Raw genomic sequence first — 55866 nt, 5'->3', positions numbered from 1 at the left:
ACATGGTGCTGTTTCTTTTTTCCAGCGATATTGTAATGTTTTTTTTTTGCAGAATCCTACGTGTTTAGGTTTTGTTATTTTAAAAAAAAGGCAAATCAAATATTACCGCAACATTACTGTTATACACATAGATTACTGACTATAAGTAGTAAACTTTTCTTATTGCACTTCATATTCATACCCAAAAACAAGCACGGTGTTATTAATAAATAATTAAAGTACTTACTCTCAAGATATTACAACATTCAAAAGGGTTCTTAACAGCCTTTTAAACCTCCACCCATCTTTTTCCAATTGGACTTGCCAGAAAGCCCAAGGCTGATTAAGGGACCGTTAGTGGCAGAGTTGAGGGAACAATACATCTAGTTTTTTTTTTATTTTTGAAGATAATTTTGGAGGCTTTTTGTTCTTAAATTGTTCACAAAATAAGTGTTCTTTTAGATTGTAATAGTTAAAAAGTACTTTTAACAGAATGATTTGTTTCATAGTATATATATATCATACTATATACAATAAACATTTTTTTATTTTTATTAATAGTTTGGACATACATATGTAAGGGGCAGGGTAAAAAAGTTTGTAGCCCCTGAAATAATTGATAAACAATTTTAGTTGTACACGTAACGAGGTGTGATTCAAAAAAGTTTCCAGGACTGAATTTTTATACATTTTAATTCATACAACATACAGGTTATTTGAATTTGTCTCCTTCAAAGTACTCCCCTTGGGAAGCTACACACTTTTCCCACCGGTGTTTCCACTGATCAAAGGCCCCAGAAAACTTCTTTTGTAAATGTGTTTAGCAGCTTTGTCGTTTTTTCTTTAATTTCGTCAACTGCTTGAAATCTTCGCCTTTCAGGGGTCTCTTGAGCTTCGGGAAGAGAAAAAAAGTCTGCTGGAGCCAGGTCAGGTTAGTAGGGGGGCTGAGGAATGACAGTCATTGCGTTTTTTTACAGAAAAGTCACGGGTAACTAATGCAGAGTGAACAGGAGCATTGTCATGGTGAAGGACCCGATCACCACTTTGCCACAGCTCAGGTCTCTTTCTTCTCACAGCATTACGCAATTTTCTGACAAGATAAACAAAACTAATAATTGTTTGACCTTGTGGAAGGAATTCATAGTAGACGACACCTTTACAGTCAAAGAAAACCGTAAAGCATGACCTTCACATTTGATTTGACTTGATGTGCTTTCTTGGGTCTTGGAGAGCCTTTTAATGTCCATTGTGATGATTGGGCTTTTGTTTTCCACATCGTAACCCAAAAACCCATGTCTCGTCTCCCGTAATGACATGATCCAAGAAGCTTTCGTCGTCATTTGCCTTTTGAAGAAGTTCCTCAGAAACATGAATTCGGTGTTGTTTTTGGTCTTTAGTCAACAGTTTTGGCACTAACTTTGCTGCAACACGGACGCATTTGAATTTTTTCAGTTAAAATTTCCTGACATGACGCAAATGAAATGTTACACTCTTCTGCCATTTCACGGATTGTTAGTCGATGGTCTGATCGTACGAGAGCGTTCACTTTAGCAACATTGTCATCATTGATTGACGTTGAATGGGCGTTCGGAAACGAGCATCGTCGTCTGTGGATGTTCGACCATCTTTAAACCTCTTGAACCACTGATGGCAGCATGATCGGCTTAGACATTCTTCACCAAAAGCCTCTTGTAACATCAAAAAGGTTTCAGAAAACATTTTGTTCAGTTTCACACAAACACGTTGCTCTTTTTTCACATAGCCAAAACTCTTATAAAACTAATCTCAAACAAACTGTGCTAATAGAATAGAATAATTTATTGGCCACAAGATATTTCACCACAAATACATAGGCAGGTCAGTATAATTTATAATTGTAACTTCACTAGTTAAAGAAGTCATTGTCAGTCCATTGACTCAATAAAAACTCACTTATTGAATAAAATGCATTATTTAACAAGAAATTATATAATTTTGATTTAAAAGAACAGTCTTTTTAATTTTTTTCATTTCCATAGGCAATTTATTCATGAATTTAGATGCAATGTGCAGAGGGTTTTTTTCACTTTTGCTAAGTCTATGTGGAGGTAAATTTATTAAATGGCTATTTCTTGTATTGTACGAGTGGATTTCATTTCTGAGCATAATTCTGTCTTCATTTTTTCTAAGATTACAACAAGCATTGCATTATATACAGACAAGGTAGAGAGTGAGAATCCTGAGCTGTACAAAACTATCCTACAGTGATCAAGCCTACCAGCTCCAGCAATGATACGGATAGCCTTTTTCTGTAGTATAAATACCTCTTCGGCATGGGAGGCTCCCACCCCATACAACAAGACCATAGGTAATATGTGATTGGAAAATACCAAAATAGGCAGTGCGGATCCCGTTCTGGTCCAATTCACCACATAAGCGTTTTAAGGCATAAAATGCTTCTGCTAAGTTTAATTTTGAGACCAATTATGTGTTGATGCCAACCATAATGTTGGATCAAGGGTTAAGCCCAAAAAAGTTTGGATTTTCTGTGTGTTGTTCTGGTTTTTCTTTAAGGCCAAAAAAGGTTGTCACTGTTTTATTTGTATTTAATACCAATTCAATTAGCAGTCAACCAATTTTGAATGAGATTTTTGATTTGATTTAGCATGTGCCAATGCTAGACTGCTACTAGGTTGTTTATTTATGATTGTAGTGTCATCAGCATAGAGGACGACATCCGCAGGTACACATTCACTCAAATCATTAATCATAATAATGAAAAGTATGGGGCCAAGCACTGACCCTTGCGGGGACACCACAATTTACATCTAGGCTGCTTGATTCCTTGTTGTTGCTTACTACATATTGTTTGCGATTTTTCAGGTAACTTTGGATAAATTTTTTAAGGCAGAGCCTTCAATTTTATAGTGCTGAAGTTTATTTACTAAAAGCTCGTGAGACACACAGTCAAAGGCCTTGCTGAGGTCACAAAGGTGACCGCAGCAAGTTTCCTTTTCTTTCAAAGCAGCCTAGAATTTGTTCCACCAATTTTATTAAGGCATTGGCTGTAGAAAGACCTTTTCTAAAACCAAATTGTGAACTACAGATTAACTTGTTAAACTCCATGTAATGCATAAGCTGTTTGCTGATTATAATTTCTATTACCTTAGATAAGACAGGAACAATTGCAATAGGTCTAAAGTTGTTAAGTTGATCTTTTTTACCCTTTTTAAAAACAGGAATCACCTTAGTAACCTTTAAAATGTTAGGAAATTCACCTTGAGACAGACACTTATTAATTAGAGCAGTAAGAGGAGTGATGTAACAGCAGATGGTATCTTTTACCAGTCTGTTTGAGGAAACCAAAATGATCTTTGCTTGACTTATTGGACAACTGTTTAACTACATTTAATACATCATTTTCAGAGACATCATTAAAACTAAAACCAAAGTTACAGTCTCAGGAACATCTCTACGAACTAAAAAATCTAAAGCACAATGAGTTGTATTTTGACTAGTCAGGGTCTGTTTGATTTCTTTTGAAACATTTACAAAATAATTATTAAATTCATCTGGAGTTAAAAACATTATTATCAAACCTATGAGTTCCACTTGAACCCTTCTTAGACTTATTTACAATATTCCACAATGATTTAGTTTGGTTTTCTGAACACTTTATTTTTAACATATTTTGGCCTCCTTTTTGGCCTTCTCTTATTTTGTTCCTATAACATGCTTTAAGCCTATTATAACTAGTTCTAAAGAGATTGCAATTTTGCTGTTCACTCCCCATTTTTAGCTAGTGGAGTAGAGAAAAGTCTAGCCTATTCTTTATTTCTCTCCAAGCTCAGGAGTGTACCAATGTGTACCTCCTGTAGGCCTATTGGGTTTCTTAGTGTTTCCAGGGTTTATTCTAATATGTTTAGTAAAACTTATGTCATAATAATATTTAAAACTATTTACAAAGTTGTTAAAATTCTCATTAATACTTTCGTCAATAAAAACATCAGACCAGCTTTCCTTACTTAACAGATACTTAAACAGATTGATGGTTTTATCATTAATATTTGGCACATTTTTATAGACTAGACAAGGATTGCTATTAAAATTTGAAAACTAACTCTACATTTCTTTAACACAAAAAGTTGACCTAAGTGATCACTAACATGGAAGTTTCTTAAGCTAACATTTAACTGATCCCCAAAGGAAGTGAAAACATTGTCTAAACCAAGTGTTATGTCGAGTGGGGTCAGTTATTGTGATTTTAAGTCCATACATGGAGCAAAGGTTAACAAAGTTTCCGGCATTCTTGTCCTGGCCTTGAGGCGAAAAGTGAAGGTTGAAGTCTCCGCACACAATTGCGTTTCCACTTTTTTGATTAATATGGCTTAACACTTTTTCCATTATATCCATAAAATTGTCATAGTGTCCATTTGGACTTCTGTACACATTAATTAAAAACTAAGTTTAGATCTACAAGTTCAAATGCAGGCTAGTTCGCAATCCAGTTCAGTGGATAGGCTATTTATTTTTTCAATTACCTTATATTGAGTGGGTTGAGAACCTAGAATATATGGCTACTCCACCGTGTATCCTTGAGGAGCGGGCAGTAACCATAGGCTAATGAAAAGGTTACCAATGTTAGGAATATTCATTGAGTTCCTCAGAGGAAAGCCAATGTTTCCGATAAAACATAGTATATCTAGGTTCAAGTTAATGGCCACTTTTTCAATCAGCGAATGTTTTGTTAGAAAGACACTGCACATTTTGATGATAGAAATTAAATAATGAGAGACACTCTGTACTTTACCGAGTTCATCTTGTTACTTTCATAACATTACTTACATGTAATGTTACTTTCAGTGATGTTATGATTGATCTGCAAACATCGCTCTGTTACTGTTGAATCAAGGAATACAATGCTGCCAACCGCATCGCTGTGAGACATTGCATTCCCATAGTATATAAAAAGTCCTGGAACTTTTTGATCACACCTCGTATTTCTTACTACACACACAAAATTTGAAGAACTTACCTTGATAAATGCAGGAGATATATCCAATTCATTGTATTGCTGCATAAGCACTTCTTCATATATTTCCACATACATGTCAGTAAAAAGTATACAGGTTTTTTGTGTTATTGTTTTTTGCACTTTTGAAATAATAACACAAACTAATTGTAACAATTGTAATTGTTTGTAACACTAAAAAACTTGTTTAATTTTTTCAAAACAGAAAAAGAAATAATATAATATTTACGATATATACATTTTATATAAACAACTATTTTGCGTGACCTAACATTTGTGTTGCCCAATACAGGACAGCATGGACACCTTTCTTACATCTTACACAAACAGTTCTAGATTTCTTTCTTTTTCCCTCCAGAAGAAGCCACATTTAGTTTCCTGCAGACAGAAGTTTCTTTCCCGTTTATGTGGAAGTGCTTCTAATCCAAATTGTGTTTCCTGATTTAAGTTATCGTTATCTCCTCCAGCCATATTATCGCATCGATTCTTTGTATTCAACCACTGCTGGGCTAACTCATCTACAATCTCTGTGGTGAACTGGGTACCTAGTTAGTTGCCTACCAGAGCAGTTCTCTTTGTATATAATATATGCATAGAGAATCATTCTTGCAAAGATATTCAAGACAACCTTCTTCCAGTACTTTACTGTGCGGCGGCGCTCATCTAAGTAACAGTATAAAGCATTTGGTCAGATGAATCAACCCCTCCCATATACATGTTGTAACTGTTTATTATTTCAGGTTTATTTATTATAATGTCCTCATGTTTCCTTTTTTTTACTTTTTCAATTGACTTAGCAGTTCCCTTTGTTGAAAGTAAAATTACAGGCTTTTTCTGGCTTTTCTTTTCACGATAGGCAAGCAACAATAGGTTGTTACTTCTCATATATCTTTTTCCCCCTACCTGAAATTGTTCCTTTATTGGTTCTGAAAGCTCCTTCCTATTCTTTCTGGACAGTTCCAGTCAACAATGTACTTTTGCTGTATAAATATTCAGCTAATGGAATGGTAACAAAAAAGTTATCAACAAAAAGATGGTATCCCTTGTTCAAATAGCTTCCAGTTTTCAATATATTTACCACAACTTTGTAAGCAAGCCCATGTTCTGTCCTACCATCAGTGCCTGATGTTCCTTTGTAGCAATCAAATGCAAGGCAATACTTGGTCACAGAGCATCCATAATTTTATGCCCCACTTGTGGTGATGCTTATTGTGTAGGTACTGTAACATTTGTGTGGTGGCATTTTGTACCAATCAAAACTCTCGTCAATTGAAATTTCTCTATGGGGGGTGTAATAGGTCCGAAATAATCTATTGGCATGTTCCATCACAGGAAGAAACTTTCCACAGGGGTCATAATTAGGTTCGCCAGGTTTTGGAAGTTGTATTATTATCTGCGACATGAAAAAACTGTAGCAATGTCTCAAAATGATTCCTACTGAACATATTTCGAAACCAAGGAGTGTTTTGAGATAAACTAGTATTCCAGTAGCTACGAATTGTTGGTTTTTTTTTATTAAATTCATGTTAAAAAGAACAGCTAGAAATCCTTTCATCTCTGCCAAAGTAAACTGCTCTCCAGGATTGTGCATTTGCATGGGGTGATAAACTTACATGGGACCTCAAATACTCTGTAGTATACTGGTTTGTCATGGTTACCAATGTGGTCAAAAAGTTAACTGTGAAAAACAGATTGAAGTAAGCTATAGGCTTGGCATCAGGCGGGGGTGCATGTCTTGGGCCTGATAGTTCATTATAAACAATGTTGTTTACATATTGAGTGTCACTCAATTCATCAGTCAATGACCAACTTCTGATATTTTCAGTAACATCATCACTAGGCCTAACATTTAGGTTTTGGGCTTGTACCTCTGCATTGCATGGGAACATCAATATTTATGTCACTATCTACAATATTTACAACAGTATTCCTAGACCTACCTCTACGACGAACTATAGGCCTACTTTGACCTGTTGATGTTGAAGGCATGTTTATTTCATTCTCGTCTTCTGAGGAAGATATTGATTCAAGATTTGTGAGAATAAAATCAGGATCTTCGTCAGTATCATCTTCAAAAATAGCTGGTTCTTCATTTTCAGAAGACCATTCATCATTTGAGGTTTGAATGTTGTCCACAAAACTATCGCTCAGTTCATTGCCTTCAAAAATAGCACCTTCACCACTAATAATATTGTTTATTAAAGTGTTTTCCACTCACTGGTGACTTTTCTCTACGACGTTTACTCATGTTTTTACTAATAATACAATAAATAACACGAAAAACAACCGCTTTCAATCACGCAAACTAATTGTGGTTATAACTCAGCATACAACAACAAATGCAACTGAAGTCGTCTGACAGCTGACATCGACGAATAAACTACGCTCAACGACGACGAAATACGATGCCAATTGGAAGGTTTATTGTTTTTGCATGTAGCCTGTTTCTTCACCGACCACTATACCGAAAATGATGGCATATGCACATATTATTAGCCAGCTACATTAAATTCTCGAGACGTCCGGTATATCGGACGTTGGGCATTTCAGTTAGACCACCTCTGTCCGATATATCGGACGCCGGGGCTAAAAGGGTTAATAATGTATAAAAATATCTTTTAAAATTGGTTTTATTTTACGAAACATGATAATACTTAAGCACATCTTTGGCTGACAGCACTACACTGGGTTTCATCTTTGGTTTGTAAAAATTACAGCCTAGAGTTTTGTTGTATCTAATACATACTTTACAACATTTTCTTGTATATAATTCTGGGAATACAAATATAAGCATTTAATTTCTAGATAGATATTCAATAGTTACTTAAATACACCTAAAGTTGCAAGTAATATTACACTGAGTAAAAAATATTCATACGGATAAAAAATAGGAAATCTTCAAATTCCCCAACATATATCTATAAAGCTGCAAGACATATTAGTAAATTGAAAATTATATAATACACAATTTGTAGGAATAATCCAATATTTGTCTTGAAATATATATGAGACACGTGCTGAGTGATGGAACTGAAAATGCACTCAAGAGAAGGAACAGTGAAAAGAGATCTCTCTCTTTCTCTCTCTATTTCTCAGAGCACTCGGTGGCAACTTTTAATCTTTAAGCCATTGAACTAAAAAAGGAAAGCTTTTAAATTTACTTTTACAAATGTGAATAATGTTTCTCTCAGTGTATCTTCATTATTATAGTAAACCCTGATTATCGGAAAGACTTGAGAAATAATTAAAAGTTTTAATAGCCTCGAATAGAGAAGCTATGGAAAGAACACACAATTTGGGCAAGCGGCAATCCCAATATTATACCAAACATATTTATTGCGACAGCTGTAAATGGAGATGAACACCTCAACTGTTCCCCCTCCCCGCCATCGGCCAACAGCAATGCAGAAACCCTCCTCCTCACTAGCCGCATGTTAAAACATAACTGTACCTTCACCATCCTTCCAACTCTAGTTCTTCTTATCAACATGACCTTGAGGTTCCAATGACAACAATCCTGAGATTGCATTCTGTATCTGTTGTACTACAACTGGAGTGGTGAGTCAGATGGCTTTGCATGTGCATTGTCTGTTTCATACTTCAGCGTGTCTCTTATTGATTAGTTTCTTCACTCAGAGTTCGCAAAGGAAATTACAAATTGTTCATTAATTATCTAATCTAAAACTGGTATTAGCTTTTTCTGGGCTCAAAGCCAGTTATACCCACTAATATTTCAAGTTTACAATAAATTGTATTACATTACAAGGACTTAGAAACACTTAACTTCTGTGAAAGCTCCCTACAAACACACATTTTAGACTCTTCAATATATTTTGTTTTTGTCATGTTCTAAATAAAAAAATAATTAATATGTTATTTTAAAAAATAATCCCACCATATATATTGTAATATGTACTTATTTACCTTTCACCACTTTAAAACAACAAAGCAATTTTTGTAATTATTTTTTATTTAGAAAAGTCATTTACAACTACAGTTAACATTTAATGCAAAAAATTATGCTGAAATAATAACATTGTTTTTGACACAAATAGAAACACTACTTTTAATTTCTGTCAAGACATAATAACATTTCAGCATTAATATTTAGTATTTATTCCAAAACATTTATATATACAAAAATAAATAAAGCTACCATTTTCTATAATATTTCACATATACGCTCTGTTTAATTTAAAACCCATTTGTGCATGTCTTACAATAGTTATATAATGTCTATTTGTTATAGCTTGCTAAACATATTTTGGCCTCATTCATCATTAACATCTTCTTGAATTTAACAATTATAACAATATTGTGCTATACTATTTTTTTAAATATAACAATCAGCTTTGAATGAAACTAAAATTATCTAATCATAAATAAATATACTTAGACATGTTTTACATTGCCTTTATTATATTTTAGGATTAACACATAGCAAAATGTGAATATCTATGAGGATAAATTTCACCAATTTTACAGTCTATAAATGTCAAAACAGTACAAAAATATGTTTAAATATCTCTGCTTAAATTAATTGCAGTTTTATATAACCTAGACTTATTCATATCAACTACTATCTAAAATACACATATCCAGAACTAACTAATACATTCGTAACTGAAACACTGAATAATACAAATAAATAAACAGGAACATGGATAGCTGATAAAAAAACTTTTAATTGAACTTATACTAAGCTAAACTGTAGGTTTTCTTCGCACTAAAAACACACGCTTTTCTTCATTATTGGAGTAAAATTATTTTAACCTTGATGACATGTCAATTTATATATATATATATATATATGTGTGTGTGTGTGTGTGTGTGTGTGTGTGTGTGTGTGAATTTGAATAATTTAAATTTTAAAAGACCATTAAACATTTTTAATTATTATGTGAATTAGAATTATAGAGTGTGTTAAGAAATTAATTTTCAATATTTTTATTTAAAAAAGAAACACTGACCTTGACAGGGTAAAGGCAAGATATGGAGACATGGGCATGGGACATTGACCTTGACAGGGTTAGACAAGGTATAAGACATGGGCATGGGACATTGACCTTGACAGGGTGAGACAAGGTATAAGACATGGGTATGGGACATTGACCTTGACAGGATGAGACAAGGAATAAAGTATGGGAATGGGACATTGACCTTGACAGGATGAGACAAGGTATAAGACATGGGGATGGGACATTGACCTTGACAGGGCGAGACAAGGTATAAGACATGGGGATGGATCATTAACTTTTACATGGTGAGGCAAGGTTAGGACGTATTCAGATTGCTCTAGGAAATCCTACAGGTGCGGCTGTATTGACGTGTGTAGTCGTAAACTATAGTATTAGACAATGTTTTATAATGTTACCTTGTTTACTTTAAGGTATTTTGGCTCATATATCGTGGATCAAAATTTTGAATAATTTAAAATAAAAATAGAAATTAACTACTGTATTTTAACACTATACCTAATTCAGATGTCAAGGAATCAGATGAAAAGTTCAAATTATACAGGATTCTTATACAAAAATGTTCAAATTATCTAAGTTCCACCGTATAAGTTTATGACTTTAGAAGTAAGATTTCCTTTGAAATCAATATAAATGTTTAATTAGCTAAACTTGAACAAACAGTATATTTTATTAATATTGTCGTTAAAGTTTATTATTGGTATTTATATATATTGTGTACTGAGTGTATAAATTATGCATATTTATGTAGTATCTGTAATTATTTATTTCACTAATATTATACAAAGTACTTTATATAATATAAATTGATGTGTACTTTAACCCTTTAAGGAGTGCGTGTAAACTATATATAATGAGTAAGGACGTCATATGACACATATTCTTATAATGGCTCAAAAGAGTGAAATGATATGTTGTTTAGCCTCTCTAGTTTCAATTGCCTTTAACACATTGACTGCGGTGTAGTTTCACCCCGCTCTAGCAAGTGGCTACACCACACTAAACAGTAAACGATCGCGCCGCACCCTATGTGTTAAGTAGATTAGTCTGTAAAGTGGTTCTATTTATCGGCAACATACTTAACTTCCATGTTTGTGCTCACATTCACTTGTACTCTGATTTTACCACCAGATCGCAGTAGCCACTCGAGGACGTGTTGCGCGCACATCGCTTTGCTGTCAGAACATGCCGCCACATCCTGACTAGCCATCCCTTGTTATATTGCACACTGTGGCCATATTTATCTTGTGAGAGTGACTTATATTTTTGTTGAGCAACCATCTAGTTTTTGTTACTGTTATCCAAATGGCAGACAATATTGATCGAATCTGTCGTAGTGAGGAAATAAGACATTTGATTTAAGACTACAGCAAAAGTGATCAAATTGCAGTTAGTGAAGATCAAGTTTTGCACTCTGATGAGGACCTTCTTGACGATTTTGATGAGGATTATATATGAGACAAGCATGGTACATGATTCAACCGACTTGGTAGATTTTATTCCAGGTACAGATGAAAGTAACACCGAATTAGAGAACTTTCTGCCAGCGTCTCAATCTGTAAGTAATCTTGACATTTGTAATACATGTTAGTGGAAGCTTAATGATGATTTTGAACCAAAAGTATTTGAATTTGATCCCTAAAAACTATGGACTTAGCATAGATTTAGAAAAAAAAAACGAGACCAGGGAAATTTATATATTCCACTCTTTATTTAATTATGACCTGGTATCTCACATTGCAGAGGAAACTAACAGATATTATAAAGTGTTTAGATAAGGAAGGGGAAATATCAGAATACTCAGAACTAAAACGATGGACAGACACTAATGCAGACGAGCTGTATTGTATTTTTTTGCAATTTTGTTTCTTATGCCTCATTGTAAAAAAAATTTCAATGAAGCAATATTGGAGTACTGATCCACTTCTGGAAACACCTTTATTTTCTAAAGTTCTCAGATTCCTTCTTTTACTGAGAATGCTTCATCTGGATAACAATGCCCTTCAAAATGGTGGTAATGTACTGTATAAAATGAGAACTGTTATCGAAACACCCAGAAGTAAGTTTTCCTCACACTTTCAGCCAGGTAATTAATTAGTCTTGTGTTGTGGAAAAGACGGCTAAGTTTCAAGCAGTATGTCCCATCTAAGCAAAAGCGCTCTGGAATACAGCTCATTGTTTTGTGATGGTGCAACTGGAATTGTACTTGACTGCATTGTGTGCATTGGTGACAACAGTGTAAACTCAGGTGTATCAGCAAAAGTTGTTGAAACTATCATGAAACCTTATCTGGGCTTGAACCATATATTGTGTGTTGATAACTGGTATTCCAGTCCAGGTATTGCTCAGTAAAAACATAGGGGCGTGTGGTACTGGTAGGAGCAACCGCACTGGTACGCCATGCCTTCCCAAAAAATGAACAGGTGATGTTGAAGTGAGAAACGATGGACACTTACTTGCTGTGAAATGGTATGACAGGCGGAATGTGACAATGCTATCAAGTGTTCACAAACATGAAATGATAGAAATCACCAAGAGAAATGTGACTAAAGCAAAGCCATTAGCAAAGCTTATTAGTTACATGCTATAATAAAAACATGGGAGCTGTTGACAAGACCAACATGATGATCAGCTTTAATGATTCAACCTGAAAGTCAAAAAAGTGTTACAGGAAGCTTTTTTCTATCTGCTTGACATAGTTTTATTGAATGCATCTCATATTTTCAACATACATATTGGCAAAAACCAGCCTCTCATGGACTTAAGACTCTTAAGACAAATGCTGGAGCTACACTCCACTGAAAGGACATCACACCAGCAGGCGATAAGTACCCACTGCGTACATCTGGTCTACACTTTATGCGTCCTCTGCCCCAAAGTGAAGGACGAAACAGGAAAATCCAAAGGAAGTGTCACGTTTGTTTATACTTTCAAGAGAGACCGAAAAAAGCGGGGGCACCTCTTACAAGAGCTCAACCTGCAGTGTTGCTCTTTGTATATATCCGTTTTGAGGACTTTCATACTAAGAAAAAGTACTGAAATACTGACTTGTAGTAGAACATGTACTCCTTTCTTATTAAGCTTTCAAATGTAAATAAATATTTTTAAGAGATTTTAAAGTTTTTTTATTTTTTACTCCTTTTGGTAATTCTTTTTTATTTCATCCATTACTCATTTTAGCCTATCAAAAGAAGACGTCATACGACATCCATACTTCTTACAGGGTTAAATCATTTCTGACCACTCTGTCTGGCTCAAATATGAAGTTTGTAATCTTTTCTTTATAACATCTCAGAATTACCTTACATTTTACCAATTGTGATATTTTTAATAGCAATCCAATTTGAGTAAATACAATTATACAACTGGTAACTTCTAAACATTACTGTTCTTCAAATTTTTATGATTTATATGGCATATATGATTATGTGAAAAATGTCATGTAATGAATATACGTATCTCTATTTGCCTTTTCACAAATAATAATAAATCTTTTGGTGGCTAAATTTATTAAATTCAGACTTGGGACAGATGTTACTAAAGTATAAGTATAAATATATTTTGATAACAAGGTTGAGGACACAAACAATAATACTACAATGGACAAAGTTTTACATCTTATTTCTTGTAATAATTTGGATGGAAAATAATTACAATTCATTATACTTGTAACGAAGTGTTTGAGTCCCCAAGTAATAAAAAGGGAAAAACAATACTTGGTCGTAGAAAATCAAAAGAGATAAGACAATTTATGTAAATGGGATTAGAAAATGTATAATAAATCAAGCAATGCCCTACTGCTTGCCAGCCCCCACCATAACAGGCAACCCCCACCACAACTCTTTTACTAGTGGAGCTGGCAAGGCAGTCGGGCCCTAGCGGCCTGACCAGTCGGACTGGCGTGTTGAGCCCCCGACACCCCCGCATGGGCGTGTTGAGCCCGCGGGACACCGGACGGGCGTGTTGAGCCCCCGGTACCTTGTCGGACAGGCGTTGAGCCCCCGACACCCCCGCATGGGCATGCTGAGCCCGCGGGACACCGGACGGGCGTGTTGAGCCCCCGTACCGGTACTCGTCGTCGGACAGGTGTGTCGAGCCACCGGCATCTCCGCAGGGGCGTGTTGAGCCCGCGGAACATCGGAAGGGCGTGTTGAGCCACCGATGTCATTAGTAACAGATGTGGTTGGATGGGGATGGCCCCCCACTCCTTCCACATGTTATCTGATACATATAAAGAGAGTTTGTATGTTTTCAGATTCATTCTGATGCAGGATCGCTACCTGATCAGAAGTACTCGGAGTCGTGATTTTGGATGTGATGGTCTGCCAGCCAGTCGAGAGGACACGGAGCTACGGGACATCATACGCCACTGTTTCAACCGGGGACCATAGAGTCATGACAGCTATGCTGATCTCGGAAGCCTGCTACTAGACCTCGAGCACTTCAACGGAGGTTAAGGAGCTTACGGGGGCTACCAGTCGATCCCAGGACTGCACCTGACGAGATCGTGGTTCGATACCCAGCTCGGCCATCCAGCTCCAGGTCCAGTGCGGGAGTTCTCAAGGGAACACCAAGTTGTAAATATTAGAGTTAAGGAATCAGAGCTCATTTGTATATAGTGTACATAGACTGGGGATAGATGTAATAAAGCAGACCAGTGTTTCACTTAAACTGTGTTTCTCATTTTAGTTTAGTGACCCAGGATAGAATCCCCTTACAAAAGACTAGTGCGGAGGTGGGTTTTCCCGCGGGATAGAAGTGTTTAGTGAGAGAGGGGAAAACCCCTTACATACTGCTACTGTATACAAAGATTTTAATAAATATACAGATTGTTAATGTTTATTTTAACAATAAAAATTACTTTTTCAGTTATTTTCCATTGAATTCAATAAGAAATATTAACACTTCCAACTAGAATTCCTGGATGTTGGTGTTTCCTTGTAATTGCATTAATGCTTAGCTTTAAATTATATATTGTCTCAATATGGCTGCTATCTACGTTTGTCTATAGATTCTTGCTATACATTATAATGTGAATTACTAGATGAAAAAGAAAAGAGTTAATATTTATATTTTTAAGAGTGTAAACTAAAAACGGCAAAAACACTTTTCTTTAAATTAACAAACACATATATTTTGTAATTAAACTGCATGTATTTATATAAGGTTTTTTTGTATGACAGTGCAGGTATTGCCAATTGTAAATAAACTGTTACATCAAATTTTACTTTTGTTCCTAACACATACAATAACATTTTTGTCACACATACTTTTGTCATTTTCACAGTTTTTATTAAGCTTACTTCATTTAAAAACTCTTAAGAGCCCATAATTCTATTTAGGTTTGTCAAAATTTAATATAAGATTCTGTGAAGCAATTTTAAGAGATGAGATCTAAGATCATTCTTTAATAAAAACTACACCTATATTCTATTTAGAAGTAGAAGTGGAATAACAGTTGCATAAGATTTTTAAATTGAAGTTTAAAATAAAAGTTTAAAAAAATGGTTGCATTTTAAACTTGACATATTTTTGCAATCTTTTTAAACTTAGACTAACAACTGAGCCAAGTCTGAATTGAATACGTCGAGCCTAAATATACCTAATTATTAAAGATGTAGTTTTATCTGTTAAACATGTACGAACAAATCAACAATAAAAAGAAAGAAATTAAGATATTTTAGATATAATTACTAATATTTCATACTATACACTATTAAGCGTTTTCAAACTAGCATCATCTTACAAATAATATAACATTAAAATGTGTGTATTTTTTATAATTTTTGTCACGTCCTAATAATAGGACGTCTAACAACTGAGAGTTTAATAAAAAGGGATGCCGACAACTGTTGTTTATAAGTTAGTCATACATGTAAATGTTTTATTGCTCACAAATTGATTACACCAAAAATGTCTTTTATTATTTTTGTAAATGCTTACCTGATTATCACAATTAAAACAAAACTGCATAAAATAATAAAAACTAATGCGTTTCAGTAACTAATTGTGTAAAAAGCTAACAATATTTTAAAGACTTAGAGTTGTTCCATAGACTAACAATATGTACACCTAATTATTAATGAACTTGTAGAAACATGCACCATTCAAATATAGACTATATAGCACATTTCAGTGTTAATCTTTCACAAGCTTACTCACAATAACAGAATTTTGTAAATGTGCGTTAAAACGATCACAATATACAAAACTACAAAATTAAATAAAAACAACAATATACTAAAGCGGATTTTAAATAAATTAACATTCTATACGGAGTGTTAACTCTGTACACTTAAAACATGTTGACACTTCTTTGATATGTACAGTTTAATTCATATTAAGAAAGAACTTCGTTTACAAATAATAATACAAATGGTTATATTATATTCAAAATTGAACTGAATAGAACCCATCCGAATTCATGAGCTCAGATTATATGTCATATAATTTAAATTTAGTTAAAAACCAAACAAATTACGAGGTGAGCCATGTCACTTGACACTGGCTATAATGTTACTCAGTATCATTTTGACTATAGTTGTAGTTAGTCAGCTGCCTGTTGCAACAACACTGTTTTGAGGCTATGTTGAAGTTAAAAATGTATACATTGTTAGAAGCGATTTTATATGAGAAGTAAACAACTAAATACGTTAATACAATAATTTTAACTTCTCATAAAATTAATAATTTGTGTTTAAATAAATGTTTGTCAAGTATCTATGGCCCACATGTAGTTCTTTATTGAATTCTATAGTGATGGTTGCTAACTTAATGGACCAGAGACTGAATATTTTCAGTTTCACTATAAACTGAAAAACAAAAAGTTTTAGAAACTAAATAGCATAAAATAGAAATGTTACGCATAACTTGTAGTAATTATGGCTTATTGCTAGGTTTGAATTTGTTGGTTTCATACTAAAAATCCAATTACCTTGCAGATGCCGAAAAACAGAAAAAAGGAACTAGCTTTGAGCTGACAGCTACAGCTACACATGAAGATTAACACTGACACACAGCACGGCAGAGTGTATGGCACAGACATGAGCGAGTCCCCCTCTTATCACTACCTGTTATCAGCTGACAGCTGCTGTGGCTGGGGGGTGTGGGGTGTCGGCCCAGGTCTCACATAGTGGTTGATGCCGTACGGCCGCAGATGGTAGATGAGATATTCCAGTACATACATCTGGTTCGGTGAGACGTAATGGAATGATATGGCACTGTCTGAACAACAGTCAAGTCCCTGCAACATTTAACAGAAACGTATACTCTTGTTCATTGAATTAAACTATTTTCACAGCACGTTTCATTATGATAAAAAAGAAACAAAATTTGATTTAACTTAAACTTAATAAAATATCAAAATTCCCACTTGAACACAAACTGAACTGCATACCATGCCATTTGTGACCAGATTCAAAGCTTTTTTGCTGTAATTAATGAAATGTAAACTCGATCTGAAGTTATACTCGTCCTAAGGTAAAATTTACCAAAATTGGTAAGGGCAATTATGTGAGACCTATGTGGAACATAATATTGTTGGTTAGGTTTAGTAAAAATTGAATCTTACTTCCCAAAAATCCTAATAAATGATACACACACATACACACATTAGTTTATGGGATATGTCAAGGACATTAATTTTTTTACTTTTCATTAATTATTTGAGAAAGTTATTTAAAATATATAAAATAATGTTATATATTAAGTTTGTAACTCACTTAAAACCTTTTTAGGATAATTTCATTTTTACATGAGAGATTTTAACTATTTTTCAAAATAGTTTTTAACCATTATTTGGATACTTGTAGTCATTGACCAGTTTACAGTAAAAAAAGAAAACATTCCACTAGTAAAGAAAATCATATCTGTACATCGTTTTGAGCATCATCATCACAATCATCATCACTACTATTAGAATCGTTTTTGTACTGCACACTCTCTATGTTTGTACTCATTGCATTTAATCACAAATCTCTGTAATCTGACTCAGGACTTCATCTGTCTGACATTCCTTGCATCTCACATCTCATAGTTGGCAGGTCATCAACGGTTTTTAAACATTTTAAATAGACATAGTAGACACAAAACTAGAGCTGACAGTATCGCTGCAGTGGTATTACGTTGAAACAGCAGTTACTTCACGCAAGCAACAGGTAAATATTTTTAATGGTATATTGAAGGTCTAGTTGTACTATGTTGTTTGAAATCTATTTAAGTTATTTTAATTCAAGTTTTCTTTATAATCAATAACTGTAAAATACACATTTTATTTTAGAAATTATATTCCACACTATTATCTTACAAATATATTTTCAAATTATAAGAATTCATATGCAATAATTATATAATTTGAAATGAGAATTTGTACACATATACCTACCTCAGGACTCGGGTAATATATGTAATGCCAATACCAAAAGTTTGGATCTGAGTGACCCGGAATCAAATGGTGTTCTGGGACAAACGGGAAGAATCGGCCTCGACCCAGAGAATCCCGAGAGTCCCATCGCTCTCACGTTTACTCGCTCCAAACATTTTCCTGTTGGCAGAATTAACAGAGGTCTGATTCTCTGATGTCAGTGAAACTAATTAATATTCTAGAAGCTTCTACCAGTAGTTTTACACTTTAGTTTTTCAAACCAACAACATTAGATGATTTATCAATGATAGTACACTCAGTACTCACCCATTTCCACATCCTCAGCACCACCGTTGTCTTCTCGACAGAACTTCTTGTTAGGCAGACCCTCTTCGATGAATCTCCTTACTGCTTCTTTACTCAAAACGTATCCTAGAAATGAACAAGAAAATCTTTATTTAATCACTGAAATGCTACCTGAAACGACTTTTAAGGGTCTCCATGGGTAAATTTGGAAAGTTGAGTTTTGAAATACTAACTGCCAGTAATTTTTACCTTACTCTCCAAATCCAAAGGAATATTACTCCACTTCATGGTTGCCTACTATAATCAATTGTGGAGAGTTGTTAGCATTTATTCTAACTTATTGTGGCCATTTATTTCCGCACATTGTAAAACCAAAACTAGTCAAACCATATAATATGTATTTAGAGAGATGTTTCAAGTTTGCACAAAGTCTATTACCAGTAATAATTTTAACTCAATCCATTAATTCTTAATTAGTCATTAAGTTATCTCAAGTTAAATGTTTTCACGTGTAGAATAAAGCGTACCTGCTCCCCCACTCATGTAGCCCTGTTTGGTGTAAGGTCGGAATCGGCAGCCAAAGTACACAGGCTCAGACGAGTTGTGCTCTGACAGCATGTAACGCAGATTCTCCACTACTACGTATCTACACAACACATGTGAAAGTATGCAAAGTTTAATGGAAAAAATACTCAAAATTGTAGAGCATTCACTGTTTAAAGTTAACATTTAGTTTGACAATTTATAAAGCTAACAGGAATTTTCAAGATAAAACAGCATTGAACACTACAGTACAATGTTCCGAGATCTGATTTGTTCCTCAGATATACAACTAGCGACACAGAGCTGCACTGGCCGCCATCTTGACTTGAACCCAACAAGAACAATGTTAAACCTCAAACACTTTAACATCCTTAGTTTCTTTATCATAGAATTATGATACATGTCTCATTTTTAAAGGTATAACTATTACGCATCCAAACACTTTTTAAGTTTTTTAAAATATAATTTTTTATGCAGTTAACCTTTCAGGACGAGTGATCTATTTATAGACCGCAAAGTTTGTTGTTCAATTCTTTATAACACTGATTCAGATTCAGATAATTCTTTATTCATAGGTATTGCAGTCAATACATTGAATAGTGTCATTAACTTAAGTATTCAACATTTCTTAAAGATGAAAGGGGCTATATGTAGACTGCATTAGCAAGAATAATCTTCCCCGAGCTCGTTGTAGACACTAATAACCACGTAATTGTTTGTTTTAAAGACTATTTCTTAAATCCAGTACTCATTTACCAAGTTTAAAAACTTGAGCCAAGACAAGAATATTAAACCATTTAGAACAGTGACCTACACTGTAAATGTTTCAAACCTAAAACCAATGTAACTTTTTAAATAGTAACATTTGGCATTGTACTCTACTAATAAAGACCTTTATTGTGATGGCACTACTCGACTTATGCACTCATTTAAGGTTTCCTTCTGACTCCTTGCGCGCCATCCCCCTGACATGGTAAAATAATGGTAGTTACTGCTAAAAGTAGATTTATAGGTGCAGTAATGATGTACCAATTTTTATTACTTTATCTATAATAGTTCATGAATTATCAAGCCTGTGCAGGACATTTTTAACATCCTGTATATATTCACTTAACTATTGCACTTTTGGGTAAAGTCAGATAGCATTTCAGGATACGGGAACATGCATTTTCTTACTATTCAGTTTTATTATCTCACTTTTAATAAAAAAATAAGTTTAGAATTATTCTGTTCAATTGAAGAGAATTAACTGAAGAGACAATCATGGTTTGTCAAGTCAACGATAGTAAAAATATAAACAGCCTCCTTCATAAAATGCTTATTTACAGATGAACGAAAATTATTGGCAATAATAATAAATGAGACTAGTACATTTTCAGCTGTACATTTAATGTAAGGCAACACATAAATTTTATCAACAAGCACAACAAAACATCTTTTATAGTCTCATTACTTTATGCAGAGTTACTCTGAGCTGATAACATCATCACCTTCGACTAGCACAAGTCTACTCACGTGTCATCGTCAGCTTTCAGGAACCAGTCCACAGAGTCCAGGTAGTGGTGGTAGACGTACTTGAATGCCTCCTTTGTCTTCGCCCACAAGTTGTCCCTTCCTTCTCCCACAGGCAACGCTATCGTAGGCAGTGTCGTATCTGATTAGCAAAACAAATAAGTTAATCAAAAAATCACTACAATTCACAACAAAGTCTGTGGAATGGTTAGGAATTATGAGAAGGAGTAATGCCTTAAATGCCAAATTGGACACTGTAATAAAATACACATTATAGACACTTCAAAGAATTTGGGTTCTTTAAATGATATGACATTACCAATGCAGTGCAAACTCATCAATCCATTCAGCTTATCCAATGATAAGCAACAGATATGGTATGTACTCCTACCAGCTAATAAACAGTAGAATTGAAGTGAACATACAAACAAATGTTCAAAAATTTTATAAGAACTGCGCATATTTACCTACCTTGAGTATTTTAAGTTGATTAGTTTTCTCACTTGAAAAATAAAATAAAATCCATGTTTAAACAATTTTAGAAACTGCATTGCAAATTTATACAATCCAAGAGCTGACACAAGTATTTCATTTTTGGAGAGGCAATTCTTTATAACACTGATATAACTATTATTGTTATTACAATACTTTTACGGACACAGCAATAAAAAGATAAATTTTACAATCTTGAAAGAGAACCTAGATACAGACATTGTTATAAACTGACACTGTGACGACTGTACAGCACAGTTCCATGTACTCAGTAGAATAGCACTTGATGACAAGACGTCAGTCACCAAGCTTGTCAGATTGTCTAGTGTCTACTCACGAGTCATTTTAATACATCTATTTTGTTACAGATGAAAAACTATCTTACTCTTCAACAAACCTACTTCACATTACTTTTTACATAATTCAAACTTACATAACTTATACACATTATCAAAAATATTAGAGAATTTAATAACAAATATTGTTTCTATCACAAATTGTTATTGGTATTTTACACACATTTTAAGTTGGTAAATTTTAGTGTATTAACAATGACAAAATGTCAGAGAAAATCAATATTTTAAAGATAGAGATATATTTTTACAGTATATATAGAGCAAACAAAATTAATTTAATATAAAATTTTTAAAAATGTTATCCCAGCCATTAAAAAAGTATCTACTTAGAATCTCAGCAATACAATTTCAATAGAGTATGACAACTAATACAAAATTAACACTAATGAACACAAATATTTAAACTTTTTTTGAATATTTAAAAAAATGTTAACGTTGTTATCCACACTATAAGTTATCTTAGGACACATCAAGAGGTAGATGAGTACGAAGTAAACACATGGTTGAATGAAATGAAAAATTGTCTTTACATTTGAGGTAGAGTCAGGGCTATTAAGCCCTCTCATCCACTCAACCTCAGAGAATACACATTTCAAGGTAGAAGGGGTTTTGTTTCCACTTTCAGGGTGTCTAGCAATTATAATAACATAAATTCAAGACCCTTTATTATAATTTCATGACCTCAAACTTTATAAAAAAATGTCTAAATTTAAAACAACTCTAAGCGATAGTGCACAGGAGTCAGGCATGCCTGGGAGCAAACTAATTTGTTATAGAAAATGTTGATCTTATGCTTTATTAACTTATATAAACACAACTACATTAGTACTTACAAGTAAAATGGTGGTCAAAAACAGATAACAAAACATTTGAATTTAAATATAAATATACAGGGTGACTGCCGGGAACCGGACGAATTTGCAAACAGCTGTTACATTGTTGTTACACGTTCTAGGGAGATTGAGGTTATGTCATTGTTTTGAGTGAGCTTTACCATTTTAGTCACGATGGATCAGTGGTCAGTTCAGCATCGTGTTTTTGCATATGACACATTTATTAAAAATGGCGAATCCGTTATCAAAACACAGCGTATCTTCCGACGCCACTTTAATATTGCGCGAAATGACACGGTTCCAAGCCGGAATACATTGCTAAGATGGGTGCATAAGTTCAGAACAACAGGAACAGTATCAAAGAAAAAGCTACCCGGTCCAGCAAGAACAGTGAGAACACCAGACAACATCGCTAGAGTGAGAACTGCTTTGATGAGGAGCCCGGGTCGCTCTGCACGAAGACACGCACAAGAGCTAGTACGACGAATTAAACAAATTAGCAATATAGATATGGGTAAATCAGCCTACCATTCTCTCTTTGAGTCCCACCTTAGATATGGATTAATTGTATGGGGAAGTACAACAGCAACAAATTTACAAAGAGTATTAGTAATACAAAAGAGAACCATCAGAGCTCTTACTGGACTGAGACCACGTGACAGTTGCAGGGAAACCTTCAGAGAACTGAGAATTTTAACAGTAGTAGCTCTTTATATAATTGATACTATGTTGCACTCTGTAACAACTGGACAGACTAGAACTGGAGACCATCACTGCTACAACACAAGAAATAGACACCACTTTGCTCTTGAAACACACCACCTAAGTTTATATGAGAGGAAACCATCATACAAAGGAGCAATCTATGTATTTTTAATAAGTGTAAGGGTTTTGGGGAAAAAATTGTATATTCTAAAGTAGTGGAGATATTTCAATAATTTTTTCGACAATTTTTTCTGCATGAAGTGACTAACAATAAGAAAATAGGTTTTACTTTGTGCAAATCAAAAATAGGTTTGTTAACACCTATAAATAAAAAAAGTTTTTGAAAAAAAAAAAATTTTTTTGGTTTACAGGAATTTTGTGTAATTTAAAAAAATAGATCAGTCCACACATATAGATACATGTATTTACAAGTTATTGCTTAGGAGATTGCAACTTATTTCAATAATTTTCTTCAATAAATGGCTGAGATACGAGGAAAAATAATAATAATGGTAAAAATTAGAAAATAGATAGAAGCAGAAAAAGATAACTTAACGACAGAGAACAGGCCAATTAAGCAGTAATGAAACAATGTTTTGTCTCTAACTCAGTTATTTCATGGTCTTATTAAGTTTGAAAGTTCATGAGAACTATTCTAAAACTTACTCATACTAAAAAACTAAAAATAAATTATTTTGCACACAGAAGAAATGTTACAGAACTGCTGACAAGTCTAACAAACATGTTTGGTGAGGCACACTCCATGTAAGGCTTTATTACATTTGACACAGGCAGTTCTGGATCTCTTCATTTTACCACGACTTTGAAGACTAATTTTACTGCATACAGCACAACATTTTTCTTGTTTCCCTGGTAACTTGAATATTCCATAAGTTTGAGTAGAAGAGCTGGCAGCCGGCTGGTTGTCTGGAGCATCACCGCCACCACCAGTACCACTGGGAGTCTTCATCCGTAGCCATTCCTCAGTTATGTCTCTAATAACTGACACAACAAACTGATATCTAGTCATAGGCTTACCTAAACAATTTAGTTTATACAGAATATACGAATTTAGAACCATTCGTCCAAAAACGTTGAATACAACTTTTTTTCCAGAATTTGACTGTAATTCTGTAATTCAGACTGTAATAAATCTTCAATACTATCCTCGTTCAAATGTCTTTTAGTCATTTTGAAGCACGATAATCGTCTAAACACAATGAACAAAACGTAAACAAACTCGGCAGGCCGCGTCAGTCAGCTGGCGCTGGCGATCGCGATCGCGTGTTGGTCGCGGCTAAGAGCTAGCGCTACCAATTGCGCAATTTATCATTTCCCACTCCTCCGTGGATTAAAATTTTACTAAATTCAAACACGATTGTGAATGTAGAAACTATCAATAGATGTGGAGTCAAAATTTGGTTGAATCAAAGTTATTAATTAATTTCTTATACCCATAAAACCAAACTACTGATAAATCGTTAGTTGGTATTTTTAGCCTGAAAAACAAACTAACGATATATCGTTAGTTGGTCCTAAAAGGGTTAACATTCAAAATATATTATACAGTTATAAAACTAAACTTATCTAGATCTTAATGCCTATAAATAGCTTAAGAACATTTACAAGTGTCTCTTCTGTATGAAAAAAATCATTCATAAATTAATTTTAAATAAAAATAAATGTATACAATAAATGAATAAAACACAACTTACCTCTTCTATTGGATCAATGAAACAATGTTATCTACCACCAAAACAACACGCATAACTGCCAACTGCGCCTTACAAAATCGCAAAAACAAAAAAAACCATTTCTAGGAACGGAATTTAAATGTTAGGAGAAGTGGGTGGAGGGAAAACGAAATAATTTCGCTCTGACACCTTGTTGCCATGGCTCCGACACGAACGTCACTTATTCATTGAAGGAACTATCAACAAAAAAGGGTATCGTAGTCCATCGTTGTCCACTCTAATTAGAACCAGAACATAACCTAGAAACTAAGAGATTTTTTCACTACTGCCTAGTGAAAGACAAAATTCTTTTCCTGACTTTTTATGCAATATATATGGTAAATTCAGCCTTTTCACGACTTTAATAAATTTCTATACAAATTCCCGACCGCTAGACACTCTGTATTTCTTTCGCCACCCTTTCAGCCAGTTACTAACAGTAAAAAACTTAAAAGTTAATAAAAATCTTTAGAAGGCCTAGCCTTCTAACTGTTAATGCAAAGTTTTCACTGTTAGGTAGATTCCCTCAACTAGTATACGAAACTGTAAGTTTTGTGAAAACTATCAATAAAAGTGCACATTTTACCATTTTGTGAGCTCATGAAGAGGAGAATGTTGCAGCGTTTCCCCCAGGTGGCCTTGACATGGCGAGCTTTCTTCTGATGGTTCCCAGGGGATGTCATGATCCAGCAGAGCACTCGCACTTTGTTATACAGCTCCCTTGCCACGAGATCTTCATCTGAACATCACAATCAGTCTTGATGCTATGATGATGTTTGCAGTCTTTCAAAATATTTCTGTTAATATAATCTGGAGTATGTCTGTTACTTTTGGGGATAGGGCAGCTAGGAGACCTTACATATTGGATCAAACGGGAAACAATAAATTAAATTTAAAGGAATTATTAAATTTAAAGAATAAAGCTTGTGTTGCCAGTTCCTTCTTTTGATTTAACTCCCTCTTGCAGTTGTAAAATGGAAAGAGAATGAAGAACTGATTTCTGAACGAACATATGCACAAGTGTACTCTACAGACTAAGTGTACCTACTTAGTGATAACCTCAAGTCCACAGTGTGGATATCTGTGATCAGCACATTCAATAATGTTAAGAAATAATAATGGCTACAAGATAGTGTTTTAAATGTACTTGTAAGTAAGAATAGTATGTGAAGTGAAAATCTTGAATGTAAGTATTGCTCTCGTAAAACAATTTTAATAAGATGAGAAAAATGGAATGAAAAGTGGAATGTGAAAAAAATTGAGGAAATATGAACATTCTACAACCACAGTTAATAATCAAGTGCTGTAAAACTTTGATCACCTGTGGATATTTTAATCACAATGTTACGAAGAAAAACAAATTACAATAAGTGGAAGTCTAAGGTAATACCACTCCTCAGAGGGTTCACTTCTGGCCACTTTTTACTTCCAGTTGAACCTACACTGGATAAAGTCAGAAGTCAAAGTCAAAAAATCTTTATTCGTTTTAGTTACAATGATGTAACATTTGAATAGTGTCAGTTTAAACTAGCTAAAAACTAATATAAAATAAGCCTATAATAAAACTAAAATAAAACTACCTGATTTGCAAATCAAAATATTCATCTAATGAATATAGAGCCTTGTCTATCAAGTATGCCTTAAGCTTTCTTTTAAATATTTTATGTTCTGTTTCTTGTTTGATAGCAAGTGGAATGGATTTAAGAAATTTGGATCCAATGTATGTTGGTTTTTTCGTGTAAAAATTTAGCCTATGGTGAGGTATTAAAATATCATTTTTATTACGTGTATTGTACAAATGAATTACGTTGGTCATACCAGTATTTAAGTTTTTAATTTTAGAGCACATAATTGTATCCATTATATATTGACCGTAGACAGTTAAAATTTTGAATTCCTTAAAATATTCTTTCACAGAATCATTTATTTTTAGTCCTAATATAATTCTCAGAGATTTTTTCTGTATCCGGAGAATTTCATCAAGATTTGATTTTTTCGTAGCACCATAAAAACAGAGGCCATATGCAATATAAGAGTGTATATAGGAGAAATAGATTGTCCTCAATGTATCAGTGCTACAGATAAAAGACATCTTCGTCAAAGCATAAATTCATAAAAAAAGCATGAATTTAATTTTGTAATCAACAATTGTACGTGTTGATCCCAATTAAGATTTTCATCAATAGTCAGACCTAAGAATTTGGTACTCTGATTTTTCGTTACTAGTTGGTTATTTACTATGATCATTGGCTCAATTATTTCCTTTTTTTGTTGGGTTTTAAAAAGATATATAATTTGTTTTATTTATATTTAATTTTAAATTGTTTTCATTTAAAAAAGCATTAATGTTATTCAATTCCAAATATGAAAGCCTCTCTATCTCATCTACTGAATTAGATGATAATTTGAGGTTTGCATCATCTGCATATAAACACAGGTTTTCTTGGGGAATGTGTTTTAAGCTAAGGTGCATATTTTTCAAGTAACACAAGAATAGCAATGGTCCTAAAATTGAACCTTGCGGAACTCCAAAAACTATTTTTTTTAAGTTTGGAGGATACTCTCGAGATTTTATTTGGTAAGGATATTGAAGGAATTTCTACATATTGAAATCTATTATTAAGGTAAGATTGAAACCATTTTAAATTTGTTGAATTTATTCCTAAACAATTTAATTTCTTAATTAAAATTGAGTGGTCTACGCTATCGAAAGCCTTCGAAAGGTCCATAAAAATACCTAGTACATGTTCCCCTTTATCAACAGAATCTATTATCGACTCTAAATATTGTACTGCAGCACTTATTGTCGATCTACCAGTACGGAATCCATGCTGGTTATCGTCTAATAGATTATGTTCCTCTAAAAACGCCATTAGCTGAGAGTGAACGATTCTTTCATAAATTTTTGATGTTGAGGGAAGTAGAGATACTGGACGGTAATTTGATATTTCTTTTTTGTCATCTTTTTTATGTATCGAAAAAATTTTGGCTATTTTTAATTTATCGGGGAAGATGCCAGATATAAATGACGAATTTACTAAATGTGCTAGTATTTCACACAGATGTTCTCTAGCAGATTTTAAAAGTATAACTGGTATTTCATCAATTCCACTTGAATAATTATTTTTCATTAAGCTTAATACATTATTGACATCCCTAGCAGTCACAGGTTTAAATCTAAAAGTTGGTTTTCTTAAATTATCATTTGAAAATTTGTTAGATGTCTCATCAAGGCAGACATGCTGGAGACTATGTTGGCTAGATAAATCAACCATATTTACAAAATAATCATTAAAACTGTTTCCAATATCTGTAGGGCCTGTTAATGTTTTATTACCTACTTTAATTTTAAAGTTATCATAATGTTTTTGCTTCCTACTTCAGAGTTAATTATGCCCCATACTGTTTTTACAATATTTTCCGACTTGAGAATCTTATCATTATAATATGCTTTTTTTGTTTCATTAATGTTTTTCCTATAATCCATCAGTTTTCTTTTCAATTTTGTGTTCGTGTCTTTATCTTTAGATTGTCTAAATTGTTTACTTAACTGAACCAGGTTGGTTTTTTCTTCTTTTAACGAATATGTTATCCATTTATTATTTGAATTTCTCTGTTTAATTGTTTTCATGGGGAATGCTTGATTGAAATAGAATTTGAGTAAATAATCAAATTTATCATATTTTTCCTCAACTGAACAAAAATATATATCATACCACGATTCTTTTGATAACAAATAAGAAAAAGTCCGTAGATTTTCTTGCGAGTAACAACGTTTCTGAACAATTGTAAAAGTATTATTATTTACGGTATGTTCTGGGCATCCGAATTCGAGAATTCGTCCATCATGATCTGAGAGACATGTTACACATCCTTCTACAGAAATTAGATTTGGTAAACGCTTTTTGGCAAAGAAATTATCAATAGCGGTTTTCTGAAATGTTTGTTACTCTAGTTGGAAACTTGACTAAATATTCCATATTATGACTAGCCAACATGTTTTTCAGCATTGTCTGCTCTTTAGAATTAACTAAAACATTTATATTTGTATCTCCAGCACAAAAAACAGAGCAATCTTTATATAATTTGATTAAATAATTTAGAAGTTGACTTAATTTATCCAAAAATATTTTTACACAAGATGCTGGAGATCTATTAAAGTTACAGCAAAAACCAATGTGTCAATTAAATCTGGACAACCTTATGGAGAGGCTGGTCCACAGTTGGCTTTCTCTTCCGAGAGGACTTGACTTGAGATTAGTGGCCTAAATTTTCCCTCATGAATCTCGACAGGAGGTAAGAGAACCAAAGAAAGGTATACCACTAGAGTTTGGTTGTGATATTTTGTCACTTTGGACCCCATACCCTGTATTCTCTAAGCTGTAAAACCCTTTGGTTATTCCAAAACAGACGGCCTAGTAATCGGCCTCAAGGCCACACACATTAGGCTTCTATCAAAATGTCCAAGACCCTGACAAATATTTCACACCTTTATGGAACTCCTCGTCATGACCGTGTGACCCCACTTCTCCCTTCAGCTCTGGCAAATTGTCCATGTGGCTGTGATGGTGAGGGTCACCCACAATCCTTTCTGGTTCTCTAAAACACGCACCAAAGAAAACAATTACTATGAACAATACGTTCATGTACACAGTTTACCGAAAAAAATTAAAAAGTCTTCTTTATTAATGTCGTACATCGACAATTACATATATTAAGAAAAGTTATAATTACCTGACGGGAAACATTGCCATCTCGCCGATGTGGTATGTGGAGGTGGTGAGAACGATGTAGGCGAACATGAAACCGAATGTGATGCCTATAGCGAGGGTCAGTACAAAAGTCCGACCCACCATCGGCTGTCTTGTAGCTGGAACAACAATTATTGTTAAGGTTAACATGCAACTCAATATCTATGTACTTCTTCGCTAAACACGTTGTGTGCTAAAGGGAGTTGTTAGGAAGTAAGGCAAATTTGGTAAATTTCATTTTTTGTTTTCTTATACATTATTTGTAAGCAAATTTTCAGAAATCTTTAAGAACAACTCAGTTTCAATAATTTACTTCTTATAGTAACTTAAAAAATATTAATTCAATGAGAACTTTAAGCATATTATCTTTTATCTTTATTCAAACCTAATTTCACACTAGGGATATATAAACATTTATACCGCACTCAAAGGGTTGCTGTAGGTAAGAAGATAATATGGGTTAAGAATATAAACAAAACATTTCTAGTGATTCCACAAGGAGTTACAGACATTTAATGTAAGTATTAGACTAATCTTGTAATTAAGGCCACAGAAACATAGCTACAAAATAAGGATACAAAATTTCCACAGAATATACATAAATAGGACTTAAAAGAAGTGATCCATTTATTATAAATTCTTGTGTAATGATCAGAAACTAATATGTACATGAAAGATTACTTAAGAGAGTGACACATTTCTAATAAATTCTCGTGTAATGATCAGAAACTAATATGTACATGAAAGATTACTTAAGAGAGTGACACTTTTCTAATAAATTCTCGTGTAATGATCAGAAACTAATATGGTGGTGGCTCATAGTGCCTAAGATCACAGCGCCACAACGTGAATTTGCTCACAGCGCCACAACGTGAATGTGCTCACAGCGCCACAGCTCATAGCGCCACAGATTTGGCCGGAGTGCTCACAGCGCCAACACAACCGAATAAATAATCGGGTCCATGCTCACAGCGCCACAGCTCATAGCGCCACAGATTTGGTCGAGTGCTCGCAGCGCCAACACAACCGAATAAATAATCGGATCCATGCTCACAGCGCCACAGCTCATAGCGCCACAGGTCATAGCGCCAAAGATTTGGCCGCAGTGCTCACAGCGCCACAGCTCATAGCGCCACAGATTTAAGAGTGGGGGAAACACCCGCTGGAGGGGTAACCCGCCTTCCCTGTACCAACCTCCAAAGTTAAAATTCCCGTGATAACCAAGAAACATTGTTTCTATTGTTTGAACCGGTATTTTAAAACCTATTATGTGGTAATCACGCTTGTATTAATTAATTAACCTTTGTGTGTATATCTGTCTTTATAATGTTTAAAAATAGATTGTTATTGTTAATGAAATAATAGTAGAACAGGTATTAATTATCACGAATTGATTGTAGTTTTTTTATTTTCTGTACGCATCAGCTTTATGTCATTGTGAATTTGCATGTTGTATATTGAATTGTAATCGCTTTAAAATTAGTCCTCACACTCGTACATGCATAATTGTTGTTAATATGCCATTTTGAACTACGTGTGGGCTATGTGAATACTTTTTGGTTTTAGTTAAAACAAATTTTATTATGTACCTATACCTTTTTTAAATGATCGGATTGTTTTAAATTCTTCATGAATAACATGCGTATTTGAAAGAGAATACAGTTATTGTTTAATGGACGTTCAGATACCTATTTAGTGTACTAGACCTGAACTTGTATTAGTACATACTAACATTAACAATACTCATATAATATTGTATGTGTTTAGTAATAACAAAAAATGCTATATTCATGGGAAACATATGTGCAGATCACGTCATTGATAGATAAAACAAGTTTACTTAACTAAAAGACAAGACAAAAAACGAGAGAAAAACAACAAAATGTATTAATTCTCATCTCACCCTGCTAGCGGTCTATTCTTAAGCGTAGTAGCCTCGAAAATTGTATACACACACACACACACACACACACACACACACACACACACACACACACACACATATATATATATATATATATATATATATATATATACAGGGTGATTCATGAAGTTCTCCCCCCACTTCTATAGCACATTTTACTAGTAAAAATAATGAAAAAATGTTTTATAAACATAGGTCCGAAAACGCTTCGTTAGCGAGTACCAGCTAGCGAAAGATTTCGCCTGAATTCCTGGGTAAAGAGTAAAATAAAGCCATACTGAACTTTTGGAAAAGTTAATTAAGTAAGAAATATCGTGGATTCTTATGTAATTTTACCGGATAAAGCTAATAAAATAGATTTCAGAACTGTACCTGTAGTAGTTTTTGAGGGATTCAGGGTTAAATGCAAAATATTGGGGCACGACACAATGTTTTTTTAAGTTTGATGTACAATAACTTTGTTAAATTGGTAATAAATACATAAAATCAACAAACATTAATTGTAGAGAATTTAATTCTAAGAAAATTGATATAATCAAAGTCTAAAATAAAACAGAAATAAGTACAAAAAAATCGATTTTATTCAGTATAATACATTACTAGCTGTAAAGAAATACCGTACGGTATTTAGTTAAAATAAAACAAAAACAAAATGTTTGTTCCTTAAAGATGAGATAAATTGAGAAAACAAGATTAAATGTTAAATAAATTTGTTTGTAAATAAAAATATCATGATTTATTACGCTGTATTTTTTTTTTTTTATAAAAATTTTACTTCAAATGTTCGAAAATAAATGAAGCAAACATTTTCCCATTATTGTTTACTAATTATCGAAATGCATTTTTGAATATTAATAATCAACTCTACAAGCGTATTTTGTTTACGGATGAGGCACAATTCAATCGGGATGGTGTCAATAACTTGCACAATGAACACTCATGGGCAGAAGAAAATCCTCATGAGGTAGTGGAACAGAACTTTCAACACCGATTTAGCGTCAATGTCTGGTGTGGCCTTTTGCACAATCGGCTGATTGGACCTTTCATATTACCTGGACGCCTAAATGCTGAGTTCTATTTGCATTTCCTTCAAGAAGAGTTGCCGCAGCTGTTAGAGAATGTTTCCTTTACATCTCAGACAAAATTTGTACTTCCAGCATGACGGAGCACCTCCCCACTTTTCACGTGCCGTTTCTGCTTACTTAAATCATTAATTTCCTGGACACTGGATTGATCGTGGAGGGCCTCACCCTTGGCCACCAAGATCACCAGATCTATCTCCATTGGATTATTGCATCTGGGGATGGATGAAAGACATTGTAAACAAGACAAAAGTGAATTCTTGTGATGAATTAATTGCCCGTATTATGGATTCGGCTGTGCAGATACAGGGAAGTCCTGAAAAATTAAGAAACGCAAAAAAAGCAATACACAAACGTGCTGCAAAATGTATTGATAATGATGGCCTCATTTTTGAACATCTATTATAAAAAGGTGCGTACGGTTGGCCCAACCTGATTAATTTTGCTTAAAACTAGTAATGTATTATACTGAATACTTTGCATTTAACCCTGAATCCCTCAAAAACTACTACAGGTACAGTTCTAAAACCTATTTTGTTAGCTTTATCAGGTAAAATTACATAATAATCCACGATATTTCTTACTTAATTAACCTTTCCAAAAGTTCAGTATGGCTTTATTTTACTCTTTACCCAGGAATTCAGGCGAAATCTTTCGCTAGCTGTAACTCGCTAACGAAGCGTTTTCGGACCTATGTTTATGAAACATTTTTTCATTATTTTTAGTAGTAAAATGTGCTGTAGAAGTGGGGGAGAACTTCATGAATCACCCTGTATATACATATACACACACACTTCCTTAATTTACGGATTCATAGAAAATACTTTTATTACGTTTGTAATATTAATGTATGTATTTGAAAACGGTCAAAATATATTTCATTGTGTAGATCCCACAACTAAGAATTCTAAATCGATAAGCACAAGAACACACAAGAAAAGATATCATAGGCTATGTACCAGATAATTATGTTTTTCAAAATATAAACACTAAAAACATAATAACAGTATCCAAAGTGTTTATTAGTATAATTGTTATAATCGGTTTCTAATCGGGTACCTTACGATTAATTAGTGAAGACAAAGACATGTATGACATGTTACATAGCATATGGTAATATAATATTTAATATACTTTCATTTTTCGATTTATATTTCAAAAACTAATCCAATTTGAGCTTTTTATGTTTACTATAATATGCTTAAAACATAGTACTAATTTAAAATGTGCGTTTTTTCAATAATGCATAATACATTTTTTCGCAAAGTTTATATGATTATTTAATACTGTCCTCCTTTTTGCTTTAATACCCTCCTTTTTCACACCCAAAAGTCATCCTTTTCAGGAATATCCGTCTGGTCACCCTGCTCATAGCGTAGATTCCGTGATGGTGGGTGTCCGTCCGCCTGCATAGGGAATGGCTAAGCGTTAGCGAAGCCTAATCTTTCGCAGGATATCTTAAAAACAGAATGAACTCAAGGGGATAACTCGATACTGAATTGAGCTATAGGCTTGAAAGTTTAAAGAAACTTTATTTGCGGACCTATGATAGTTCACTTGCCTTCACGGAATTTGGCTGAGCGTCAGTGAATCCTATTACTAAGAGAGTATATCGAGGACGAAATAATCTATATGGGATTAAACTTGGGTGAAATTTTATTTCTATATACGCAAGATATTTTTCCTCGCCTGATCAGGCCTGGCATGATTACAAGGAACTTTTAGTCACTTATGGCAGTAGTCAGGTGAAGACCAATGGGATGAACCATATCTAAACAGAATGTCGTTGAAATAATTCCCACAGCATCAAAACTTAGCGAAGCCTGTTACGCGGCTTACGGTCTGAAGTACAAGAAGGTAGAAGTACGGCACTCTACGTGCCGTAACGGCTAGATGAAGTGGCATGCAAAACTTTAAATTTATAACTCATTTCATAAATATAAAATGACGCACCATAGAAATCATTCTTGTAGAAACGAACTTTCAGGCAAAATTTAAAGTCTACATATAAAACTTTCATGACATCTCTTATACCACATGATACATTAACATTTCAATAAATTTATTGTTTAAATAATACAATTAAACACTATAAAATTATGTAAGTGTAGGTATGTTAGGCTAAATGTGTTGTCACGTGTTTTATTCCCTTATCGGTGTATTGAGTTTTTTTTATTTATTCAGCTATTCTCTCGTTACCATCATAGTTGCCCACAAGACCAGTGTTAAATAATTCGCTTACGCTCAGCGAAATTCCATGGAGTAACGCACTATCATCGAATTTTGGGTAGAAATTAAGCTTCATGCACAACTTGAAGTCCATGGTCATAGTAGGTTTTCGAGATTTCATGCGGACTGACAGACATACAGAAAATCTTTTCAGCTCCACAAGTGATAGGCTTCGCTAACGCTCAGCCAACAATAAAAAACTGACCCATTTAACAATTTAGTAAAAAAATAAATATAAATATATAAACAATTTGAAGTTGATATGGAGTCCTATGTCTCCTTGGTGAACCTGTAACTACTAAAAACCTGTACACGAGAAACTATACTTGAGAGATAGTTCGCCAAAAGTTTACCTTTTCTTGACACTGCATAAACGTTATTTTGTTAATCTTGATTAATTGTTTTTGTCTAGTGATTTACGTAAGAATTTGATGCCTACGATCATGAAAATGTAAATGAAATTTGAGTACCGTTAGTTCGAAGCTGTGCTTTCTGTCACTGAAACCTGTAAAAAATGTTTTTGCGTCACCTGGTTGAAATAAATAGCAATCAATACAACAAAACTTATCACCTGACTGTGGGTACAATAACAAATCTCTTTAAACAACCTCATTATGAAAAGTGCCTTTAAGGAAATTTCGATTCAATGTTTGTTTATTATCATAGTGAGTTCGCAGGGATTTCTAAAAGTCCACTACTGTGTTTTTGTATTCATCATTGTCCTCTACTGAGTTTAACTTAACATTCCAAGTAGCAGGATCTTCTATAGAAAATGAATTAGGTAAGGTTACCTCAACCTGTGATTGCAAAATTTCAAACGGCTGCTGAAGAACTTCAGGCTCATCATTCAGGTTAACGTCGATGCAAAGCTGATCAAAGTGTATATCTAGGACTAGTAATTATTCTTTAAAGTTATAAGAGGTCGATGAAGAAGGTCATGATGAGTCATCTCAGCATTCACAGGTAGGCGATGCATTAGTAACGTATGTTCTTATTTCAGGCACTATTAAGATAAGTTGACACCCTGCTTTTCAGGAGCGCGTTTCTTGTATTCAGACAGTAATTCCACAAGCCAATACCAGTGCTCAAGAGGAAGATCGCCGATCTGCATGAGTTATCTGCCTAGGAGTTGCACAATGAGGGAAGACATTCGTTCTTACACTTTATCTGTACGTCTCTCATTGCTGTTATTTATATATTGTGTCTTGTTATTTCTTGTCTAATCTTGTTTATTCTCATTTTTTTCGTGCTAATTTATTGCTGTTATTGTTCGTTGTTTTCCATAGTTCAAATCACGGTACACTAATAATTAATTACGTTATTGTCATTCATAGTTTATATCCGTTTCGTCACTTAAATAGTTTATTAATCGTTATTGCTCTATTTGTCACTGTGGTTGTTTACTTTCATTGTTTAATATTATGTTCAAAACTGTAAAAATGGAGATGTCCGTTGAAATGTAAAATAAAATAAAATAAAATAAAATAAAATAAAAACTGTGGGTGAAGTTATTTGATTGATGAGAGAATATGCAGTAGTGATGATACAATAGGCTGTAAATGAAAGTTTATTTATTTAAGATTTTGTTGATTATTATTTATGTTTACGCATAATCCTGATTATTTACCTTTTCTTGCATGTTGCTAGTTATATATTATTAATTTTGCATTTGTCAAATTTTGTATTACTTAGTTGTTACTTAATTTTATCATACACCACACATTTATTACTGTTGCTCGTTTTTATATTTAACTGTTTATTATTTTCTTTGTTTTTTTACCTTTTTGTTGATTATTTGTTAACTTACTTATATTTATTACATCTGGATTCTATGTCTACTGGTCGTAGGGTGCACTCCGAAACGGAATAAAAATGCATGGAAAAGTTAAGTATATTGGCTGGGATTGCAAACTGAAATAAAGTTCTGATTCGCTAAATTGATGCGGTCGCTGTCAAGGACGCCGTGGACCCTTGGTCCTCAGACTGGAAAGGAAGTTCTTAAACATGGCCAATTTAGTAGTAGCTGTTCTGATTTTGCTGAAACAAAGTTACAGTATTACCAAATTACGTCCCTGGTTGCGAAAGCGGGCTAAGATTTTGCCCGGTACAACCGTGGGAATATTTCATAATGATAAAAATTCATCCAAATAATGATGCCTTACAAATATCTCTGCGTTTTTTGAATGCAAATTCAATAATTTTCCCTATTTGGTGGTAACATTAATGGTAACTACCATCAATATTAACAAGAACTCTTGAAGGGATGTTTTATGGTAAAGTCTCTTGACAACCGTATGACACTAGTATCCGAATTGGTTTATTTATACTGGGATTTTATGGATAAAAACTATTTGTTCTAAGCTCAGGAAGAAGTTACATGTTCTAAGCTTAAAGATAAACAGGATATGTGATTATTTGTCACAATAACACTGTAGATTTTATAGTTATGTAAGGGTTTTTACCATCCAGTTGAAAGTTTTCAGTTATGCCTAACACGAAGACCTATTCAATAAACTAATTAATTAATAAATATCAAATATATTCGTATTATAAGCCTACTGTGATTTTATAATAAAAGGAAGAAGTTATAGTTATTCTTAAACTATATTGATATTTTATATAATCTAGAGAAGTAAATAGTGGAATTTAAGAGAACATTTTTATTGTTATACTTTACATTATATGATAGCAAATAGTGAAAATTACAATTATGAAGAGCTAGAGACAGAATGCAGGAAACTTGAATCCATTAATCAGCAACCCCAGTGACTTGTGTTCAACTGTAAAGTGTAGAGGACGGGCAATAGTGCAGCGGCTGCAAACTGGAATTTAGGTACTAGATGTGTGTCTTCAATAGGACTTCAGATTGGGTCATCAATAGTGCAGCGGCTGCAAACTGGAATTTAAGTACCTGGTGTGTGTCTTCAATAGGACTTCAGATTGGGTCATCAATAGTGCAGCGGCTGCAAACTGGAATTTAGGTACCTGGTGTGTGTCTTCAACGTGGATTCAGATTGTGTCAGCAATAGTGCAGCGGCCGCAATCTGGAATTTAGGTACCTGGTGTGTGTCTTCAACGTGGATTCAGATTAGTTCAGCAATAGTGCAGCGGCTGCAAACTGGAATTTAGGTACCTGGTGTGTGTCTTCAAGGGGGATTCAGTATCCGTGTTATAACTTCCAAATAATCAGTAGTCCAGAGGCTGTCAGGCAGGAATTTAGCATTAATTTTGATATTCTGTTGAACTGATATGGGTATAGATGTTTGTGTTTGTCTGTTTTAATATACTCCCTGGGGCTCTTGATTAATTTTTTTGTATTTCCATTCTTTTCTCTTCATATTAATTTTCAGTTTGTAGCAGTAGCAAATTTTAATAAACTGCCTTTATTACGGCTTTTTGAATTTATGATGTTATCTCAGTCTCTGTTATCCATATGTTGCACCTTAGATTTTTTTTCTATTACTAACAAATTTAACTAGACGTGCTTCTTATGTTACTTACAAATTTGAATGATTTTGACTAAATTATTTCTATGGTTACAACATTGTCTAATTGTTCATTTGGAAATGATTTAGATATCGAGATATCGGCATTAATATTGTTCATTTGTTAAAGAGTTCTACCCTTAGTAAGACCCGTAGGAACAACTCCAGTTATAGTAATTATGGAATAATATAAAATACTAGATTCCGTTACTTTAAACAAAATTTACAGCTACTCTTAGATGAGAGTGATAATTCATAACAAAATGTCTCCATAAGTACAAAATGCATTTTTTTTAATGATAATTATTGTGATAGCCAAATTATTAAGAAATATTAAAATAAACTAAAAAGATATTAAAAAGATTTAGATGGATATAAATTAAATAATTATTGCCGCAATAAAATAAAATATTTTCCAGAAGGCATTCTCTCTTCAAAACATATTAAAATACAGCTACTTTTGCATGGAAAATGTTAGTTCCCTTTTTAAATACTTTCATAAATAATGGGTCTCAAATATGATTTTATAAATAAAAAAGGTTATTTTTAGTAGAATAATAAACTAAATTTTGATGTATATCTCTATGCAAGGATTCCTAACATTTTGTTTGCGGCAGGCGCATTACGACGTAGAGTCAGAGTAAAAGCAGTCAAGGTTAATAAGTATAAGACGCAGGGAATGAATTAAACACTAAAGATTATATTTAGAATATTAATTTACAAAGACTCAAATTTAAATTAACAATACTTTATAAGGAGCAATTCCCCATGGTTTCGAAAAACGTCCACAAAACTCTAAATCCCACACTAAACGTTTTTCTTTAAAGACTAAAAATTCTTATTAAATTTCAACTACACGAATTATTTACGAATATATTTAGAATAGTTTAAAAAAAATCGCAGAGTAATTTGTCCCATGTCCTAGAAAACTATCTTATTTGCGTTCGACACAATTGTGTGCGATGTGTTTTATTTCTTCAATTCTATAATTCTATTCTTTGACTACAAAAGCAACATCACATACTTTAGGCGACGAGGTTGCTCGTCGACCATTAATCTGATTGCTGGCGAAAAAAGTGTCCGAATATCGCTCAATTTATGGGGCCGTTTCGGTCGGATTTCCAGCAATTTGGAGTTCACTCGGCGATCTCGAGATCCCACTCTATTCCTAGGCGATCGCTGGCGATATGAAGATCGCTTGGCGACCTGATTGCCGAGTGTATGGTGCCAACCGACCATCATGAGCGATGTCTGAACTCCGCGCATGCGCAATACGGTCTCAGAAACATTTGTTCATATTTAAATTTCAGAAAATATTAAACTATTTTAAAGTGCTTGATCAGTAGTATAATGCAGATTGCAAAAACGAAGTTATTATCTAATTTTAAATTTAGATTGCACCAATAATCAATAAACCATGTAATGCAATGAAAATACTATTTAATGTGCAAAGTTTTAGGAGTAAAACAACTGAGCTTGAAGTGCCTTGTGATGGCAATGAACTTGATATCTTGTGTGTAGTTGAACATTGGATGACCAGGAATGAACTGTTGTATTATTCCAGTCTTTCTGATTTGGACTTGTCTGCTTACTTCTGTCGCCAAACTCCTAGGAGTGGTGCAGCGGTATATGTTAGAAATTATCTTAAATGTACGCCACTGGACCTTGGACGCTACAGTGAGGTGAAGCAAGCCGAATTTGCTGGTACTATTGTAAATGAAGTCTCGCTCGTGGTTTTAGCCATGTATCGTTCACCCCTGGGACAGGTTGCAAGATTCCTGAACTTGCTTGAGTTGTGTCTTGGATTTTTGGTCACACTGGGCCTCTCAATAGTTATTGGGTGTGACCACAACATTAATTTATGTCTTAACTCGGACGATGCTCAAGACTTTTTACATCTACTACGTAGTTTTAATTTTTATAGTAGTGTTTCCGAGCCTACACGAGGTGCTGCCTCCCTGGACTCATTTTTAACTAATATTGATAAGTGGAACTATGATGTATTCATAAGTGAATCTCAGATCGCTGACCATAAACATGTTTTTTTCACCCTCAAGCAGTGGAGGCCACAGGTCATAGATTTAGCAGGCGGTCCGTTGATTAAGACTGTAACCATTAGATCTTTCAATGATACAAATTTCCAGTGGTTTGTGGAATCTGTCGCAGTCCAGGTCAGTTCCTGGCATGAACTTGCTCTATGCTTTCCTGCAGAAGCTGCATTTACTAGTTTTTTTCTTAACTTTAAGAAGACATTTGATACTTGTTTTCCTGTGAAGCTGAAAAAACGTAGTCCTGGAAAAATGGAAAAAGGCATTTGGCCCGATCTGCAAACTGGTACACACCGGATTTAGCTGACCTACATAGTCTCATTGGCATAGTGTGTGATATGTCTAAGAGTAGGTCCAATCTGAAACCTTGGCTGCAACATCTGAGGAGAGAATACCGTGCTAAGGCTATGGAGGCCAAACAGGCTGCTGTGGGAAACTTTATTGCACAGTCTCAAAATCCATGCAAGGCAGCCTGGGACTATATAAATAGGAGTAAGAACGAAGTGTCTGCCCCTGACACCAATTTTGCCACAGCAGAAGTCTTCAATGCATATTTTCTTAACTCTGCCAAGGATCTTGTTAACTCGAGTAATTTGTCTCTGGTAACTCTTCCTAGTGGGAATGGGGACGCATATCTAACTTCGGTCCCTGTGGTACCTTTTAATTTTGCGTGGAAGCTAGTTACCGTGGAAGAAGTAATAACAGTGTTGCATGGTTTTAAGAGTTCCAAGAGTAAAGACATCTATGACATGTCTGTGGATGTGTTAAGAAGGGTGATTTATAGTATAGCTCCTGCTCTAACAGACTTAATAAATTTGTGTTTGTCGGAAGGGGTCTTCCCTGAGGTTTTGAAGGCATCGAGGACTGTCCCGGTCTACAAGAAGGGTCCACAAAACGAGGTATCGAGCTTCAGACCTATATCTCTAATACCTATGTTTGCCAAAGTCATTGAATCTGTCATGCTGGAGCAGCTGTGCAATTATTTTGAGTCACATCACCTCTTGGTACCAGCACAGTTTGGCTTCAGAAGGCATAGATCTACTGTCGAAGCTGTGGACTCACTTCTTCAGGCCATTCTTAATTCTTTTGAAGCAAAAAGTTCTACTGCTGTACTGTTATGCGATCTTTCACGTGCCTTCGATTGTGTGTCGCACAAGATTCTCTTGAAGAAACTGGAAAGGTACGGTGTACGGGGTTGCGCCCTGAAAATCTTGAAATCTTACTTACATCAAAGGAAGCAGTCTGTAACCTGGGATAGTACAACCTCAAACCCCTTGGTTGTTGAGCATGGAGTGCCTCAGGGCTCAATTCTGGGGCCATGTTTGTTTATAACTTTCAGTAATGATATTTATTACAATGTAGCGGGTAATTTTCTGCTGTATGCCGATGACTCAACCTTGTTTGCAACTCATAAGGACTCTACAACCGCAGAAACACTTGTTAAGAACCTTTTTACAAATGCTTCATATTGGTTCAGTTATAACAGTTTGTGCCTAAACCAAGACAAGACTCAGGCGATTACTTTTAGCTTGTGCAACAATGGTGTTAATGTGGAGGGAGTGAAGTTGCTTGGCTTTAATCTTGATTCGAGGCTTGTCTGGAATAAGCATGTTCATGCCTTGTGTAGTAAGCTAAGTAGGGTAATATGTTTTGCTTCGAAAGCTTAAAGCAGAAATGCCCTTTGAGTTTGTTAAGTTAGCTTACTTTGCCTTTTTCCACTCCCACATTATATATGGTACCAGGCTTTGGGGACACTCTGCCAGTGTAATTATAGTTCTTCGGTTACAGAAAAAAGCCCTTAGGATACTAAGTGGGGCACAGTTGCTTGAGCACTGTAGACCACTGTTTTCTCAACACCAAATTATGACAGTGTACAATGTATATACTCATATATACCAATGTCTTTTAGCAATTAAGCATAAAGAAGATGACTACATCACTAATGCAGGTGTACATAGGTATGAAACCAGGAAATGCCTTGATGTCCATGTAAATAGATCTAGGTTACACAAGATCTCAAATTGCTTCCCTATTATAGCCACTAAAATGTTCAACTCCATATCCCTTACAGTTAGACAGCTCCCGGTACAGAAGTTTGGGCCTGTCCTAAAATCCTGGTTGTCAGATATCCCTTTCTACAGCCTAACTGAATATTTTGAGTCTGACCATTCCATTCTGCTTGGCTATTTAAATTAATTTGTTTTTAATTTCTGCTATTCTGTTTAGTGCTATTATCTGTATATTGCATGACCCAATACTCCTTAGATTGATATATGTACTTGAATTAATGAGACCTGATTAAATAACGGTTCTTAGTCAAATCATGATGTAGAACCGTCTGTTTTGTATTCTTAGATGTAGTCCTTCACAAAATGTATGCCTAATTTTAGTTTTAATATTCACATTTACGCCTAGTTATATTTATATGTGTATTGGTGCAGGGCCTGTTATGTATTAATTAATCAATTAGTGCATGGACATGAACTAATGCACACTGTTTGTTACTATTAGTCAAAACTTTATTTCCTTACATGTAGTAATTTTTTAAAATGTGGGTTTGTGTTTAATTTTAATACCTTCATAAATGCTTAGTTTTATTTATATTTTTAGTACATGACCTGATGGACATTTATTGGTGCAGGACTCTAATTATTGCACGCAACTAAGTTTTATAGTTGTATGTTGTTTTCACTAGACGTAGCCTATTACAATTTGTAGATCGGCTGAATAAATCATTTGAATCATTTAAACACTGTTATAAAAACTACCTTATTGCACAAAGCAGTGAATGTTTGCACATAAGCTAATCGAATATGGTTAACTCTCTTGACATTGTGTATGGCATTTTTTATTGTAGCTAAAGAAAAGGAAGGGGAGCACACTCTACCCCTTATAATTTTTTCTTGATAAGTGAAAACATCACTTCAGTATCAGAAATTAATCTAAGTTGGATTCCAAAAACCAACAAACGGGATGATTATTTTGTAAGTGCAACAGCATAATCCAATAGTGTAACCGTAAATAAGGCCGCAGTAACTTTTAAGTCTCATTGTAAGATATATATTTTCTTCATCGGAAAAATAGGCTAACTATAAAAATGTCACCTTAAGAATCATAGATCGAAAAAAATTGAAAGAGTCGAAAGAAGACGCTGTATGATCGAAGTTGGTTTTTGTTAGTATATAGTTTCTTGATCGGGGAAAACTCAATAGTACAATAGTACCGGAAATGGACGGAACTTGGAGCATCAGTTTTCTACACATAACATAGCTGTAGAAGGAAAGATGTATTGAATATGAATGTTAAATTTAGCTCCAGTTCACCTTCCTTTTATTGCAGCTTCTGTTATCTGACACTGTCTCAGGCTTGACTCCTAGTACCTCATACCTCTGAAGGGATCCAAAGATAGTCAGAAAGTCAGAATGAAATTCAAAATACAAATTTAACCAACCCTTCCCACCATATTTACGTTATGTGTAGAAAACTCGGTTGCTCCACTGTGCTTAGAGACCGTATCAAGATCATCGTAGTGCACTCAGTTGTGCATATGATGAGATAATGAGAACACCACTCCATCTATTTGTAGGGGTCTCTGATGATGTAAAGGTGTTAAAGCTTCGTTTTGAGCTTCTTCGTCGCCGACTTTCTTTGGATCTCTGCAGGACTCAAGTTTGAGACAGCGTCAAATACCACACACTGCTATATAAGGATTGTGAATTGCAGCTAAATTCAACATTCAAACATCATAAGTGCTTTGACAAAGTAGGCAACGGCCGCGTGTAACAGCTCGTTGATGTATAAACAAATAAATGTCTAATGAGAATAAATCCCTATCAGTATTCACATGCAGAACGTGTAATATCATACAGTGTTTATTAAATCTCAAAATAATAACTGATAACCGATTTTATACGGTTTTTCCTGATTTCTTTGTATGTCGTTCTTCAAAAGACATACACAAAATGCAGAATAAGAATAAGGAATAATTTTAAGTTAACGAGGAGAAAGCTAATTTTTAAACAAAACTGTTTTTTGTTATCATAATCCAAAATAATATACAAAATATTTTTCTTTTACTTGAATACATGTGTGAATACAACCTAATCAATAAAAGATTATTCCAATGTGTATAAACTACTGTAATGTGGTAGAAGTTTGAAATAATATGTTTAGCATGTAAGAGAGGTCTTCGGGTCCCGGTTCCGTCAGGTATATCCTATAGAAAAACAAATTATAGTAAACAATTTATGGCATGGCTGTGTTCTAGTCTTTAAAATGCTTTCTAAATCTTTAATTTGTCTTGAAAGCGGTGTAACAATTTTAATTTTTTTATTGTACCAAAGGTATCAGTGGATAAAAGCAGTTGTGTTAAACCATATACCACACAATGGGCTTCCCATTAAGTATTTTTAGTGTGAACTTCAACATCTGGAATCTGAATTGGGTTCCAAGCTATTAAAAAAATCGTACAAATTAATTTACATTATAATTTTGTTGTACGTATAGGCTAACGTATATTGATCAAGAACTTCAAAAGGGAATGGTTGTTGGAAAACAAATGCCCAAAATATTAAGGACTATTTAGGAACTGGGCGTATCGGTCATCAGCCGATGTGGCCAGGAAATAAAACGTAGGTCGGGACCGGAAGATGAGCAGATAATTTAGATTGGAATGCGGAGAGCGAGCAGCCAACTTATATAGTTCGTAGCTGGTGGGATAACCGCCTGGCGCGCAACACCACCGAGTCTGTGTTTTTCACCCAAACCACACATGTAGGAACAACAGAGTGAAAACCGATCTTTAGAAAAACAATCTATACTAAAAGAATTGGGCAGCTAATTGATATGTGCAGTTTTTAACTGCAATAGTATGATATAATATGTAATCAAGAAGTAAAACAAACTTATGTATAGAGATAACTAAAATGCGACTGCAATGTCATTGCATTATCCACTACATGCGCCGTGACGGTGGTTGGGCCGCTTGTCTGCCTCCGTATTTCCCCTACATCAAGTGTCCCCCTCCAAAGTTATTATTTAATAAATTTGAACCAATAATAGGTTGTGGCGCTATGCAACACCAGAAAGTAGAGACTGGCTCATAGCGCCACAGAATTGGCCCGAGTGCTCACAGCGCCACAGCTCATATCGCCACAGCTCATAGCGCCACAGATTTGGTCGAGCGCTCACAGCGCCAACACAACCGAATAAATAATCGGATCCATGCTCACAGCGCCACAGCTCATAGCGCCACAGGTCATAGCGCCACAGATTTGGCCGGAGTGCTCACAGCGCCACAGCTCACAGCGCCACAGCTCATAGCGCCACACATTTGTTGTGGCGCTGTGAGCTGTGGCGCTATGAGCTGTGGCGCTATGAGGCCGCACCACTAATATGTACATGAAAGATGATTTAAGGAAGTGACACATTTCTTTTAGTTCTCATGAAATTATCAGAGAATATGTACATTTATTATCTGTTTTTGGGGAAATTGTCTTAAAGGGAAATTACAATACTGTCATTAAATTAGCCCAAGAACAGACTGTACTACCTGAATTTATTACTTAAAATTAAAAGAGACATGCCAATATGATTTTTGAGTAGCTTAATTAATTTCTTTATATTTAATGAAAAATTGTACATGATTATAGAATTGTTATTATTTGAAACCGATGGCTCAACTTAATTAAATAAATATTATTGGTTACAAGTTCTTTATTAGATGAAACTTTGGAATAAAATAAATTTTTACTGGACTATACATTTTTCCATGGGATTAAACATGTATATACGGTTATTTAAATAATAATTAATTTTAAATTATATGCTTTGAAAAGAATTACCTTTTTAAGTAAAACTGTAAAATTATGATTCTATGTGAATGTTGAGTTTAGCTCCAGTTCATCTTCCTCCCATGCAGCTTCTGGAATGACGCTGTCACTGACTTGAATCCTGGAATCTGGAATCATGTTCATCTGATGGGAATAAAAAAAAGGTTGGTGATGAAGAAGCTCAAAATGAACTCTACATTGTTTAGACCTCAGAGGCACCTAGACAACAAAATATAGTGCAATCTAGGTGAAGAGGTATTCTCACTATCTTACCAAGTGCACCACGATGTTTTAGACAAAATATCTAAGCAAAATATGTTTATATTTTGTTGCCTATATTTTGTTGGTGTATTTGATGTCAAAACAATGTAAAAAGTTAATTTTGTGGCTTCTTCGTTGTCGTCTTTATTTGGATGTCTTCAAAGAAATATGATTCCAGATTCCAGGATTCAAGACTGTAACAGCATCAGATTCCAGATGGTAGACTAAGAGGAAGGTGAACTGGAGCTAAAATCAACATTCACATTGCATTAACACTTTCCACCATAGCTAAGTTATGGTCCTTATACAATACTTACATTAACCCTTTCCGCTCCGGAGCGGTAATGTTTAGAATGTCCACAGAGATCGGATGAGCAGCAGTGTTGGCCACCGCCATTTCCTCTAGCGCGTGCATATATTTTTAGAGTTGCCGTCCTCAGAGATCGGATGGTCAGCTGTGCTGTCCGTTGAATAATCCTACTAGTGCTCGGATGGACAGCAGCGTTGACCACAAGTTATAAACTCTTTATTTTTATTCTGACGTATTTTGTTATAATACAACGCATTAAGATCAATCAGCTTTTTTATTACAAAGCTTGGAAATTGATCATCTGGTCAATATTGCATTCTAGGCTTTCGTTTTAGCGCGCTTTTAACCACATTGTCACTAGTGAGTTAATCTACACACATTATTAGAACGGATTGTTATTATTCTTAGTATTGTGCAATTTTATTAAATATTAGTGTAAATGAAGTTTTGTAGATATCAGTGTAAATATAACTGTAAATAAAAGTGTAAATATATCAGTATTAATACCTGGTTTTACTGGTATTATTATTAATTACTGGTATTAGAGCTTGTTGGCGATATAAGGAACACATATAAAAAAGGAAGACCATCCCAATTGCAAGACATTTCCCGACTAAATGGGAAACTTCATCTACCATATCCTCTTGAAGGCAAAAAAGTGAAGAATTTCGTCGTGTGTAGCAGCAGAGCACAAGGCGGCAACCAGGAAAAGAGTGACGTTTTATTGCAAAACATGTGAAAATGAGCCCGGTCTTTACATCGGTGTTTGTTTTGAAAAGTACCATTCATCTCAGATATTTCAACAACAAGATGACAACTAGCCTGCAGTTAAATTTCTATTCGGAAACAATAATAAGCAGTTAAATTTTATTTTTTATCATGTTATAATTATTTACTGTCACATTATTAATACTCATTGTAACTCATGTTAGTTTATAGAAATATAAAATTTCCATTGTAATACTTTTCGACTACATTATTATTTACCTTTGGACCTTTAAATCCATTTAACTTTTTAAAAGGCACAGTATCAATGATGCGGCGAAAATAAATCCGAGCTGGTGGGGACGCAACAATGACGTGGCTGCTGTGTGCACGCAGGCGCCATAGTGGACAGCACCGCTGCCCATCCGATCTGAGTGGACAGTACGCGCTAAAATAATACGAGCCTACGAGAAGCCATATTTGGTCAACACTGCTACCCATCCGAGCGGAAAGGGTTAATTTATACATTCAATATGACTCATTTTTTTTAGGGGCAAACAAAAAAATAAAACCAAAAATATATATTTAAGTGTTAAAAGGTAACGATCAAAGTAATGGTAAGGTTGAGAGAAGATGACCAAGCCAGAGAACATTTCAAACACAAAAACATGATTACAGCTTGCAGTCAGTACATTTATAATACCATAACACTACCAACACATTTCCATAATGGAACATTCAAATTATAGTTTAGTATACAAAAATACAAGAAATGGTAACTTAAAATCAACACATGGTTAAGTTTTACATAAAATATCTTTTCCTATGTGGAAACAAGGTAGTGATCACTTTCAGAGGGAAAAATACTTCACTGATAAGTGATTTATTGCTAAAATTAGTACTACAATACTGTAATTGAGGTTATGCTTGACAAGATAACTAACTATACTACTTTTAAATGACTAGCGTTAAAAAAAACATGCTAATTAGTTATCTGTATGAGTTTTTACAAACGCTACAGATTAATGTTGAGTATGTATATTATGCTATCCGGTTAGTAGTATCCCTCTTCTATAGAATTCTCTTCTTTGACTTCCCTGTACTAAAGTTTTGACGAATCTGTATCTTCCTACTTCTTATTACCATATGGTCAGACTTCTGGTGTAATATTGGTATATACTATGACTACAGTTAATATTTTTTTATTTCAAATTCTAAAATGACTTTGCTTTGGTTACTTATAAAATAAGTTCTAGAAACAAAGATTACAAAATACTTTAATTTTTTTAAATTAATCACGATAACTATTTCCTTTGCAAAAAACAAATTTATTACTGATATTACTTTATTAGGAAATACTCTAAACCTAATCTACACTATGTGTAACAAACATGCTCCAGATATTGCCTAACCTAATCTACACTATGTGTGACAAACATGCTCCAGATATTGTCTAAACCTAATCTAAACTATGTGAGACAAACATGCTCCAGATATTGTTTAAACCTAATCTACACTGTGTGTGACAAACATGCTCCAGATATTGTCTAAACCTAATCTACACTATGTGTGACAAACATGCTCCAGATATTGTCTAAACCTAATCTACACTGTGTGTGACAAACATAACATGCTCCAGATATTGCCTAACCTAATCTACACTATGTGTGACAAACATGCTCCAGATATTGTTTAAACCTAATCTACACTGTGTGTGACAAACATGCTCCAGATATTGTCTAAACCTAATCTACACTGTGTGTGACAAACATGCTCCAGATATTGTCTAAACCTAATCTACACTATGTGTGACAAACATGCTCCAGATATTGTCTAAACCTAATCTACACTGTGTGTGACAAACATGCTCCAGATATTGCCTAACCTAATCTACACTATGTGTGACAAACATGCTCCAGATATTGTTTAAACCTAATCTACACTGTGTGTGACAAACATGCTCCAGATATTGTCTAACCTAATCTACACTGTGTGTGACAAACATGCTCCAGATATTGTCTAAACCTAATCTACACTGTGTGTGACAAACATGCTCCAGATATTGCCTAACCTAATCTACACTGTGTGTGACAAACATGCTCCAGATATTGCCTAACCTAATCTACACTATGTGTGACAAACATGCTCCAGATATTGTTTAAACCTAATCTACACTGCGTGTGACAAACATGCTCCAGATATTGCCTAACCTAATCTACACTATGTGTGACAAACATGCTCCAGATATTGTCTAAACCTAATCTACACTATGTGTGACAAACATGCTCCAGATATTGTCTAAACCTAATCTACACTGTGTGTGACAAACATAACATGCTCCAGATATTGCCTAACCTAATATACACTATGTGTGACAAACATGCTCCAGATATTGTTTAAACCTAATCTACACTGTGTGTGACAAACATGCTCCAGATATTGTCTAACCTAATCTACACTGTGTGTGACAAACATGCTCCAGATATTGTCTAAACCTAATCTACACTATGTGTGACAAACATGCTCCAGATATTGTTTAAACCTAATCTACACTGTGTGTGACAAACATGCTCCAGATATTGTCTAAACCTAATCTACACTGTGTGTGACAAACATGCTCCAGATATTGTCTAAACCTAATCTACACTATGTGTGACAAACATGCTCCAGATATTGTTTAAACCTAATCTACACTGCGTGTGACAAACATGCTCCAGATATTGCCTAACCTAATCTACACTATGTGTGACAAACATGCTCCAGATAGTGTCTAAACCTAATCTACACTATATGTGACAAACATGCTCCAGATATTGTCTAAACCTAATCTACACTATGTGTCACAAACATGCTCCAGATATTGTTTAAAACCTAATCTACACTGTGTGTGACAAACATGCTCCAGATATTGTCTAAACCTAATCTACACTATGTGTGACAAACATGCTCCAGATATTGTCTAAACCTAATCTACACTGTGTGTGACAAACATAACATGCTCCAGATATTGCCTAACCTAATCTACACTATGTGTGACAAACATGCTCCAGATATTGTCTAAACCTAATCTACACTGTGTGTGACAAACATAACATGCTCCAGATATTGCCTAACCTAATCTACACTATGTGTGACAAACATGCTCCAGATATTGTTTAAACCTAATCTACACTGTGTGTGACAAACATGCTCCAGATATTGTCTAAACCTAATCTACACTGTGTGTGACAAACATGCTCCAGATATTGTCTAAACCTAATCTACACTATGTGTGACAAACATGCTCCAGATATTGTCTAAACCTAATCTACACTGCGTGTGACAAACATGCTCCAGATATTGCCTAACCTAATCTACACTATGTGTGACAAACATGCTCCAGATATTGTTTAAACCTAATCTACACTGTGTGTGACAACATGCTCCAGATATTGTCTAACCTAATCTACACTGTGTGTGACAAACATGCTCCAGATATTGTCTAAACCTAATCTACACTGTGTGTGACAAACATGCTCCAGATATTGCCTAACCTAATCTACACTGTGTGTGACAAACATGCTCCAGATATTGCCTAACCTAATCTACACTATGTGTGACAAACATGCTCCAGATATTGTTTAAACCTAATCTACACTGCGTGTGACAAACATGCTCCAGATATTGCCTAACCTAATCTACACTATGTGTGACAAACATGCTCCAGATATTGTCTAAACCTAATCTACACTGCGTGTGACAAACATGCTCCAGATATTGCCTAACCTAATCTACACTATGTGTGACAAACATGCTCCAGATATTGTTTTAAACCTAATCTACACTGTGTGTGACAAACATGCTCCAGATATTGTCTAACCTAATCTACACTGTGTGTGACAAACATGCTCCAGATATTGTCTAAACCTAATCTACACTGTGTGTGACAAACATGCTCCAGATATTGCCTAACCTAATCTACACTGTGTGTGACAAACATGCTCCAGATATTGCCTAACCTAATCTACACTATGTGTGACAAACATGCTCCAGATATTGTTTAAACCTAATCTACACTGCGTGTGACAAACATGCTCCAGATATTGCCTAACCTAATCTACACTATGTGTGACAAACATGCTCCAGATATTGTTTTAAACCTAATCTACACTGTGTGTGACAAACATGCTCCAGATATTGCCTAACCTAATCTACACTATGTGTGACAAACATGCTCCAGATATTGTTTAAACCTAATCTACACTGCGTGTGACAAACATGCTCCAGATATTGCCTAACCTAATCTACACTATGTGTGACAAACATGCTCCAGATATTGTCTAAACCTAATCTACACTATATGTGACAAACATGCTCCAGATATTGTCTAAACCTAATCTACACTGCGTTGTGACAAAACATGCTCCAGATATTGCCTAACCTAATCTACACTATGTGTGACAAACATGCTCCAGATATTGTTTTAAACCTAATCTACACTGTGTGTGACAAACATGCTCCAGATATTGTCTAACCTAATCTACACTGTGTGTGACAAACATGCTCCAGATATTGTCTAAACCTAATCTACACTGTGTGTGACAAACATGCTCCAGATATTGCCTAACCTAATCTACACTGTGTGTGACAAACATGCTCCAGATATTGCCTAACCTAATCTACACTATGTGTGACAAACATGCTCCAGATATTGTTTAAACCTAATCTACACTGCGTGTGACAAACATGCTCCAGATATTGCCTAACCTAATCTACACTATGTGTGACAAAACATGCTCCAGATATTGTCTAAACCTAATCTACACTATGTGTGACAAACATGCTCCAGATATTGTCTAAACCTAATCTACACTGTGTGTGACAAACATAACATGCTCCAGATATTGCCTAACCTAATATACACTATGTGTGACAAACATGCTCCAGATATTGTTTAAACCTAATCTACACTGTGTGTGACAAACATGCTCCAGATATTGTCTAACCTAATCTACACTGTGTGTGACAAACATGCTCCAGATATTGTCTAAACCTTAATCTACACTATGTGTGACAAACATGCTCCAGATATTGTTTAAACCTTAATCTACACTGTGTGTGACAAACATGCTCCAGATATTGTCTAAACCTAATCTACACTGTGTGTGACAAACATGCTCCAGATATTGTCTAAACCTAATCTACACTATGTGTGACAAACATGCTCCAGATATTGTCTAAACCTAATCTACACTATGTGTGACAAACATGCTCCAGATATTGTCTAAACCTAATCTACACTGTGTGTGACAAACATGCTCCAGATATTGCCTAACCTAATCTACACTATGTGTGACAAACATGCTCCAGATATTGTTTAAACCTAATCTACACTGTGTGTGACAAACATGCTCCAGATATTGCCTAACCTAATCTACACTATGTGTGACAAACATGCTCCAGATATTGTTTTAAACCTAATCTACACTGCGTGTGACAAACATGCTCCAGATATTGCCTAACCTAATCTACCACTATGTGTGACAAACATGCTCCAGATATTGTCTAAACCTAATCTACACTATATGTGACAAACATGCTCCAGATATTGTCTAAACCTAATCTACACTGCGTGTGACAAACATGCTCCAGATATTGCCTAACCTAATCTACACTATGTGTGACAAACATGCTCCAGATATTGTTTAAACCTAATCTACACTGTGTGTGACAAACATGCTCCAGATATTGTCTAACCTAATCTACACTGTGTGTGACAAACATGCTCCAGATATTGTCTAAACCTAATCTACACTGTGTGTGACAAACATGCTCCAGATATTGCCTAACCTAATCTACACTGTGTGTGACAAACATGCTCCAGATATTGCCTAACCTAATCTACACTATGTGTGACAAACATGCTCCAGATATTGTTTAAACCTAATCTACACTGCGTGTGACAAACATGCTCCAGATATTGCCTAACCTAATCTACACTATGTGTGACAAACATGCTCCAGATATTGTCTAAACCTAATCTACACTATGTGTGACAAACATGCTCCAGATATTGTCTAAACCTAATCTACACTGTGTGTGACAAACATAACATGCTCCAGATATTGCCTAACCTAATATACACTATGTGTGACAAACATGCTCCAGATATTGTTTAAACCTAATCTACACTGTGTGTGACAAACATGCTCCAGATATTGTCTAACCTAATCTACACTGTGTGTGACAAACATGCTCCAGATATTGTCTAAACCTAATCTACACTATGTGTGACAAACATGCTCCAGATATTGTTTAAACCTAATCTACACTGTGTGTGACAAACATGCTCCAGATATTGTCTAAACCTAATCTACACTGTGTGTGACAAACATGCTCCAGATATTGTCTAAACCTAATCTACACTATGTGTGACAAACATGCTCCAGATATTGTCTAAACCTAATCTACACTATGTGTGACAAACATGCTCCAGATATTGTCTAAACCTAATCTACACTGTGTGTGACAAACATGCTCCAGATATTGCCTAACCTAATCTACACTATGTGTGACAAACATGCTCCAGATATTGTTTAAACCTAATCTACACTGTGTGTGACAAACATGCTCCAGATATTGCCTAACCTAATCTACACTATGTGTGACAAACATGCTCCAGATATTGTTTAAACCTAATCTACACTGCGTGTGACAAACATGCTCCAGATATTGCCTAACCTAATCTACACTATGTGTGACAAACATGCTCCAGATATTGTCTAAACCTAATCTACACTATATGTGACAAACATGCTCCAGATATTGTCTAAACCTAATCTACACTATGTGTCACAAACATGCTCCAGATATTTAGTGTGTTTCAGATCAATATTTACCTAATTAGGCTACTAGCAAATATAAGCCAACCAATTATTGAACTTGAAGTAAATAATTTCACTAAACTAGTAAAAACTTCTCATTTAACATCTTATTTTTACCACAGCTCGTTAAATTCAAATTTACCTTAAAGCAACAAACAATATATAAACTTTAACGTAATTGTGACATTAATTAAAACAAATAAATTGCTACCATTTTGGAATTACACAATTACCAATCTCTACGATGAACTGACAATAAAGCAGCATAATTATAGGTACTGAAAATATTGTAGCCTACTGAACTTCAAGGTAACAACTATAACATTATCACACTACTCCTATTCAACACTGCTACTTAACTATCCAGATTTGTGTAAACCTGTGAGTTGATAAGCCGTGAATACAGCAAAAGCCACATACATATCATCTTGTGCATGTTTTTCAGCTTACTCATTAATATTCATCTCTGTCAAAGCAGTAGAACAAGATCTTTAACAAAACTCAATCAATCTTTAAACACGTTAGCTGTGGCTGATTGCCAGGCCAATCACACGTCGCTGGCCAAAACTCTGGCTGACTGATCTGACATTCAATGGTACCAACAATTTAAAGCGTTTCCACTCTGGTACTTGATGAGATCTAGCTGCAGACGTCTGAGACATTTCAAACTTGAACTAGATTAAAACATAGTACCTTTCTGTTTCCTCAGTCGTAACTCGTTAGAACTCTGGCAAATGTCCTTTGCCCTTTTTATACTGTATGATATAAATATTATGGGCCATGTATATTGTACAGTAAATAGTACTTTTAATCTAGTGTTGCAGTAAACGAGAGAAGAGGGGGAAGAACTATGAAAAGATATTCAGAATGTTACAATTGCCGGTGACTGCTCAGGCATGGTTAACAAAAGACACATCAGTACACAGTACCTACCATGTACCTATGTCCTATTAGGTTTTCTGGTCGTTTTAGCAGATAATACAGATTAATTAATTACAAAGAGTTAAAAAATTGTGTGCTAACCTGATTGCAGGTGGCTGCCCATGCAGTCATGCCAACTGCATATGGTCGAGCCTCATTTTATTTAAAATTACATTTTTAATCATATTGAACAAAACTAATGTGGATACAATTACATTTAAAAGATCAAATTTTGCCACATACCGGGTGTATCATTTGCGGGTGGCGAACGTGTTAAAGGCTTACAGAATGAACAATACTTGTTTTTGCACACTCATATTATTTCTCGGAAGTGAGGTATTTTTATGCCTTTATTTGCTGTAAGATGAAGTGTTTAGTCCTTACTCATATCTTGGGACCCCTCCCCAACAGTCAATGATCTCCAGGTGTTTTTCACAGAAACTGGAGGTGTGACCCTGTAATCCATGAGCCTATTAAAAGATCAGATTTGAGAATGGTTTGGGGACGAGTTCTATTGGATTCAGTTTTTTCTGCACTGTCACATAGAACTATGATACTATCCAGAACTGTCAGTTATAAAAGTACAATTTGGGATTTTAAACAGGATTTTAGCATTACACCCGCACAGCCATGATCTCAGATAGGAAT

The 55866-nt window shown here is 34.6% G+C and overlaps 1 protein-coding gene across 1 annotated transcript; it reads right to left on the bottom strand.

Moving 5' to 3' along the window:
* Positions 1 to 16271: 16271 nt before the first annotated feature.
* On the bottom strand, positions 16272 to 29737 carry LOC124374327 (glycoprotein-N-acetylgalactosamine 3-beta-galactosyltransferase 1-like). Its single transcript, XM_046832562.1, is given in 9 exon segments — positions 16272 to 17209; positions 18350 to 18472; positions 18474 to 18508; positions 18656 to 18760; positions 19162 to 19280; positions 20693 to 20831; positions 25395 to 25547; positions 29298 to 29407; positions 29543 to 29737. Coding segments are annotated over 9 exon segments (1128 nt in total). The 5' UTR covers positions 29710 to 29737; the 3' UTR covers positions 16272 to 17032.
* Positions 29738 to 55866: the final 26129 nt, after the last annotated feature.

Source organism: Homalodisca vitripennis, unplaced genomic scaffold (assembly GCF_021130785.1).
Source record: "Homalodisca vitripennis isolate AUS2020 unplaced genomic scaffold, UT_GWSS_2.1 ScUCBcl_7915;HRSCAF=15794, whole genome shotgun sequence".
In the NCBI taxonomy this organism is placed as follows: Eukaryota; Metazoa; Arthropoda; class Insecta; order Hemiptera; family Cicadellidae; genus Homalodisca; species Homalodisca vitripennis.
Note: the sequence above shows the minus strand (reverse complement) of the source record. Positions and strands in the feature narration are given on the sequence as shown.